Raw genomic sequence first — 71,263 nt, forward strand, 5'->3', positions numbered from 1 at the left:
ACCACGTGTTCTGCTCCGCACACACTCACACACAGCAACAACAAAAACGACGATGACAACAATGACAACAACACAAAATAGGCCTATTGTCCAGCACAATCTGGACCCTGCGGAACTTCTCAACACCCCACTGAGCGGTGGAGAACTCACTACAGTACCCCACACAGCGGTCTGTATTTCGCCCCACTAAGACGGCGAACAAAAAAAAGTTCGAACTGCGCAACTCTGCGACTTAATGCTTCTGTACAAAAAACCCCACTGAGCGGCTTTGTACATCGCCCCACTTAGACGGCAAATTTTAGCCCCACTGAGCGGCCACGGACAACTCCCCACTGAGCGGCGAAGACGTACAAACAATTTTATCCCCACTGAGCGGCCACGGACAACGCCCCACTGAGCGGCGAAGACGTACAGTTATAGAGTTGGACTCTAAACTTACTCGGTGTTGCTTAGCGTGTAATATCAGCCTCGAACAGCTGGTGTGATTATGCGAACGTGCACCCGGTCAAATCCTTCTGCTCACCGGACCTGGAGTACCTGATGATTAAGTGCCGGCCATTCTGGCTACCGAGGGAATTTACAGCAGTGATTATTACGGCTGTTTACATACCCCCACAAGCCGACACTGACCGTGCACTCAGGGAACTGTACAGCGTGATCAGCAGTGAGGAAACCGCACACCCAGAGGCAGCGTTTATCACAGCCGGAGACTTTAATAAGGGAAACCTGAAGAAAGTCTCACCAAAACTCCATCAACACATCCTTTTTAACACACGTGGAAACCGGCTACTCGACCACTGTTACACCTCTTTCCGGGATGCGTACAAAGCCCTCCCCCGCGCCCCATTCGGCCAATCAGATCACTGCTCCATCCTGCTCCTGCCCGCCTATAGGCAGAAGCTGAAACAGGAAGCTCCAACCCGGAGGGCGGTGCACTGTTGGACGGACCAATCGGAGTCTGCGCTGCGGGACTGTTTTGATCACGCGGACTGGGAAATGTTTCACGTGGCCGCCAGAGACATTGATGAGTACACAGACTCAGTCTGTGGATTTATCAGGAAATGCGTGGAAGATGTCGTCCCATCCAGAACAGTTAAATCCTTCCCAAATCAAAAACCCTGGATTAACAGAGATGTTCGCGCGGCACTGGCGGCACGGAACACCGCCTTTGCCTCCGCGAACACATCGGACTACAAACACGCACATTACCAACTCCGGAAGACGATCAAAGCAGCCAAACGTGAGTACAGGGACAGGGTGGAGCAACAGTTTGACAACCCTCGGAGTATGTGGCAGGGACTAAACACGATCACAGACTTTAGAGGGAAACCATCCTGTGTGAGGATCTAAACGTATTCTACGCTAGATTCGACACAGCGAACACCATGAGACCGGACAGTGTGCGCACCGCGGATGACGTCAGTGCGCACACTGTGTCTGAGGAGGATGTGCGGAAGTGCTTCAGGAAGGTGAACGGACGCAAAGCTACTGGTCCGGACGGGATTCCCGGCCGCGTCCTCAAGTCATGCGCGGCTCAGCTGGCTGGAGTGTTCACACACATCTTCAACCTTTCCCTCTCTCTGTCTGTAGTCCCAGCCTGCTTCAAAATGGCCACCATCGTCCCTGTACCCAAATCCTCCACCATCTCCTCATTGAACGACTGGCGACCTGTAGCCCTGACCCCCATCGTAAGCAAATGCTTCGAGAAGCTGGTCAGGGACTTCATCTGCTCTGCACTACCCGACTCACTGGACCCTCTACAGTTTGCATACCGCCACAACAGGTCCACTGATGATGCCATAGCCCTGACACTACACACTGCCCTGTCACACCTGGAGAAGAGAGACACGTATGTGAGGATGCTGTTTGTAGATTACAGCTCAGCATTCAATACCATCGTTCCCTCGAAGCTGGACAGGAAACTGCAGGATCTAGGACTGAGCAGCTCCCTCTGCAGCTGGATCCTTAGCTTCCTGTCTGACAGACGCCAGGTGGTCAGACTGGGCAGCATCACCTCATCCCCCATCACACTGAACACTGGTGCTCCACAGGGGTGTGTACTGAGCCCTCTCCTGTACTCACTCTACACCTATGACTGCACAGCCACTAACAGCTCCAACATCATTGTGAAGTTTGCGGACGACACTACAGTGGTGGGTCTTATCACCAACGGTGATGAGACGGCTTACAGGGAGGAGGTCAGCGCCCTGACCCACTGGTGTCAAGACAACCATCTCACCCTCAACGTCGCAAAGACAAAGGAGTTGATAGTGGACTTCCGGAGGTGCAGAGAAGTACACACCCCCATCACCATCAACGGCGCTGCTGTGGAGAGAGTGAGCAGCTTCCGGTTCCTTGGAGTACATCTGGCTGAGGATCTTACGTGGTCAGTACACACAAACAAAACAGTGAAGAAGGCGCAGCAGCGCCTCTTCTTTCTCAGGAGACTGAAAAGATTCGGCATGAGCCCCCGCATCCTCAGGACCTTCTATCACTGTGCCATTGAGAGCATCCTCACTGGATGCATCACCACCTGGTATGGCAACAGCACCGCTTACAACTGCAAAGCTCTCCAGCGAGTAGTGCGGTGCTCTGAACGGATAATTGGAGGTGAGCTTCCCTCCCTCCAAGACATCTACAGGAAGCGGTGCCTGAGGAAAGCGGGGAGGATCATCAAGGACTCCAGTCACCCCAGCCATAAACTGTTCAGACTGCTTCCATCAGGAAGGAGGTTCTGCAGCATCCGGTCCCGTACCAGCAGACTGAGAGACAGCTTTTTCCACCAGGCCATCAGACTGCTGAACACGTCATAGACACCTCAGCTTCACTACTGGAACTTCAACATTATGCACTCCATACTGTATATAAATGCCACTTGTTTTGCACATATTCAACTCTGTATATTTTATATATTTTATTATTATTATTATTATTATTTTTTTTTTTTTTTTACTATTTAATTTGTAAAAATGTGTACACACACACACACACACACACACACACGTAGGAAAATATTTAGTATACACATCCAGAAATGCATACACTATTATATATTGTACATATATTTATTAGTTTCAGGTTGGCCATTCTTGTATTTTGCTCGTTTGTGTTGTTGTGTTTGCACATCTCTGTTGCTTGTGGGGCTCGCACACAAGAATTTCACTCGCATGTGCTGTGCCAGTGTGCCTGCACATGTGATGTGACAATAAATTGAAGACAATATAATTACACTGCAAAGCAAGACACGAGTAGGCAAAGTTCTTCATGTTATTCGTGCACGGGAGAAAACCGAAGAGGCGCCGTTCCCTCGCCTGACCCCAGTTGCTCTCGTCCGCTCTCCCGTACCACTGTTCTTTTATTGAGGTTACATGAATATGCATAGGTTCATTAACATATGACGTCTACATAGGTATACATGTGAACAAAGAATACTGTGTGTGTGTGTGTGTGTGTGTGTGTGTGTGTGTGTGTGTGTGTGAGGTCAAGGTGTGACCCTGTGAAGACTCCCCAAACGCTGGTGCCAGGAGCGGGTCCATCTGAACAAAAGGCTCTTATACTTAAACAGATATACGTGTGTTTGCTATACCATATATCAACAAGAGAAGATACGACCTCTCCTAGGAGGTGTGATCTACGCCAGAACACTCTGTAGAGGGAGTGAACGCACTCCCCCTTCATGCTACACAGAGCTGTTACAGACCTCCTAGGATGAGACATTCTTTCAATCTACAAATGATTATACACCTCTAAGCATATATGGTTAAATATTTCTAAGCATAAATGACAATGAACAATACAAATCTAACAAATATTATGTCACTTATTTATGTGCAAATGTTTAATAACGAAGAACATTAAAACATTACTGTTGGCCACATGTCGGCAAAGTTATGTGACATTAGTGACGTTTGTACTAACTTTGTTTTAAAGCCTTTACTTTAAAATATACGCCGTTCAATAGCTGACCTTAATCTTACAGAGAATGATCAAAGCTCATGTAGAAACAAACAAACAAATGAACAAAAGATTTTCTCCTTCATTTCTGTCACACAAAGTTGTATGACACGTTTCCAGCTGTTAGTATCATGGTTGCTAGGCAACCTGGGCAGCACAACGGAGGCTAGACCATCCCATTTCACAAGCCTCGCACTTCCGGCCTTAGCGGTCTTTGAGTGCGCGGCCCTTGAGGATCGTTGAGGCTGCGTACTTTAAGGCTGCAGACCCTGAATTGGGATACAGCCTATATGCTGGAATTCAGCCTTTTCTGATACTATTTCATGTTGGGAAAATAGAATCTTTGTAGAGATTGCCATAATTGTTGTACATTTCTGTGCAAATAATAATAATAAAAATAAAAAAAAACATCCTTAAAATTCAGGGAAATGAAGGACGCATTTGAGGGCCGCATTTCGAGCAGCCTTCAAATTGGGACAGCCTTCGGCGCGCCGCTGTGACGTAATCGGCCTTAAAATGCAGCCTTTAAGGCTGCAGACCCTGAATTGGGATACAGCCATAGAGCGAACGAATCACTCAGGACTCACTAACCCACTCCCTCCTGGCTCACAGCTTCTTCTTCTTCTTGGTTGGCAACCAATGTTAAGGCGCATTACCGCCCCCTGGCTCACAGCTCAGTGGACATTTAGATGAGAAAATATATATTTGACACATTTAACGAAAATACTAATAAAATAAAAATAAACAAAATAAATGTTTATTAAGCAATTTTGATAGGAAATTGCTTAGTTTTAGAAATGTTTTTGCTGTTTTTTGCTCTATAAAATAGTTTTAGTTTTAGAATCACTCATCTTAGCAGTAGGATATACATGAAAATGTACATTTTTGCACTCTCTGGTCAACTGACTCAGTGAATCAAATGACTCAAAAAACCAGATTCACTTTGGTGAGTGACTCATTAAAACTCGATTCAGTAAAAAGAATCAAATTTACCATCACTACTTTCGACCAAAACAGGCGCAGCTTGATGACATCATCAATATGCGCTATCGCGATAGAGCGGTATAGTCAAAATCTCTATCGTTGGCCAAATTTATATCGTTTTTATCGTATATCGTTTATATCGCCCACCCCTAATGTATATAAAAACATATCAGAGAGGGGAAACAAATTGGCCCAGCCACTGCTACAGATATGCGGACGACACCTGGGTCAAAATCAAAACTCAAGAAGTATCCTTCACTGCAAACATCAACGCTGTGGATAAAAACATAAAGTTCGCCAGGGAAGACACAAAGAATAACTGTTTGCCAATCCTGGACTGTGCCGTGCACATTGAAGGGAATGGAAACCTCAACATTAAAGTTTACCGGAAGCCCACACATACACATTCACAGACACATATAGACTAGTACCTCCTCTTTTACTCCCACCACCCTCTGGAACACAAACGTGGAGTAATCCGGACCCTACAACACCAGGCAAAAATATTCCTTCTAAGCCTGAAGAGAAAAAGAAGGAACACACACATGTAAAGAAAGCTCTTAAAACATGTGGTTATCTTAATTGGGCTTTTATCAAGTCAGCAAAGATGCACAGAAAAGAAGATCAGGCACCAACTAAGGAGGATAAGAAGAACAAGTGGAACAAAATTGCCATCCCCTATGTAGCAGGTTTATCAGAGAAACTCAGGAGAGTTTTTTCCAAGCACGACATCCCAGCTTACTTCAGACCCAGCAACACACTCAGACAAAAACTGGTTCATCCCAAAGACAAAACCCCCAAACACAAACTTGACAACGTAGTGTATGATGTACAGTGTCGCGAGAAATGCTCAGACCTCTACATTGGAGAGACTAAACAGCCACTTCAGAATTCAGAATACGTTACTCTCATTGAGTTTTATGCAAGTAGAGGTGACATAGGCTGCGAGATTGAGACACAGGTATCAGAACCTCTTAATGCGTGTTTTGTTTGCGTTTCCACCGGCGTGGAATTACCAAAAATAGAGAGGGCATAGCCGAACATATGAAACAGGAAAGACCGCCGTGTAATCCATTTATTTCAACAAAGTAACTGTATTCTGAATACCACCTTTTTAAATGGTAACTGTAACAGAAAAGTTACTCATATTTTGTATTTTAAATACATAACTTTGGTGCATGTATTCTGTTACTTCCCAACACTGCCATAGTATATAATGGATTTCTTCTCCACAACCATGGCATGTCTGCAGCTTAAACTGTCAGACAAGAGAGAAAAAGTCTCTGTTTGTGACAAAGAAGGCCACAGGAAAAAGAGTGAATCAGCTATTCGAAACAACAAAATTGATGCTATCTCAGAGAGAACAGACAACCTTTAACCATCTTCAGCATTATGTCAAAAATGCTGATGAAACCAGAGCTGAAAAACTCCTGCCCTTCTGCACTGGGTCTTCTGTCATCTGTGTTGACAAAATTCTCACGTGCTTTAATGCTGAAACTGGGCTCAACAGAAAGCCTGTTGCTCACACCTGTGGAGCTACCCTTGAAGTACCATGCACTGACAGTTCTTATCCTGAATTTTGCACCGAGTTTGTCCTTTCCAGCAATTACTTTGAAATGCACATCATTTGAACTTGATGGGAGTACTAATGGTTACAGATGTAAATGTTATAATTATCCCTGAGTTCATATATTCTGTCTTTTTTTATTTGTCATTGAAGGATTTGATGCATTCATCGATATAGTGAGCTGTCATCAAGTTAATTTTCTGATGGTTTAGTTGTCTGTTACATCAGATTTCATAAGGACTGTTTACTTTTTAAAATGCTTTGAAAATGACTGCATGTTTCAGTTCTGTTGAAACCAGGTTTGAGGTTAGCATTAAAGGGACAGCTCGCATCAAAATCAACTGTACATATTGTCATTGTTTTGCCTTAGCTTTTGTTTTTACTCCTGCCATCAGCCCAAATAAAGGCTCGCTTTTGTTTAAAGTTCAGTTTCTCTCACTGTCTGCTTTTGGGTCTAGCGTACCCCGCCGTAACACACATTTTCTTTTGGCCTGCTGTTTATCCGCTTAAATTGTTTTGGTGTGAGTTGCCCAGTTTTGGGAGATATTAGCTGTAGAGATGTCTTCCTTCTGTTACAGTTTTTGCTCGTTGCTTGAACACTATAAACCCATGCTTAGACTAAAGTAACACAACTTGAAGCTTTTGTTACCATACCTCAAACACATGTACCCATACCTTAAACAAAAGTGCTGCTTTGCACTCTGGTTGCAATTATGCAACACACTTACTCCTTTATGCAACACACATGGTCCTGCATGCTACACTCTATTTCATACATAAGACACTTCGTTCAAAAATGAAATTTCAGGGTGCCATTTGGAAAACACATGTATCCAAAATACAAAACACATCGGGTAATTGCAACCACTCAAATATACACCTGAAGGCACTTACTTGCAAAACTGAACACCAATTAGCCAACCACAAAAAGCCCTCAGTTTAGCCATTTCAAGAACTTTGCAAGCATGGATGGAGGGAGAGCAAGAGGAAGAGGAGGAGGAGGTCAAAGAGGCCATGCACGGACCCATATTTCTGATGATATAAGAGCAACTTTGGTGGACCATGTCATCAACCACGGCCTGACTATGAGGGAAGCTGGGCAGAGAGTCCACCCACATCTAAGCCGCTTCACAGTGGCATCTGTAATAAGAAAATTCCAACTAGAAAACAGGTCTGTCTTCATCTCACTGCCTTCTACTCCACTCAGATGGTTTTATAGTACTGTTCTACAGTTACCATATCAAGTGTACAGCGTACTGCAGGGTGCTAATGCTCCTTTTGCAGCCAAAGTGGTAGTTTCTGTGAAACATACCATGATTACTTATATTGAAGTACAGTGTTGTACAGTGGATGATACAGTATATACAGTAAAGTACTGTAAGAAAAATAAGCAAACCGATGACAATATGTGGTTGTATTTCTCTAGAATGACTCGAAGACCTTCTGGGGGAGGACGCCAACGCCTGTTCACACAACGGCAGGAACTTGCCGTTGTGGACCTAGTGAGGGCAGACAATGCCATCCGTCTCCACCAGCTACGAAAGCAAATACTTGCAGACAGGCAAGTGTTCAACAACATAAACCATGTGAGCATCACCACCATCAGACGCATCTTGGGAAAACACAGCATCACCATGAAGCAGCTCTACAGAGTCCCATTTGAGAGGAACAGTGACAGGGTCAAAGGACTTCGAGCTGAATATGTACCAATATGCCTTCTGAATGAACAATGGAAATCAAAGACTGCAGTGCTTTATGTAAAGTAGACTAGTGTGTTCCCCCTGCTCTGTAAGTGTTTGCATATGATGCAAGTATGTGTCATTTTGTCAACAGAGTTACATTTTGACAAAGGAATGTTAGGTTTTGATAGCAGAGTTTAGGTTTTGAGAGTAGAGTTTCAATTTGGTGCAGATGTGAATGGTATATTTCCCAGTGTTGTGTCATGTTTACTTGTGTTTAGGGTTTTGGCACAATGAGCAAAGTTTTGCAAAATGTGTTCAGGCAACGGGCAAAAACTGTAAATGAAAAATAAATGCACATTACATTTTTGTGTCTGATTTTTTTTTTTTGCTCTACATTAGACCTACATTTTTTTTTTTTTTGCAGTATGCTTACCAGTCAGTAATGTTTTGGTTAAATTATAAAAGCATTTGTGTCTAAGTCTTAAAACGATGGTGAAATGTTTTAATTCTTTAAACACAGAGTCAAATTGACTGCTGACTCACTTTATATCCTGACATATGATTGAGATGGTTTTCATTATTTTATCATCTCTTGCACAAGTGAGTCTGTGTTATGTCATGTGAAAAGCCTTAACTTTTTTGACAGTAGAGACTTGAGAATGATGTTGCTCATATGAAAAGTGCATAAAAATGATCAGAAATAACAGAGTAAAAAAAACAACAACAACATTCTTCCAAATGGTGTTCACTAACATTTAACACAACAGCACCCTCTAGTGGAAGCGCTTGTCATTTCAAACTGTTCAAGAGGCGCTAGATTGTGGACAATGTTATACCAAAAATAAACAAACAAAACCAAAACAAACAACTTCAGATTTAAAGATTTTCCGTTTAAAAGCAAAGCAATAGTTTGTCAGCATTATTTTAAAATATATTCTCTCATACTCTTTTATATTCTCTGTTGAAATTGTTGCCTTTTTGACAGACACCAGTGAAGTAAACTGAAGTAACTGAAGTAAAGTAGTCTGCAGGCTCCCCCCCCCCCAGCACTTTAGAAACTACAATCTTTGTGTGTTTACTAATAAACGACTGTGTTTGATTCTCTGAATTAAAAACTGGCTGCTGATTAAATGTTGTAACAAGAAATACAAACATTGGCTAATTTTTCCGTTAATGTAATATTGCAGATTTAAAAAGTTGCACTTATTTATAGTGAGAATAGAATTCATCATTAAAATGAAATTCAGAATAGAATAACAATCATAGCTAAAATTTCAAAGCATGTAAAAATATATGGTCTCGATGTAAAATGGTGTTATGGTATTTTTTTACAGATCCATTTCATAGAAGCTGTACATGAAATATCATTCCAAGTCCTCTGGTCTGCAGCTCTTATATGCACACAGTCTTCTTCACCATGCCGTGAGCCTCCATTATTGGGTTCATTTTTTGCCCAGTTCCTGATAGGACAATTAACAATAAAGGTGTTTAATGAGGATAAAAAATTAAATATGACACTCCTGACTCTACAGCTCTTTAGCTGTAGGAAAAATTGAGGTGAACAAATGCTTTTCTTAGGACATAGTTATGGAAGAAATAAGCCTACACAGAGTACAGCAAAGTCAAACACACTATTCCAGATAAAAATAATGCAGTGTATTAATGTGGTGGTTAGCACTGTTGCCTAGGTTTAAATCTATTGGCTACCAGAGTCCTCTCTGTGCGCAGTTTGCATTTTCTCTGCCTATGTGAGTTCTCTGTCACTTCCTCCCACAGTCCAAAGATGTGTGCTATCTTAATAGAGGAGAAAATGGATAGATGTCATGAAATATTTAAAACATTATAACTGAGTTCTTCTGTCAGCATGTGCCTAAAAGAAGTCAGTACAATCCATCTTTAAAGTTCTGCTCTTATTTTGGCTCATCCTACTGACATGTAGTCTAAGGAAATTGGAAAGAAAAGTGTCTGGACTTCTTTGAGTTGCTTGAAGACGTTTCACCTCTCATCCGAGAAGCTTCTTCAGTTCTAAGGTCAAATGGTGGAGAGTCCCAGATTTGCCATCACCAGTGTGTGAATGTGTGTGTGAATGGGTGGATGACTGGATATGTAAAGCGCTTTGGGGGACTACATTGGAGAGACCAAACAGCTACTTCACAAGCGCATGGCACAACACAGAAGAGCCACCTCCACAGGACAAGACTCAGCAGTCCATCTGCATCTAAAGGTCAAAGGTCACACTTTTGAGGATGCCAATGTTCACATTTTGGACAGAGAGGACAGATGGTTTGAAAGAGGAGTGAAAGAAGCATCTATGTCCACTGTGAGCGACCATCTTTGAACAGAGGCGGGGGTTTACGACACCAACTGTCTGCCATCTATAATCCAGTTTTGAGATTCTTCCCAGACGCCTCAACGCCCGCTCACATCCTGGGCCATCTGACCTCAGGAAATCACATGATAGGGTGGGGCCAGGTTTCACTATGAGCTCACCCGAAACCCTGGCTGATTGTGACCCACACCCATTTCCATACCTTGGCTCATGTGATTAGGTAGAGGATCATCAGGAGGTCCTTTTGTCCCTCTTTGGGGGGAAACTCCAACTGGGTTTAAATCTGGGACTCTCCACCATTTGACCTTAGAACTGAAGAAGCTTCTCGGATAAGAGGTGAAATGTCTTCAAGCAACTCAAAGAAGTCCAGACACTTTTCTTTCCAATTTCCTTAGACTACATGTCAGTAGGATGAGCCAAAATAAGAGCAGAACTTTAAAGATGGATTGTACTGACTTCTTTTGGGCACATGCTGATGACCTGGATGACTGAGAACCTTCACAGACCTACTGACATGTAAGCTCTATGTTCATGAGAAAACATCTGCTAGAAATTCAGTAAAAGTAATAAACTGAACCACAGTAAAGACTTACGCCAGAGTGAGTGGAGTTCCATCTACCCATTTCCACAGTCCCTCCATTCCATAGTCAGTCAAACCAATCCAAGTGTTATCGTTGATGATTGTAGCGAGAAAGTTCTGTTTAACATGCAAAAAAAAAATGTGTTTATTTTTTAAACAGAATTTAGGGTGTGCTGTTTTTTTGAAGAAAATTCTCAATTTCTTTGACACATTTCTCACAATCAGGTAAATATTTTTTCCTTCAGTGCAATGAGCTAACAGGAACCTGAAAACTAACACATGTCACATCAAGGTGGAGAACCAGTGTGTACATCACATTCATCTTCTGCTTTTTTACATTCTGTTGTCTTTTTCTGCCTCCACACATCACGTTTCTGATTGTTCCGTCGTTAGCTGGCTGACTGCATAAAATATTTATCTAAGCAGACTTGAGGTTTCAATAAGTCATATGTACATTCACAGAAAAGTACAGATTGAGAGGCACCCTGAACCAAAACGGATACTGCAGCATTCTGCAGTGCCATGCAATACCCTCTGGTATGCACCTAGTTGGTCAGGGGTTCATCCTAAAGCAAGATAACGATCCAAAACATGAGTCCAAGCTATCCCAGAACTACCTCAATAAAAAATAACATGATGGTAAACTTAAAAACATGGAGTGGCCAGCACAGTCTGCAGACTTAAACTCCATAAAGCTGGTTGGGGATGAACTGGACAGAAGAGTGAAAGCAAAGCACCTACAAGTGCCTGTTTGATATAACGATGTGGATCGGATGGCAATATGAAAACGTCTATTGTTTCAAATTATGCTATCGCTTGTTTTGTGGTGTTGCAAAATAAACTGTTAACGGCAATATTTTATCATTTTGATGGTTTCTTAAAGTTCTCTCTTTCACTTATATTTAAATTAACCACACTACGGACGGAGAACCGACTGTTTTTATGCGTTGTAGTTAGCAACAACATGGGTAAAACCGTCACGTGGCTCTGCCGTCTGCTTGTTTGTTTTCCACATAAACCTTTCACAATAAAGCTGAAGATCCTATTGAGATTTTTCAAAATGAATCACATGAAATAGTATGCAGAGTGTTTACAGATGAGAAGCTAAAAAGAGCCGTCAGGTGCTAAAAAAATAAACCTTAGAACAGGCTCTTGCCAGCAGCACGTTGTGTAATAAATACAAAGAAAATTGCGGCCGTTTCAACTTTTGCAACAGTCAGTCCAGCTGAAAACACTTCACCCAAGTCGGGTTGCCCGAGCTTCACAGAATTTACAGAAAATGTTACATTTTTGTGATTTATATCGTTGGATGATAAATGTCTTATATCGGGATATGAGATTTTGGTCATATCGTACAGCCCTACATGGGTGTGTTCAACTGTTGTATCTGCCAAATGAGGCTACTTCGATGAGTCTAGAGTTTAGAATACATTTTGATTCTGTGATTTCTTTTTTCACTCAATTGCTTATTTGTGCTATGCTTTCATTTAAGACTACAATGAGACATTAAATAGCATAATTTTTAATAAACAACTAGAAAAAATGTGTGTTCTAAAACGTTTGACTGGTAGTATATATATATATATATATATATATATATATATATATATATATATACACATACTGTACCTGTTCTTCAGAGTTCTTCATCACCACCAGATCTGCCCCTTTGCCTCTACAGTCCTGTCTAGCTTCACCCCAGTTACCAGATCTTACAGAGAGGAAATAACAACTACCACTGAATATGCTCCATCCTGTGGGACACGTTTTTTCTGGAAGAAACATCAAACAAGAAACATCAAACAGTAGTTTTAATAGTTATTAACAGTACCTATTACTTATTATGTTAATATAAATTAGTTTTATATTAACATATTTTGTCAGTTAGATCAACTAAACATCACATGTCCTGCTGGAGAATCAAGATAAAACAAATTGTGTCATAAAATAAAATTGTGAAAGCACTAGAACCAAATTGTTTGTGTGCTCATTTTGATGAAGGATGTGACAGATCTAAGTTACCAGTGTTACACACCACACTTTTCACATATTTTTCAGCCTCACATTTGAAAAAAAGCAGTCCTACATATTTATTTAATATGTGGATTGAAGGACATATCCAGGTCAAAAATCACTCCAAGGTTCCCCACAGTGTTACTGGAGACAAAAATAATGCCATCCAGAGTAAGCATTTGGTTAGCTATCGTATTTCTAATCTTTTTAGGGCCAAGGACAATAACCTCAGTTTTATCTCAATATAGACGGAGAAAAATTAGAGTTTATCCAGGTCTTTATGTCTTTAAGACATCCCTGCAGGTTAACTAATTGATGTGTGTTATCTGGCTTCATGGATAGATAAAGTCAGGTGTCATATGCATAGCCATGAAAATGCATGCTATGCTTTCTAATGATACTGCCTAAGGAAAGCTTGTATAATGTAAACAGAATTGGTCCTAGCACTGAACCCTGTGTATAAAGAGGACTCTCCATTTGCATCTCCTCCTGTGGCCAGTTTATTATCCCAGAAGGGTATCTGACAACCAGCAGGGCATAGGCTTGATTGCTTATATCTTGTTCTTCCTGTTCAGCTGACTCCTCAGGACAAGCCTTACTCTCTGCAGTTATTTGGTTGCGGTTTTCCAAGAGGCCTCTTCGTGTTTCCCATTTTCCTGTGGGATTCTCAGGTACTTGTAGCGGTCCACAATGTCTGCAGCACTGACTTCTGGTAGTGCAATCCCCTCATTTCTAACTACCTTCCCTCTCTTTGTTACCTTCCGACTACATAGGCTTATGCAGAATAGCAGTGGAGTCACAGCATCTCTTTGGTAAATCTCGCACTTGATGATGACTTGTACAGTTTGCTTGAAGTTGGCCTGTAGTGTTGTTCTCCACATCTCCACTGAATTCCTGATGAAGGCTCTTAGGGTCCTGGTGGTTCTGGGCATTATAAGATCCATTTGTGAGGCATTGAGTTTATTGGCTTTCTTGCAGTTAATCCAAGAGATGCAAAGGTTGGTCAGCCTGGTCTTGCCGTATTGAGTTACTGCTTTTTTTCCTAACAGTTAGCTAAGACTGTGAGTCTTTGCTTGGCACGCAGTTTTTAGTCAGGTATGGACACCTAGTTGTACTTCTTAGGAACCCCTCTCTTCATCACTCCTTTCAGCTGTTCTCATAGTGGGCTAACTTCTGTCTGTCTAACTCTCTGTGGTTTCAGTGATGGTTACAGTAGGCATTATGCATAATGCTAAATTCACATCTTCAAATAGACTTTTGGAGAGTACTTCACATACTAATGGTAATCAGCCACTGAGGCACTGAGGGTCCAGGTTTCCACCATAGCCCTGATCTTCTTGTAACACAAAAGGACCTGACGCACATAGCATTGCAAGTTTTCAAATGTTTATTTGCAGTGTTTTTCTTGTTCCTTTCGTCTGCATGGATTTCCAGCTTCAGATCGGCACACACCTCACAGTTCTCTTGTCAGGTCCCGCCGACCTACTCAAGTAGGGAAGGCATGATTAGATGATGGAGACCATCATCATGACCTGCACTGATCTGACACCAAGCCATAAACACATTGCTTCACCCCTCCCCTGCAGCTGGGCCACAAACCACATACACACTCTTCTCCTTCAGGTGCTCTCATATTCCACACCTTGAATGCACCAGTTGTTCTTGGGGCTTGGAGTGTCAGTCTCGGAGTGTGGGGATTATGATATCTCCATCCTGACCTGACATCCCGGTTCCCTCTCTCCATAGCGTTTGTGTTTTACCTTGTAAATCTCTAGTTGTGATAGCAGGTGCTTTTTCTAGTTGTTCAAATACTTAGCTAGTAGTTGTTTTGATTTTAAACTAGATGTCTTTTCTTTTTGTGTAGTACTCTTTCCAAAGTCAGTACGATTTTGATAAAAGTAGAAAACTATTTGATATTCGTCTTAAATTAATGTTGAAAAGAAAAAAAAGTTTTGATTATCTGAGTGTCTTTGTTGTGAATCTGTGTTATGAACAATGCCTTAACTGTTCTGAGGTCTGCATTAACAGTGGCGAGGCAACGAGACTTTCCAGCATGACCCACCGTAAGGAAGAGGCAGTAACAGTTTGACTGAAAACTGTCAGAGATTTACAGTTAACAAACAGTCAGGTGAGTAAACAACACTGAGACACTTGAGATTGATAATGTGCGGCACGGGTGAATCTCAGACAGAGAGACACACCGAACTGCAGTATTCGTTTACTTTTATAGGTTACATCGTCAATATGCAAATATAATCACATTTCCTGTTACGCAGGTCCTGATGCTGTCTGTGTGTAAGCTGTGTGTGTGTGTGTGTGTGTGTGTCATAAAGTGTGTGTGCTACAAGTCAATTTCTAAGAATAAGATAATGCAAGTCAACTTCTGCGGATGTGTATTTCTGTACTCATCTCTTGCGGTAAATGTCACAGAGTCACAGGGTCAGCTTCCTGTTTCAACAGAAAACTGTGTCTGGTGAAATATGTGAACATAAGTATAACATAACATTTGAAGCATAATCAAATAAAACATTAAAAACTCCCTGACAAAAACGATAGGTTATTTTGGCATTTCATCCTTATTATTGAAATAGTATTTAAACTTCATTCATCAGAATTTCAACTTTATCCTCAAAATTTTAGATTTAAATATAAAAATTCAAAAATTCTATTCATTAAGGCACAAAGAGACAAGGACTTTTCACAATACCTGGAAAGTGAATCCTTGTTTTTCATTATTAACTTTTACAAACACACACAAGTAATTTCAACAGGAAATACACATACTCACTCTGCTTTGACAAACTCTGAAGCCGTTCCAACTCATTTGCCTTTTCAGCAAGGTTGGCCTGCAGAAGGTCTCTCTCCTCAGTCATGGAGGAAAGCTTGTTTCCGGTACTGGACAGATTTGCCTTAAGAAGGTCTCTCTCTTCAGTCATGGAGGAAAGCTTGTTTCCGGTACTGGACAGATTTGCCTTAAGAAGGTCTCTCTCTTCAGTCATGGAGGAAAGTTTGTTTCCGGTAGTGGACAGACTTGCCTTAAGAAGGTCTCTCTCCTCAGTCATGGAAGAAAGTTTACTACTCACAGCTGAGACATCTGCAGCTGAATCATGAACTAAAATAATTGGAGATGCATGTTTTTGAGACACAGAAAAAAGCTTGTGCATAAATTTTTATAGTTTTTAGACCAAAACTAAAGTATTTCAAATTTGCCTGTAGGCAATGAAAAATGTTCTTAAACTGATATTTATGATAGTGTACTCTATGGGAGAGTATGAGTGTGTGTGTGTCACAGTTCATTCAGCATGGTCTGAAACCATCCAAAATACAAAGTTCGAGACATTTTATTCTGTTCATATGTGGGCTCATGAGTGTTAGAATCAGACTCACAGTAAACACCAAGGGTGATGAGTCCGATTAGCAGGAAAAAACTCAGCAGGCCCAAACAGGGAATCACACCTGAGTGGAAACTCCTCTTATAGTTCCTTGGACCTGAAAAGAGAAACAAACACTAATGAAGTGGAAAATAGTTATGACTGATGATAAAAATATGTCTACTCTGTTTCTTACCTGTGCAGTTTTTTGCATTGTCAAATTTGTCATACTCAGTATTCATATAAATTTCCTCCATCATTTGTTAGAATGCCAGATATTCCTGAGATGGTCAGCTCTGCAGAACAGGCCAGCAATACTGTGAATGCGTCATTAGTTTCAATTTCTTCTCTTAATAACTTTAGGGGAACTAAACTTATCACAGTAATAGCTGGGCGATGTGAAAAGAAACAAAAGTATTTTTTTTCTGAGGAACTTTCAGTTCCCTAATACAAACCAAAAGTGATGGGAAACAAGCTAACACTGTGGGAATTAGAAGATTCTTCATGTGAATCGTTATACAAGTTGCACATTTTGCAAAACACAAGTGGAAACTTAGTCACATAGTTTTGATGACACCATTTTTGCTGCTGCAAACCGCACCAAGGCTTTTCTAGTGCACTAAAATTCAAGCACGAAGGGAGAATTGAGAAGAATACAGAAGTACAAATACTTGATTTTGCACAACAGAGCAGATGAATAAACACAGGGTAACACACATATAAAACAGTGGAGGAAGGTGCACACAATTAAAAAAAAAATCTGAAAGAGATAGGAGACTGCAAGGTGACTTTGGAAATCAATTAGAGGAAGCGAGTGAAGACAGAGGCCAGATTTAAATGATGGAAGCTGAAAACGTATGAATATTGCGAAGAATTCAGGGAGGAGCTGAGACAGGTTCTGGGTAATAATGAAGGGTTACCAAATGACTCAGGGATTAGAGTATAAATGGTGGTTGTGGTGTAGAGAGAGGAAACAAAACAAGAAAACCTGGTGATGGAATTAAAATGCCCTTTGAGGAATTTGCCCAGACAGACTTTTTCCAAAGGCAACTGGATGCTACCAGGAAGAGGTCAGAGGAAAGGATGGAGGAAAAGAGGAAAAGGCCAGAAACCCAACTAACAGGCCGCCTCTGCAGGTTCTGCCACATGAACCTGAAACAGGGCCCAAATAGCCCACATGTTCGCACGGGCTTCCCTGGAGTGGCAGGGAAATATATCTACTGCCCTTCAAAAGTGCAATCTCTGCACAGGCACAAGGGCATGGCCAAGGAGATTACCTGGAAGGAGTTTCAGGAGTCTCCTTTCTACGAGGCAGAGAGACAAAGATGGGTGGAAGAAAAAAGGAAATAGGGGAGAAACTGTTGATATTGTACATAAGATAGTTTTGTTCTAGTTTTGTAGTGTTTATTTTGTTTAAATAAATAAAAACTGATTGTAAATATAAAAATGTAAATAAATTGTGTTCTGTAAAAATAGCAGCACAGCTCTCTTCTTTATAACCTCTTAGAGTTCACCTGTATGTTTACATATCTGTGTAAGCTTACCATCAGGTAATCAGTTTTAAGAAGCTGTGAGTGCTGCCCTGAAAGCTTACATAATATTTCTAAATCACTTCATGTAATGATAACAAGCCATCCTTTCTCTAGTGAGGCCTCACAGCTTTTATCTTTAAAATCTTTCTGGTTGATTTATATCATTAGAAACATGACTGCTGTCTTTTATCTGTGTGACTGTACAGCCTGTTTCAGACATGACAACCAGACAGTGTATGAAGTTATCTTTAATACACGCAGCACAGCTGGAGATTGTCCAGACACTTTCTCACTAATATTTTTGGTTTAGGTATAGTTCATTTCTGGCTTGAAGCTTATCTACAAAAGCAGTTCAATAAGGAGAGATCATGTGGTAAAACCGAACATGATTTATTGAGATACAGAAATAAATGTAACTGTTAGGCAGTTAGACTTCAATGACCCATCATAGCAGAAGAAATCTCAGCAGGGACAGGATTTTACACAAGCCACCTTTTGCAGTCAAGCGTGGGTGAGAGTCTCCTACATTTTTATCTTGTACTTGTTTTTACACCTTTTAATGTCAAAGTTGGTCTCTGTGATTTTTCAGTGTTGGAAAGACTCTTTCTTGCACTGAGGTCTGCTTGTTAAATAAAAAAGTGTAAAATTAAATTTCAATAAACTAACCATAATGCCAGCTCATATGCTCTTAACGCTGCATCTTTAACTCTTTTACAGGATTTGCAGTCTTCTGATTCCTGATGAGTTCCGTAAGTGACAAGCTTACTGACTGTGTTTACTCTTCTGTGTATTAGGTATTAGGAGTAGGTACGGGTGCAGGGGAAGGCTGTGTCCTGGCTGACTCTATTCATGAAAAATATAATCTGTGTTACAACAAGATTGAAATTGAAACTCAGCATTGTTTCCCAATTTTCCAAACCCATATGAACTGTAGCCTCAGCTTTCTGTGCTTAGCTGACAGGAGGGATAGCAGAACAGATGTGTTATAAAATTTTGAGCAATGTCCTTGTACAATATTAAGCTGCTTGTAAAGTGAAGAAAGTAGACACTTTAATCAGCCCACTCCTACAACCTGAAATGTGTGAAAGTCTAAATATTTATCAGAGGGGCTCACTAAAGATGATTTCAACAGGACAAAACTGCTTAAACTACTTCAATCTCCCACTGTGACCACTGGTGCAGGGCAGGATGAGGGTTTGAAGGTCAGTTCCTGCTATTGCAGCATCACTGAGTGTCTATCTTAAGATAAACATCATTTATTTTTGAGGTCGGTTTTGATCAAGAACATAAGTATAGCCTGCATGAAACAACCAGAGCAGGAGGTTCAATCAAGAACACATATGACATATGACACATATCTGCTTGACACGAAAGCAGTGCACACTGAACTCAGGTAACATTTGTTATTAGAGGAGGTCAAAAAGTGTGTCAGTGAGAAATATCCATCAAAAGCATGATTTACACTAGCTGCAGCTCACAGTCAGCAACTCATCAGTTTTGTTGTTCAAACCAAACAAGAATTTTTCACATCATGTTGTCCTGCAGGAACTCACCGGATCACCTCTCCAGCACTTTGATCCCAAGACAGGAATACAATATGCAGAGTTAGTTTAATTGATTGGAATTCAGCTGTCATCTTCAGAGTGTTTCATTTGATAAAGTTAAGAACGAGAAATCAAGTGGTCAGAGCTATCATGGTGATATTCAGGGTCAGATTCTGTGCTAGTGCAAAACCTTCTTTTGGCCTGAAAAAGCTGCTGTGGGGTTTACAACAGAGGAGCAATTGAAAGCCTGCAGGTCAAATTAGCGTCAGGATGCATTTGCAAAAATGTTTCGTGTGAGTAGAAAGTTCTCTGGGTGATCCAACCGTGCGTTAGTTGATATACAAACATGCAATGAGAACATTTCAGTAATTAGCTGTTAAGTGTCACCCAAACATGAGGAGGCCAGTGAAGGAGCCAGTGACGGTTTAACAAAAAGAATACAGTGTGAGTGCAGGTTTACATGTTTCTCTCTGAGAAAAAGAGACGTCGATGTGTTTCTATTAGTGTGAAATCCTTTTTAGAAATTAGGCACTGTGTGAGGTCATTTAGTAAGAGTCAGTGAATCTTTCACAGTTGTAAAACACATAAAAAGAAACAACATAAGTAACGTATGTTTTTTCCCGAGGGTGGTGGGGTAGGACTTCATGTGTGGGTGACTGAGAATGTCCATTTTATTAGATATGTTGTTGTAACTGTTTCAAAGTGAGTAATACATGAATCTGCAATGATTTTTCTTCCTTAAAAGAGGACTGTGTACAGTGTCCATTTGTGTCTGTCTCCACGTTGGGTGATTGTGGAGTATTTGAATATGTGTGCATGAGGGTGGGAATGCCCGTTGGTGGCTGCGTGCGCCTGTTCGACTGTGTCTGTATGTCAGGTCGGTTACACTCCATGTCTCTGGGAACATCTCAGGCCCTCCAAGGTATGGAGGCCTATCTCGATTCACCACACTCCTTGCCGTTAGCTGATGCCCTCAGGCGTCGGTGTGTTGGTGGTTCTGGTGTCCGGGGCTGGGCGCTCAGGTATGTACCGGCTCACTCCCAGTGACTGCTTGGCGGGGTCTGGCACCCGTGGCTCCGTCAGGCCACTTCCGGGGGGTGGGGGGCTCTCAGTCCTCTGGGCCTGTGGCTCAGGTCACTCTGGCACAGCTGTCTGCCGGCAGAGCCCACGGCCACATCACGGGCCCCCTGCGGCTTCTGCTCCGTGGCTGCTGGGTGACCTCTAATCTGGGGCTCTCCTCAACGCTTCCCAGGAGGGTGGCATGGCTGCAACTCCGATAGTCCTCCTTGGGCTCTCACATTCTGGGGGCCTCTGGGTGTCTGGGGCCTGGATCTCCTCCATGCCTGCTACATGCACTGGGGGACAGACTATGGCTCCCTGTTAAATCCAGAATTGAATTCAAAATCCTGCTCCTCACATACAAGGTCTTAAATAATCAGGCCCCATCTTATCTTAATGACCTTGTAGTACCATATCACCCTATTAGAGCACTTCGCTCTCACACTGCAGGCTTACTTGTTGTTCCTAGAGTATTTAAAAGTAGAATGGGAGGCAGAGCCTTCAGTTTTATCTTTTGTCCTGTCTTCCTCTGCTCATCCCAACAGGTTGTGGCAGATGGCTGTCCCTTCCTCAGCCTGGTGCTACTGGAGGATTCTTTCTTTTAAAATGGAGTTTTTCCTTCCCACTGTTGCCAAAGCGCATGCTCATCAGAAATCATATGATTATTGGGTTTTTTCTGTATTTTTCTCTCATCCACATCAAAAGGAGCAGGTTAAAGTGGTTCTGGCATCTGACAAGGATTCCTCCTGAGCGTCTCCCAGGTGAGGTGTACTGGACGAGCTCCCACCAGGAGGAGGCCCTGAATCAGACCCAAGACATGATGGAGTTCCCCTAGATAAGCTGGAGGAGGTGGGTGTGGAAAAGGAGGTCTGGAGTTCTCTGCTTAGGCTGCTGCCCCCACAACCCGGCCACAGATAAGTGAAATAAGTAGATCAAATATAACTTGGTGTTCTAAAGAATATTGTTGTTTCCTTGCAGGACACCAGGAGAGATGAGCCCTCCATCACAGATGGTGTGGTCACCTGCAGGTTCAAGGTCATTGCATCTCCAGCCCACATCTACTGCCACTGTACTTAAGGGAAGTTGGGACAATGTTAAAGACTTTCGTCAGACAATTGCATTTGGATGAGCTAAATTCATGACAAGCACTCAAGCAGTAATGCCTCGACTGACAAACGAACATACCAAGCTTCTGTGTTGTTTGAGCCAGAGACTGCACTTGTGGATGAACAATAAAAACATTTTATATTTATTATATTAGTAATGTAACTTGCAATAAAAAGTTATGGGAAGCTTAAACTTAGTTTCAGAATAATTAAATCTGAGACTTTGTTTTATTGAAAAGTTATTAAAGTTTTAAAGTGTGTGACAAATAAAATAATAAATTATTAAGTAACACCAGCTACAATATTGGAAATATGTGTGTTGTTCAGCAGAACAGTGTCCAGTATGTTGGCTGAAATGCTTTAAATTTGAAAATAAAAGTTGGGCTGATTTTAACGCATTACAAGGAGTGTTTTAATTATTATTTTCTAAATAAGCAGTGTTTATATTACGTGTAATGAAATAAGTTCAAGGATAATAAAAGGTAATGAGATTTAATTGCATTCAACTTATGTGCAGCAAAACTAAAAATAAGTTACGGAAGTGTTCAAATAATATGTGTGCTTTTAAAAATGCTCGTCTATTTAAAGACTACACAATCTGTGTTAATTCTAATTATACCACAATCCCTTGCCTGTTGTGTTAAATATACATAAACAGTATGTGTTATCAGATGAAAGTACAAAACTCTCAAGAACCCCCCTCCTAAATTTCAGGTGGCATTTTAAAAACATGCCATGACATAACACACAGCTGCTATAATCATACAGTGAGGTCAAATGTCAATTATAGTTATAGGTTCTTGCTATATGTTATAACATAAACACAGCACAGTTGTAAGAATAATAGTTTCTAGGTTCTAAGGCTTTTTGTCAGTTTAATAGTGAGCTTTACGAGACTCATTTTCGTGCCAAAGGCTTGCACAGGCCTAAGTTCCCTTATGACAACTAGAGCTGGAAACAAGACCTCAAGCGATCCTAAGGCTAATTAGCACGGCTAGCATTTAAAAAACATCTGTTAAATGTTGTCATTGCTAGCATATACCTGTATTACAGCATGGTAAGTAGCGAGAACGCAAAGTTTTTGTTACCTTTGAAAAGAAAAATGTGAAGCTGTAATATTAGCATGAGCTATGCTAATGTTATTCACTGAAACAAACATCTCAGGTACTGACTTACTGCTTTCTAATATCTGTGTTTATTTCTGGATATACCTACATGGTTATTAGACATCCCACATAAAGGGTGACAAAGGCAGTAACTATAAATGACCATAACTTTACTGTAAATTACACTGATGGGCTCAGTTCATATAGTTATATCACGTGCACACGCATGTTAGCAACCGTAACCATGCAGGCTGTTGGTATATGAATGCTGCGCAAGGTTCCAGCTGTTCCTTTACACTTGCTCTTGGATTTGTCTTGACCTGCTCCAAGCTCAGCTTGTGGAAAGATAACTTTTGGAGAATATTTCTACAGAAAGCAGATTTTACTACAAAGCAACAACAACTACTGCATCTTTGGATCTTTTGTACTTGTGTTTCATCATAACAGCAAAGCTTGAAGATCGTGGACCCCGACTCGTCGACAGCCACCAGGTACATTTCAAAATTTCTTCAATTATTTCAAGAATCACTAGATGACTATAGTAATTTTACAGGTTCCAGTGTGAATATCACGTTTTAATGTGATCAAAATAAGTGTGTTCTAAGACTTTTCCTGGCAAATCGCTTTTATGCTTTAAATTTTCCAGGAGAGGTGTAGAATTTATTACCGACTGGTGTATGAATGTGAAAAAAGGTTTTACTTTGATTTGAAGCCTTCAAATTTGACACTTTTTTCCAATGAAATGGTTAAAATTAGCTTAAAATTCGTAAAATGCCCCCCTCCCCAAATATACATATGTATATGTGTATATCGGTTTCTATGGTAACAGCATCTCCTCACAATGTTAGGACATATAGGAGTAAACACACCAGGTCCCCTGTAGGTCCTGACATCATTTTCTTCTCAAAGGCTTCATTTGAATAAACTATAACTTTTTCCCAGCTACATATGCGATGATAAATAAAATAAAATGAAATAATATAAAAAAGAATATTAAAACATCAATCATAGTCAAAAATAATCATAAAGTCAAACTGTTACAAAAATGTGTTTTATTTTTAAAATTGTGTGTGGAGTTCTACTGCCTTTTTTGCATTAGCAATATTTAGGACATGGAATTGGTACATGGGGAGATTAAATGTTTCGTTATATTTTACATCGTTAATGAAAGAATTAAAAAAAATATGAGAATGAGCTGCTAAATTATTTATGGATTTTCTGCAGTATGCTATTCATGTCCAGTTCTTTACAAATCAGTACCTATTATCCATGACCTAGTCCAACGTAGTGTTTGCATAAAGGTTTAAAAAGAACAAATAAACAAAATGAATGTATACAAAATACAATACTGTTACCTTAAAAGTGTAGTGTGCACAGAGTGAGCTGCCTTGGCAGAGATTTGGATGCTTCACTTAATGATTGTGGACATAGTTGAAATCTTGTTTTCTTCTCACATGAACAAGTAAAGTGTCATTCAGTCTGATATGAATGTAGCCTGTAGCTTTAGCACTGGGTGCTTACTACATTCCTACTGTTATTTTAAACTTTGTTTCCTTACAGGCTGTCTTGACTACACAGCAAAATCCGAAGTGTTGATGTGAGTTAAAATTACTGGTGTTAAAAATTTCGAGTTGAAAAGTGTTGGTTTGAGAGTTACAGTAACACTAACGGTGCTGAAAAAGCTCTGTAGCCGGAGTTATTTCAAAGAGTCAATACTATAACACTCATTTGGAGTTGATTTCCACATCCGGGTTTTTCGCGCTCATGGGCATGAGGAGTCCGCCAGAAGTTTGCTGTCAAGATCGAGGAGGTTGTTCAGGTAAGAACTATACAACAAGACCTATGTTATTTTATCATTATTAAATATTGTAACTAACTAGCCTATAACATTATTTATCAGAAGCATGCAATATTTTCCTAATGTGGAGTGTATTCATCTGCGGTAAGAGATGGGATTCGTTAGCTTAGGTAGCTAAACTATCCTCTATAACAAGTTAATATTGCAGCGAAAATAAATGCGTGCTTAATATAATTCTCAATTCTAGTTAGTTCTAATGTCATAAGAGAAATGCTTTCCAGTGTTCAATGCTTATTAAATGAAACGAGGGAGGAGTTAGCTATCCTCTGGATATGTTAAATGTAATGTTAAAATTTGAATTTGTGGTAGCCTAGCTGGCAGCTAAGACAAATGCGTTTAGCCCACTGCTTTTAAGGGAAGCGAACATTCGCCTCAGAAATATCCTATTTAAAAGTGAACTAAACAATCACATGGAGACGTTCAAGTCAAGTTTTGGAAAGCGTCAAGATAGGCTAATTACACGTGCTACCAGCGAGTTTAGCAGTAGCCTAGCCTACAAATCTTTGAAGTGGCAGGGGGTTATGGAATTCTGTTAGATGTTAGTGACCAAGCAAGGCGCGCTGCGTTTGTGCATGGGTTGCTTGCTAACGGTTAGGATATATCATACATGTTGTAGTAGGGCTGCTCAATTAATCGAATTTTAATCACGATTACGATCTGGGCTTTCAACGATCATTAAAAATGACTGAGCCGATTATTAGCCCCTCCCTCGTGCTTTACTCTCGCGCTGCTCCGTGTGGCAAATCGAGCGCACCTCTCTGCGTTTCGAACACGTGTCACAACAATTAAGAGGACCCGAGGGAAGCTCGGAAAGCTAAGCAGAAGTTATTTGGAGAGGAGAGTGACTGCCGTTGGTTGAAAAGAGAGGTAAAAAAAACTTCAGTGGTGTGGAAACATTATGGGTTCGCGGAGTCAGACGTGGATCAAGTAGACATAGTGTGTAAACTTTGCTACAGTGTTGTAGCTGCACCACAGAGCAACACTGCAACGTTCACTAAACATAGATGTTTACATTTTTCATTTATTTTTTATATTGCAAACATTTGCACTGTTATCAGTATTTGCACACTATTTTATATTATTTTTTGACAATCTTTAAAGTCATTATTCAATACATTGTTATTGTTAAATAAATATCGTCAAATAATCGAGATCTCAATTTCAGTGAAAATAATCGTGATTATCATTTTTGCCATAATCGAGCAGCCCTATGTTGTAGTAGGCCTAATCTAAGGGAACATTTTCCCCTTTTCTACAGTTTTAGTGAAATAGGCTACCATCCAGTGTTTAAGACAAAGCGGTATAACGACTGAGGGTCGTTGACGTCGCCTCCACTGATAATCCTAGCATGTCGTGTCACAAAACAACCACCACAAAGTAGCAACTAGCCAGACGGCTGTGCATGTGTCAGAAACTCCCGATATAAATGTAAGACTTGCACTCATTAATTTACAGTATAAGGGATATTTGTTGTCATAAGTGAAAGCGTGATGAAGGCAGGTGTGCGTTCAACAGGAAATTTTATGTGGATTATCATCCTGACATGGTTTAAACAGAGATGCTTTTCCCCAAGTAGGCTACAGCGATTTACTCGCAACATAGCAGAACTAAGTATCTAGCCTGCGTGCAGACGAGAAGATCGCCGTTGTCGTCTTATAAACATGTGGATGGGTGGATAATTCATTGGATGCTATTTCTGTGTACCCAAGTTCAGCTATTTTAGTGCGCAGGGGGAAGCCAAATTATGTTCCTGAGGTTGAAGTGGTCTGTCACCCCTTCACAGATCATCACACAATGTATAGCCTAATATTTTCTTAAAGTTGTCCGGATTTGTTGCCACTTAAGCTATGGTTTAAATATATGGTAAAAAATATTCTGTGCCCCCTTCTCTCCACCAGGTGCTGTTGTAAGACATGTTGCTGAAAGTGAAATACCTCAATGTAAAGAAGTACATTAAATTGCACGCAGGATTCACTTATCTAGAATTCATCAGTGAAGGTAAGATAACCTGGCAGAACAAAATTTGTTGCACATGTATCAGTTCATCATGTTTGCATCTCATCTATTTAAAAAACGAATTAAATGTTAACACATTTTATTTTAATGTGTGACATTAAAAACAGTACAGAGCAGTAGGCCTAGGCCTATATTGTTGCTGCAGACTTGTCTAATTTAACCATTTTAAAGACAGGTAAAACAGCTGTTAATAAATATTAGCTAAATAAAAAAGTCCAAATTAGTTTTTAAAAAAGTTTTTCAGGCGTTTTAGGTGACATTATGCTTATCTTTTTGTAAAGCCAAAACCAAGTTTGGACTTCCGGATGCTGCTGACCTTGATATTTTCGATGAAACTGACACAGCTGTCGAAGAAGACATTTTTCTGGAGTTACTGGAGGCCCAACCAGACCTATGCCTGACAATACGTGAAAAGATTTCAGATGAAGGTAAATGTTATCATAACTTAAATTTTCAGAGTATAGCCCACTCAATGTAGAGCCAAGTTCTTTTGCTCTTGATGCAGATGACATTGACCTGTCTTCATGCAATATACATGACAGTGGACAGGGCTGGGTCATATTTGTATAGAATGTTGTCTGAACATGAACATTGAAATTGTGTTATTAATGGCATTGTGGAGTAGCCTAAAGAAAGTTAACCAAATCATCTCTCCCAAAGATTTTTGTCCTTTAGCTCATTCCACACCATCCTCCTCGGATACATTATCTTCCCTCACGGACACTATATCACTTTCATCAAGTGACAGTGACCTCAGGGAAAAGGGCATTCCTGCAGGCCGCAGTAGATCCAGCAAAGACAGTTCTGCACCAAATGTTTCTGTGTCAGAGGCTGCAAAAGAGGTAATTGAGAACAGAAAATGTCTTTTGTATTTTTGAGTTGACACCATTTATACTGTAGATTGTTATACAAATTGAAATTCAAAACATGGTGGTTCCCAACTTGCCCTGTATGAAAAAAATGTTAGTAGAAGTTAGTGCTTCTTGCTAGATATGTCTTTCACAGGTTTGTTGACATTCCTCTAAACTTTCACCTTTACTGACAAACAAGTTTTTATTGTTATTATTTTCCCTTTTATATGAGCAGATGGTTAAAAATGCCTTGACTAGGAAACCTGGTGGAGAGGAAATTCTTGAAGAATACAATGCCGAAAATTCACTGAGCCACCGCACCCGGCGGCAGCTTGTTAACATATTGGCAAGTGATATGACTGAGAGACATGGGTAAGAGTAATAGTACCTAATAAAAAAGTAAAGATGGGCCATATGGAATATTCTTGTAATGTATACTGCAGTAAAGACACATACATCTGATTTAACATTGTCAATTGTATTTCCTCTATAGCAGAATTCCCTCCCGTAAGCAAAAGGAGAAATATGCCCTTGGAATAATTACACTCTTTCCCTCATTGAAGGATCCATTTTCTCCAAACGGCTATGTAAGTCATGCAGTGATTGTAAAACAGCACATTATTTAGTTTTCATCATGGAATAATTACATCAGCTAAATGATTTAAAAGAAAAATCTTAATTCCTCTTTCGTAATAACTATTGTCATAAAACTGTATTGAAATTGTGGATGTTGTTTAACATGTATTGCACCTGTTACATGATAATAGTCCTTGGGTTTCTTTTTGCTGAATCTGCAAAGTCTGTAAGATCGCATTTGATGTTTATTTTTCATCTATGTTTAAATGTGACAGGAGCATTTCTACGACGGAGTGAAAGGCACTGGATATATAGCGTGGCGCCTCAAAACCATGTCCAGGTCTACAACCAAACGGCCAGTGAAGGAAGTCCCAGTGCATCAAGAACAAGGGCCTAAGCGCAGAAGATTAGCAACCACATTGCCTCAGCAACTTGATGGAGATGCCTGCAAGGAGGCCATCTCATTTCTTGTTCACTCTCCTGATGAAGCAAGTGTATTTCAGAAGATGAAAATGACGTTCCAACATCGCCAGGATCTGGTGCATGATCCACAAAGAACTGCAGATGTCTTCAAAACATTTCCACGCTTTTTGGATGTCAAAGGACTAGTAAGTCAAATCACTTGATATTTTCAACTGTTAATCCTTTTTTTTTTGTTTTGCTGATGTGGATGGCAACAGTAAAAGATGTGATCATTGGTCATCCCAGTCAGGCTATATCCCATATTGGTCAAAATCACATTGCAATGTAAACAATGTTGAGCACTGTCTTTATGTCCTGTGTGTATGATGAACAGGTCAATCAAGACTTCCTGCTGCTGTTTGGTGCTGAAACAGCCACCAAGTTGCTTGAGAAGTGGGACATGTCATTCAAGCCAAAGGTTATTAAAGAAGCCAAACAGCTGACTCAGTCAACTGACCTGTGTCGTTTGATAAAAGCTGCTGAGAAACCAACAGAGAGTGATGTAAATGGTAGGCGTCGCACCATGCTTGTTTGATTTTAATAATATTTATTTTTACCTGTCATTTTGAAATTGTTTTATAAATTCAACCATACACAGACTGGGACAGTGACATGGCCTCTCTGCTGCTACTCCTTCAACTTTTGCCACCCACAGCTGGACGAAAGAGGAGAACCAAAATAAGTCCAACTGATGCAGCACACAAAATGGTGCACTTTCACAAGGTAAATATGTTGTCTCACTTTTTAAAATCCTACAAAACACTTTTTCAGTTTTTGCACTTTTTAGTTTTCCTCTCCATGAAGTATGTGTCTTAGTATTTTGTAATAAGTTAGCAAGGCACATAATGTCAAACTGAATGAATGGTTCATACTCAGCAAGTATAAGCTAGGCCTATATGTCAATATCTCATTTGTTTTTAGTCATGCTGCAGCATTGATGAACACTTGCAAGCAAGAGATGGTAAACAACCATACATCCTCGCTGTTGGTCGAACCCAGAACAGCATTGACACCTTCTACATCGCAGTGGACAAACAGCTCATCCCCTGCCAAGCCACCAGCTCACTCAGTGCTTTTGATGAACTTTTCAAATCCCACTACGTGTTCAACTTATCTTACGACGAGTCACTGGTTCATCTCTACAGTTTTGTGCAGACCACCATATTCAACATTGATGCCACCTCAACAGATGAGTCACCACGTGTTCGTGAGTTGCGTGCCAAAATGTTGAATGAGAACCATGTTTAAATGTTTTATCTGTCAAACTCTGCATAGTACCAGTCAGGCTTTGATAAGTCATTTGCGACTAGGTCACAGTTTTTATCCAAGCACCAAATTTAAGTTGGCTTGTTCACAAGATGGTTGCAGCCGTCAGTTCACTACATATTCTGGTTTAAAAAAACATTTAAATAGTGTTCATGATGAAGATTGTTGTCAAAGTGGTGATGCAGAACCCTCAGAGTCATTTCAAGCTGATTTTGACAGATTACAAGATACAGACATAGCAGTTGCAGGAACAAGTGTTACTCAGAGCCTAGAGGTTGGGTGTTCTGAAAACAATGGGTCAGGTCAAAGAATTAAAAAAAATTCTGAAGCAATTTGCACTAAAATTATTGGTAAACTCAATGGTAGTGGTTTGGCAAATAGTTTTGTGTCATCACTTGTTTGTGATTTGGAAGATTTTGCAGATGGACTGCACTGTGAGTTTAAACATAAAGTACTGAACGTTGTGCCAACAGAAAATCCTGTTAGATCTCCAGTGGAAAAATGTCTTGAGACTTTTGACAATCCAGTTGAGAAGTTCGACACTGAAGCTAAAAGAAAGTCATATTTCCGTGAAAAATGGGGAATTGTGGATCCAGTGGAAAAGACTTTAGGAATACGCTATGATACAAGGTTAAATAAAAAATCAGGCACTTATGACCAGGTACCAGTAAAAGACACTTTTGTGTACATTCCAATTTTGGAAACAATCAAATTTATATGTCGCAATTCTTATATTTGCGAGCTGCTTGCTAAACCATGTGTATCAAAAGAAGACAGATATGAAGACTTTTGTGATGGGAGTTACTATAAGTCTCATCCATTGTTTTCAAAACCACAGACTTCTTTGCAAATTCAGCTTTATTATGATGACTTTGAGACTGCTAATCCACTTGGTTCCAAACGTGGTGTTCACAAAGTTGGTGCAATCTATTTTGTCCTCAGAAATCTGCCTCCAAAGTTAAATTCTGCATTGATGAACATTCATTTGGTTGCATTGTTTCATGCAGAAGATGTGAAAAAATACGGCTTTGATCCTATTTTACAGCCTCTGATTGATGACATAAAGTTTTTGGAGAGCCATGGCATTGATTTACCCTTCTCATCTGAAAAGGTCCATGGCACTATATGTCAGATAACTGGGGACAACTTGGGGATGCACTCAATTTTGGGTTTTGTTGAGTCTTTCAGTGGACGTTACTTTTGTCGTTTGTGTTTAATTGCAAAACAGGATGCACAGAGTGTGTATACTGAGGATGATCCAAAGATCATCTTACGAGGGAAAGAACTTTTTGAAATGCACTGCAGTGAGTTGCAATCTGATCCTCAAAAGCTACATGTGTTTGGCTTAAGAAAGAATTCTACACTGAACACTCTTCAATTCTTTCATGTTTGCCAGAACTTTTCCTTGGACATTATGCATGATATTCTCGAAGGGGTAGCACAATATGAGATAAAGTTACTGTTGGAATATCTGTCAGACAATTTTCTGCCGAAACCTGCTCTTTTGTCACGGATCTATGCTTTTGACTATGGCTACTTGGAGAGCAAAAATCGTCCAACAAGGGTGAACTTAGACAGTAGTGGTAATAGTATAGGTCTTAACTCCATTCAGACTCTTTGTCTGATAAGAAACATTCCTTTAATTTTTGGTGATATTGTGCCAGAAGGAAATCAGAACTGGACTATGCTATTGCTATTGTTGCAAATAATTAACATCATATTCTCTCCATCTGTTACACATGGCATGACTGTGCTTCTAAAACATTTAACAATGGAACATCATGACTTGTTCAAATTGTTGTATCCAGGTAGGAACATGATTCCCAAACACCACTTTATGTTGCACTACCCAACTTGCATCAGAAAAATTGGGCCATTATTGCATGTATGGAGCATGAGAGGTGAGGCTAAACATAGGGTGTTCAAAGACACCCTTAAGAACTTTAAGAACATCACAGTGTCACTTGCCAAAAAACATCAAACATCCATAGCATACAAGTGGGAGACATGTCCTTTAAGCCATGTTGAGTATGGGCCCTTGAAATCATTTGATGTTGATAGTGAGGAAAATAGTGAAATGATCTCCCTAGGCTTGCCTGCTGTTGCAGAAGAGGCTTTCTCTGCTAATTGGGTTAACATTAATGGGACTGAGTACAGAACAGGATTGGTCATTTGTTGTGGTTCTGAACATGAGATGCCGGTGTTTTGCAGAATAAAAACAATAGTTTTGGTCAATAGTCACACCTACTTCATAGTTCAGAAGCTTGTGGTTGAAAATTTCAGTGAACATTGCCATGCTTATAAAGTGTTTGAAACGGATGAAAAAGATGTTGTTAAAGCAGACTGTATTGAAATATACAAGCCCTTTGATTTGCAAAGTGCTTATGGTGATGATGATGGTCTGTACATTGTGCCATTATTTTTGTTGTGAACGTATGCTGTATGGTGCTTGGAATTTAATATTTATTAAAATTCTTATGTGACCAATTTTATGTTTTCTCCTTTTATCCTGTAAAGGGACTTAACAAGGACTTTCACTGAATGTAACACAGTCATACAGTAATTGCACTTTAATGCATTTTTGTATTCAGACAATTAATACAGACTAGTATTTAAAAGCTCATATATGTCACTTTAAAGTGCCAAAATAACACTGTAAAAGTTACAGAATAACACTCTAAGTGAAAACAGTCAACACAATCCAGTGTGAAAATAAACACTTAAAAGTGTCATAAATAACACCATAGTTGTTGTGTAGTAACACCCTCAGTGAAAAGAGTTAACCCAAGCCAGTGTAAAAGTGAACACTTATCAGTGTCCTAAAACAACACTATAAATGTTAGGTAGTTACACTCTGAGTGAAGACACTTCACACCATACAGAGTGAAATTTTAACACTATGGGTGTTATATTTTTAACACTACAATGGAGTTAAAATAATAACACTTTGCAAAGTGTTACTTTAACTCTAAACCAGTGAGAATTATATAAACACTGGAAAAGTGTTAACTTTAACACTATAGGAGTTGAATTAACACTGGAGATTTTGCTGTGTACATTGTTGAACGTCCCAAGAACGAGACCTTTCTGAAGTCATCAGGATCCTTGATGACAGTCTCCTGAGCGCCATCTCTTCTGATGAAGCGTGGGACACTGATACCGTGCGTGTCAGTAAAGGTGAGTACATCGCCCTCTCATCCTCCCCCTCTTCTCATGAAGAACTGGATGCTGATGCGTGTCAGTGAAGTGGAAGGTGAGTACCCCCTCCCCACCTTGCTTTCTTGCACTGAGGTCTGCTTATTGTAAATATCTTGTACTTGTTTTTACACCTTTTAATGTCAAAGTTGGCCTCTGTGCTTTTTCAGTGTTGGAAAGACTCTTTCTTGCACTGAGGTCTGCTTATTGTAAATATCTTGTACTTGTATTTACACCTTTTCATGTCAAAGTTCACCTCTGTGCTTATCAGTGTTAGAAAGACTCTTTCTTGCACTGAGGTCTGCTTATTGTAAATATCTTGTACTTGTTTTTACACCTTTTCATGTCAAAGTTGGCCTCTGTGCTTATCAGTGTTGGAAAGACTCTTTCTTGCACTGAGGTCTGCTTATTGTAAATATCTTGTACTTGTTTTTACACCTTTTCATGTCAAAGTTCACCTCTGTGCTTATCAGTGTTAGAAAGACTCTTTCTTGCACTGAGGTCTGCTTATTGCAAATATCTTGTACTTGTTTTTACACCTTTTAATTTCAAAGTTGGTCTTTGTGCTTTTTCATTGGTGGAAAGACTCTTTCTTGCACTGAGGTCTGCTTATTGTAAATATATTGTGTTAACTTGTTATTTTCTGTTTTATCGCGAGAGTACTGTTGCCCGCGAAGGGTTGTTGTTGTTGTCCGTATGAAAAATGGCGGAATGAATAAAGCGCTGTGAATGAGAGTACGACGTCGTGTCTTTTGAGTTAACATTGGTAGCAGAGGATGGTTTCCAATTACAAAGTACCACCAAAGCTTGATGTAGCCAGGCCATACGAATGCTGGAAGAATGAAGTCAACATCTGGAGACGAGTTACGGAGCTGGATAAAAAGAAACAGGCACTCGCGGTGGTGCTGGGCCTCGAGGGAAGAGCCAGAGAAACGGCCATGGAGATACCCGCAGACAAAGATGACGGTATGGAAATACTGCTTGCAAAACTTGACGCGGTGTTTCAGAGAGAAGAGAAAGACCGCGCTTATGAAGCCTACTCGTGTTTTGACTCCATTGCAAAGAACCACAGCGTGTCCATGGCAGACTACATTATAGACTTTGAACAGCGTTATAACCGGATGAAAAAGTGGAGGAGTGTAACATTACTTTGTACACTAAAGCCTCAATGACAGACGCTGAAATTTTCCTGACTGAGGCACTGGGGTCAACCATTATTGATACTGCATGTACACGTACAGTTTGTGGTCAGAAGTGGCTAGATAGTTACATGCGTGACCTCAGCCAAGGCCAAGTAAACAAGCTGTTGCAATCAGAAACCCCCAGCTCCAGACCATTTCGCTTTGGGGATGGTATTGTAGTGTATTCCAGCAGAAAAGTGAAACTTCCAGCCAAAATTGGACAAACAAAATGTGACATTGAAAGTGAAGTAGTTCCTGTTGACATTCCACTACTACTGAGCAAAACGTCTCTCAAGAAAGCAGGGACTGTTCTAGACATGGAGAATGACAGTGTTGTCATGTTCAAGCAGCCTGTTCCTCTAGAGCTCACTAGTTCGGGACACTATTGCGTGGACATTAGAGATGAAAATACTACAGAAAGTTGCAATGAAAATGAAGTTCTCATGGTAACTGCTGAAATGTCTACAAAAGAGAAACAGAAAGTCCTTGTGAAACTTCATAAGCAGTTTGGTCATGCATCTGCAGAGAGGTTATTGAGGCTCATCCAAAGCTCTGGCAATACAGATAAACAATGTGCAGTTATTCTACAAGAGATAGTTCATGACTGTGACATTTGTCAGAAATATTGCAAAACCAAGCCGAGACCTGCTGTTGGTCTACCCCTGGCTTCTGAGTATAATGAGACAGTAGCGATGGATCTACATGAGCTGGAGCCCAATGTGTGGTACCTTCACATCATCGACCACTTCACACGCTTCAGTGCCGGCAGCATCGTAAAGACAAAGAAAGCTGCAGAGATCATCAACTCCTTCATTCACACCTGGATAAGCATTCACGGTGCCCCCAGACGGCTCTACACAGACAACGGCGGAGAGTTCAACAACACAGACATTCGGGACATGGCTGAAAACTTCAACATTGAGGTAAAAACAACGGCGGGGTATAGTCCCTGGAGCAACGGACTACTGGAGAGACATAACATAACACTTACAGAAATCCTCCTGAAGGTAAAAAAGGAATGTGGATGTGACTGGCACACTGCGCTAGACTGGGCCCTTATGGCCAAAAACAGTATGCTTAATGTACATGGTTATAGTCCACATCAACTTGTGTTTGGCCAAAACCCCAACCTTCCTTCTGTGTTGATGGATAAGCCACCTGCCTTAGAGGGCACAACTGTAAGTGCAAGAGTAGCTGAACATATCTCAGCATTACATGCTTCCAGGAAAGCATTTACTGAGGCAGAGTGTTCAGAAAGGATCAGGAGAGCACTACGCAAACAACTTAGGCCTACAGATGACAAATATGAGGCAGGAGATAAAGTATACTACAAACGAGTCGACTGTACAGAGTGGAAGGGTCCAGGTGTAGTTATTGGGCAGGATGGAACTGTTGTATTTGTAAGACATGGGGGGACTCTTGTAAGAGTACACCAGTCAAGATTGACTAAAGTGGATTCACAGACTGGAGATAAACAAATACCACACAGTACTACTGATGATGACAACAAAGACGCAGTTGAAAATGATGACACTGACACACACGATGGTGAACAGAGTATTAGTGAGGAAGAAGACATCACTATTGACAGAGAAACCAACACTACAGAAAACATGTCTGTCACACAAACTGCAAATGAGCCCTCTACACCCACTGATCACGTCTCTGCAAATGTAAAATTAAGATCAGGACAGCTGATTGCTTTTACCAACAGAGACAACGGTGTTCAACACACAGCCAGAGTGCTAGGCAGAGCGGGAAAAGCAAAAGGGCAATACAAAAACTGGTACAATGTGCAATATCTTGAGCATGATGGTAGTGAAGGTGAAAACAGAGATGCAGATGTACTCATAACAAAAGATATTTCCTTTGATTCTGCTAAGCAGCAGGAGATCGAGAGCTGGCAAAGTAATGGTGTGTTTGATGAAGTGAAAGACCTGGGTCAAAAATGTCTGTCTACTAGATGGGTCTGTACACTCAAAGAAACTACTAATGGTGTTGTCCCAAAGGCTCGACTTGTGGCACGGGGGTTTGAAGAGGTAAATACTAAAGAACTACAGAAAGACTCTCCAACATGTGCGTCTGAGTCCCTCAGACTGGTGCTAGCTGTGATATGTCAAAACAAGTGGAGAGTAAATTCAATGGACATTAAATCTGCCTTCTTGCAGGGAATGGAACTGTCAAGAGGCATCTATCTTCGTCCCCCACCTGAAGCTGGCAAGGACAATGTTCAATGGAAACTGAAAAAGTGTGTTTATGGACTTGCAGATGCTTCACTTTATTGGTACAATAAGGTCAAAGACATTATGCTCAAAACTGGTGGTAAAATATCACAGGTTGATCCTGCAGTGTTCTATTGGCAGAATGAACAATCTGAGGTTACAGGAGTGCTTGCATGTCACGTTGATGATTTCCTTTGGGCTGGTTCAAGTCACTTTGCAACTCATATCATTCCTGTACTGAAATCTACCTTCCTTGTGGGCCGTGAAGAACATGACAGCTTTTCTTATGTTGGTATGGACATTTGTACAGTTAATGATGTAATAGAGGTGCATCAACAACTTTACATTGACAACCTACAACCGGTTCAGTTACAAGCAGCACGGGCTGTACAGAGGGAGGCTTCCTTAAGTGAAACAGAACGTGAGCAACTCAGGTCAAAAATAGGACAGATTTTGTGGGTTGCCAAACAAACAAGGCCTGATGTTATGTTTGACACATGTAGCCTTGGATCTAATATCAAAGATGCAACTGTACAGTCTATTCATGAAGTGAACAAAGTAATCCGTAAACTTAAGGCAGAGAAAGGGACTCTTAAGTTTCAGCACTTGGGTAACAGTGAGGATCTGGCATTGGTTGTTTTCAGTGATGCTTCATTTGGCAACCTTCCTGATGGCGGTACTCAAGGAGGGGCATTAATCGTCCTTATGGGTAAAGGAGGAAAGTTTTGTCCTCTCTTCTGGCAGTCTAAAAAAATCAGGCGCGTGGTCAGAAGTACACTGGCAGGAGAAACTCTTGCCATGTCAGATGGATGTTTTGCCAGGAAGACTGCACTGTTCATGTTTTCAGTGATGCTTCATTTGGCAACCTTCCTGATGGCAAGACATGGCCATGTCAGATGGAATTCCATCTGACATGGCAAGAGTTTCTCCTGCCAGTGTACTTCTGACCACGCGCCTGATTTTTTTAGACTGCCAGAAGAGAGGACAAAACTTTCCTCCTTTACCCATAAGGACGATTAATGCCCCTCCTTGAGTACCGCCATCAGGAAGGTTGCCAAATGAAGCATCACTGAAAACATGAACAGTGCAGTCTTCCTGGCAACACTTTTTTCTGAGCTTACAACTGGTCTTACACTGGTCTAAACGCTCTTCCTTTGATCTGTGTGACTGATAATCATTCCTTGTTTGATGCACTCAAGTCTACTAAGCAGGTTACAGAGAAGAGATTGGGGCTAGAAATGAGCAGCATTAAAGAGCTCATACAAGGCAAGAAAATCAGACAGGTTTGTTGGTCAGATTCAAAATCTCAACTTGCTGATTGTCTGACAAAAAAGGGAGTTTCACCTTTAACCCTTCTAAAGGCGCTAGATGAAGGACTCTGGATACTGTAATCCTTTGTTTACAAAGTTGTCTTTGCATTCAAATGTACCATTGTTTATTGTGTGCAATGATAGTATGCTTTAAGTAAAGCAAAGCACTTTTGAAATTTTTTTTTTTGTTTATATAAATATATACATATATGTATACAAATGTTTACAGGGGTGTGTTTATACTTTTATTTTATTTTATTTTAAGAAAGAGGGAGATTGTTAACTTGTTATTTTCTATTTTATCGCGAGAGTACTGTAGCCCGCGAAGGGTTGTTGTTGTTGTCCGTATGAAAAATGGCGGAACAAATAAAGCGCTGTGACTGAGAGTACGACGTCGTGTATTTTGAGTTAACACTTGTACTTGTTTTTACACCTTTTAATGTCAAAGTTGGTCTCTGTGATTTTTCAGTGTTAGAAAGACTCTTTCTTGCACCGAGGTCTGCTTATTGTAAATATCTTGTACTTGTTTGAACACCTTTTAATGTCAAAGTTGGCCTCTGTGCTTTTCAGTGTTGGAAAGACTCTTTCTTGCACTGAGGTCTGCTTATTGTAAATATCTTGTACGTGTTTGAACACCTTTTAATGTCAAAGTTGGCCTCTGTGCTTTTCAGTGTTGGAAAGACTCTTTCTTGCACCGAGGTCTGCTTATTGTAAATATCTTGTACTTGTTTTTACACCTTTTAATGTCAAAGTTGGCCTCTGTGCTTTTCAGTGTTGGAAAGACTCTTTCTTGCACTGAGGTCTGCTTATTGTAAATATCTTGTACTTGTTTTTACACCTTTTAATGTCAAAGTTGGCCTCTGTGCTTTTCAGTGTTGGAAAGACTCTTTCTTGCACCGAGGTCTGCTTATTGTAAATATCTTGTACTTGTTTGAACACCTTTTAATGTCAAAGTTGGCCTCTGTGCTTATCAGTTTTGGAAAGACTCTTTCTTGCACTGAGGTCTGCTTATTGTAAATATCTTGTACTTGTTTGAACACCTTTTCATGTCAAAGTTGGCCTCTGTGCTTTTTCATTGTTGGAAAGACTCTTTCTTGCAATGAGGTCTGCTTATTGTAAATATCTTGTACTTGTTTGAACACCTTTTCATGTCAAAGTTGGCCTCTGTGCTTTTTCAGTGTTGGAAAGACTCTTTCTTGCACTAAGGTCTGCTTATTGTAAATATCTTGTACTTGCTTGAACACCTTTTAATGTCAAAGTTGGCCTCTGTGCTTATCAGTGTTGGAAAGACTCTTTCTTGCACTGAGGTCTGCTTATTGTAAATATCTTGTACTTGTTTGAACACCTTTTAATGTCAAAGTTGGCCTCTGTGCTTATCAGTGTTGGAAAGACTCTTTCTTGCACTGAGGTCTGCTTATTGTAAATATCTTGTACTTGTATTTACACCTTTTCATGTCAAAGTTGGCCTCTGTGCTTTTTCCGTGTTGGAAAGACTCTTTCTTGCACTGAGGTCTGCTTATTGTAAATATCTTGTACTTGTTTTTACACCCTTTCATGTCAAAGTTGGCCTCTGTGCTTTTTCCGTGTTGGAAAGACTCTTTCTTGCACTGAGGTCTGCTTATTGTAAATATCTTGTACTTGTTTGAACACCTTTTCATGTCAAAGTTCGCCTCTGTGCTTTTTCAGTGTTGGAAAGACTCTTTCTTGTACTGAGGTCTGCTTATTGTAAATATCTTGTACTTGTTTGAACACCTTTTAATGTCAAAGTTGGCCTCTGTGCTTTTTCAGTGTTGGAAAGACTCTTTCTTGTACTGAGGTCTGCTTATTGTAAATATCTTGTACTTGTTTTTACACCTTTTCATGTCAAAGTTGGCCTCTGTGCTTTTCAGTGTTGGAAAGACTCCTTCTTGCACTGAGGTCTGCTTATTGTAAATATCTTGTACTTGTTTGAACACCTTTTAATGTCAAAGTTGGCCTCTGTGCTTATCAGTGTTGGAAAGACTCTTTCTTGCACTGAGGTCTGCTTATTGTAAATATCTTGTACTTGTTTGAACACCTTTTCATGTCAAAGTTGGTCTCTGTGCTTCTGCAGTGTTAGAAAGACTCTTTCTTGCACTGAGGGCTGCTTATTGTAAATATCTTGTACTTGTTTGAACACCTTTTCATGTCAAAGTTGGCCTCTGTGCTTTTTCAGTGTTGGAAAGACTCTTTCTTGCACTGAGGTCTGCTTATTGTAAATACCTTGTACTTGTTTTTACACCTTTTCATGTCAAAGTTGGCCTCTGCGCTTTTCAGTGTTGGAAAGACTCTTTCTTGCACCGAGGTCTGCTTATTGTAAATATCTTGTACTTGTTTTTACACCTTTTAATGTCAAAGTTGGCCTCTGTGCTTATCAGTGTTGGAAAGGCTCTTTCTTGCACTGAGGTCTGCTTATTGTAAATATCTTGTACTTGTTTGAACACCTTTTAATGTCAAAGTTGGCCTCTGTGCTTTTTCAGTGTTGGAAAGACTCTTTCTTGCACTGAGGTCTGCTTATTGTAAATATCTTGTACTTGTTTGAACACCTTTTAATGTCAAAGTTGGCCTCTGTGCTTTTCAGTGTTGGAAAGACTCCTTCTTGCACTGAGGTCTGCTTATTGTAAATATCTTGTACTTGTTTGAACACCTTTTAATGTCAAAGTTGGCCTCTGTGCTTATCAGTGTTGGAAAGACTCTTTCTTGCACTGAGGTCTGCTTATTGTAAATATCTTGTACTTGTTTGAACACCTTTTCATGTCAAAGTTGGCCTCTGTGCTTTTTCCGTGTTGGAAAGACTCTTTCTTGCACTGAGGTCTGCTTATTGTAAATATCTTGTACTTGTTTGAACGCCTTTTCATGTCAAATTTGGCCTCTGTGCTTTTTCCGTGTTGGAAAGACTCTTTCTTGCACTGAGGTCTGCTTATTGTAAATATCTTGTACTTGTTTGAACACCTTTTCATGTCAAAGTTGGCCTCTGCGCTTTTCAGTGTTGGAAAGACTCTTTCTTGCACCGAGGTCTGCTTATTGTAAATATCTTGTACTTGTTTTTACACCTTTTAATGTCAAAGTTGGCCTCTGTGCTTATCAGTGTTGGAAAGGCTCTTTCTTGCACTGAGGTCTGCTTATTGTAAATATCTTGTACTTGTTTGAACACCTTTTAATGTCAAAGTTGGCCTCTGTGCTTTTTCAGTGTTGGAAAGACTCTTTCTTGCACCGAGGTCTGCTTATTGTAAATATCTTGTACTTGTTTGAACACCTTTTAATGTCAAAGTTGGCCTCTGTGCTTATCAGTGTTGGAAAGACTCTTTCTTGCACTGAGGTCTGCTTATTGTAAATATCTTGTACTTGTATTTACACCTTTTCATGTCAAAGTTGGCCTCTGTGCTTTTTCCGTGTTGGAAAGACTCTTTCTTGCACTGAGGTCTGCTTATTGTAAATATCTTGTACTTGTTTGAACACCTTTTAATGTCAAAGTTGGCCTCTGTGCTTATCAGTGTTGGAAAGACTCTTTCTTGCACTGAGGTCTGCTTATTGTAAATATCTTGTACTTGTTTGAACACCTTTTCATGTCAAAGTTGGCCTCTGTGCTTCTGCAGTGTTAGAAAGACTCTTTCTTGCACTGAGGGCTGCTTATTGTAAATATCTTGTACTTGTTTGAACACCTTTTCATGTCAAAGTTGGCCTCTGTGCTTTTTCCGTGTTGGAAAGACTCTTTCTTGCACTGAGGTCTGCTTTTTGTAAATATCTTGTACTTGATTTTTACACCTTTTCATGTCAAAGTTGGCCTCTGTGCTTATCAATGTTAGAAAGACTCTTTTTTGCACTGAGGTCTGCTTATTGTAAATATCTTGTACTTGTTTTTACAACTTTTCATGTCAAAGTTGGCCTCTGTGCTTTTTCAGTGTTGGAAAGACTCTTTCTTGCAATGAGGTCTGCTTATTGTAAATATCTTGTACTTGTTTGAACACCTTTTAATGTCAAAGTTGGCCTCTGTGCTTTTCAGTGTTGGAAAGACTCTTTCTTGCACTGAGGTCTGCTTTTTGTAAATGTCTTGTACTTGTTTTTACACCTTTTCATGTCAAAGTTGGCCTCTGTGCTTATCAGTGTTGGAAAGGCTCTTTCTTGCACTGAGGTCTGCTTATTGTAAATATCTTGTACTTGTTTTTACACCTTTTAATGTCAAAGTTGGCCTCTGTGCTTATCAGTGTTGGAAAGACTCTTTCTTGCACTGAGGTCTGCTTATTGTAAATATCTTGTACTTGTTTGAACACCTTTTAATGTCAAAGTTGGCCTCTGTGCTTATCAGTGTTGGAAAGACTCTTTCTTGCACTGAGGTCTGCTTATTGTAAATATCTTGTACTTGTTTTTACACCTTTTAATGTCAAAGTTGGCCTCTGTGCTTATCAGTGTTGGAAAGGCTCTTTCTTGCACTGAGGTCTGCTTATTGTAAATATCTTGTACTTGTTTTTACACCTTTTAATGTCAAAGTTGGCCTCTGCGCTTATCAGTGTTAGAAAGACTCTTTCTTGCACTGAGGTCTGCTTATTGTAAATATCTTGTACTTGATTTTTACACCTTTTCATGTCAAAGTTGGCCTCTGTGCTTTTTCAGTGTTGGAAAGACTCTTTCTTGCACTGAGGTCTGCTTATTGTAAATATCTTGTACTTGTTTGAAGACCTTTTAATGTTAAAGTTGGCCTCTGTGCTTTTTCAGTGTTGGAAAGACTCTTTCTTGCACTGAGGTCTGCTTATTGTAAATATCTTGTACTTGATTTTACACCTTTTAATGTCAAAGTTGGCCTCTGTGCTTTTTCAGTGTTAGAAAGACTCTTTCTTGCACTGAGGTCTGCTTATTGTAAATATCTTGTACTTGTTTGAACACCTTTTAATGTCAAAGTTGGCCTCTGTGCTTCTTCAGTGTTGGAAAGACTCTTTCTTGCACTGAGGTCTGCTTATTGTAAATATCTTGTACTTGTTTGAACACCTTTTAATGTCAAAGTTGGCCTCTGTGCTTCTTCAGTGTTGGAAAGACTCTTTCTTGCACTGAGGTCTGCTTATTGTAAATATCTTGTACTTGTTTTTACACCTTTTAATGTCAAAGTTGGCCTCTGTGCTTATCAGTGTTGGAAAGACTCTTTCTTGCACTGAGGTCTGCTTATTGTAAATATCTTGTACTTGTTTTTACACCTTTTAATGTCAAAGCAGGCCTCTGTGCTTATCAGTGTTGGAAAGACTCTTTCTTGCACTGAGGTCTGCTTATTGTAAATATCTTGTACTTGTTTGAACACCTTTTAATGTCAAAGTTGGCCTCTGTGCTTTTCAGTGTTGGAAAGACTCTTTCTTGCACCGAGGTCTGCTTATTGTAAATATCTTGTACTTGTTTGAACACCTTTTAATGTCAAAGTTGGCCTCTGTGCTTTTTCCGTGTTGGAAAGGCTCTTTCTTGCACTGAGGTCTCCTTATTGTAAATATCTTGTACTTGTTTGAACACCTTTTAATGTCAAAGTTGGCCTCTGTGCTTATCAGTGTTGGAAAGGCTCTTTCTTGCACTGAGGTCTGCTTTTTGTAAATATCTTGTACTTGTTTTTACACCTTTTCATGTCAAAGTTGGCCTCTGTGCTTATCAGTGTTGGAAAGGCTCTTTCTTGCACTGAGGTCTGCTTATTGTAAATATCTTGTACTTGTTTTTACACCTTTTAATGTCAAAGTTGGCCTCTGTGCTTATCAGTGTTGGAAAGACTCTTTCTTGCACTGAGGTCTGCTTATTGTAAATATCTTGTACTTGTTTTTACACCTTTTCATGTCAAAGTTGGCCTCTGTGCTTATCAGTGTTGGAAAGGCTCTTTCTTGCACTGAGGTCTGCTTATTGTGAATATCTTGTACTTGTTTTTACACCTTTTCATGTCAAAGTTGGCCTCTGTGCTTATCAGTGTTGGAAAGGCTCTTTCTTGCACTGAGGTCTGCTTATTGTAAATATCTTGTACTTGTTTTTACACCTTTTCATGTCAAAGTTGGCCTCTGTGCTTATCAGTGTTGGAAAGGCTCTTTCTTGCACTGAGGTCTGCTTATTGTAAATATCTTGTACTTGTTTTTACACCTTTTCATGTCAAAGTTGGCCTCTGTGCTTATCAGTGTTGGAAAGGCTCTTTCTTGCACTGAGGTCTGCTTATTGTAAATATCTTGTACTTGTTTTTACACCTTTTAATGTCAAAGTTGGCCTCTGTGCTTATCAGTGTTGGAAAGGCTCTTTCTTGCACTGAGGTCTGCTTATTGTAAATATCTTGTACTTGTTTTTACACCTTTTAATGTCAAAGTTGGCCTCTGTGCTTATCAGTGTTGGAAAGACTCTTTCTTGCACTGAGGTCTGCTTTTTGTAAATATCTTGTACTTGTTTGAACACCTTTTAATGTCAAAGTTGGCCTCTGTGCTTATCAGTGTTGGAAAGACTCTTTCTTGCACCGAGGTCTGCTTATTGTAAATATCTTGTACTTGTTTGAACACCTTTTAATGTCAAAGTTGGCCTCTGTGCTTTTCAGTGTTGGAAAGACTCTTTCTTGCACCGAGGTCTGCTTATTGTAAATATCTTGTACTTGTATTTACACCTTTTCATGTCAAAGTTGGCCTCTGTGCTTTTTCAGTGTTGGAAAGACTCTTTCTTGCACTGAGGTCTGCTTATTGTAAATATCTTGTACTTGTTTGAACACCTTTTAATGTCAAAGTTGGCCTCTGTGCTTATCAGTGTTAGAAAGACTCTTTCTTGCACTGAGGTCTGCTTATTGTAAATATCTTGTACTTGTTTTTATACCTTTTAATGTCAAAGTTGGCCTCTGTGCTTCTTCCGTGTTGGAAAGACTCTTTCTTGCACTGAGGTCTGCTTATTGTAAATATCTTGTACTTGTTTTTACACCTTTTCATGTCAAAGTTGGCCTCTGTGCTTATCAGTGTTGGAAAGGCTCTTTCTTGCACTGAGGTCTGCTTATTGTAAATATCTTGTACTTGTTTTTACACCTTTTAATGTCAAAGTTGGCCTCTGTGCTTTTTCATTGTTGGAAAGACTCTTTCTTGCACTGAGGTCTGCTTATTGTTAATATCTTGTACTTGTTTGAACACCTTTTAATGTCAAAGTTGGCCTCTGTGCTTTTCCGTGTTGGAAAGACTCTTTCTTGCACTGAGGTCTGCTTATTGTAAATATCTTGTACTTGTTTGAACACCTTTTAATGTCAAAGTTGGCCTCTGTGCTTATCAGTGTTGGAAAGACTCTTTCTTGCACTGAGGTCTGCTTATTGTAAATATCTTGTACTTGTTTGAACACCTTTTAATGTCAAAGTTGGCCTCTGAGCTTATCAGTGTTGGAAAGACTCTTTCTTGCACTGAGGTCTGCTTATTGTAAATATCTTGTACTTGTTTTTACACCCTTTCATGTCAAAGTTGGCCTCTGTGCTTTTTCCGTGTTGGAAAGACTCTTTCTTGTACTGAGTTCTGCTTATTGTAAATATCTTGTACTTGTTTGAACACCTTTTCATGTCAAAGTTCGCCTCTGTGCTTTTTCAGTGTTGGAAAGACTCTTTCTTGTACTGAGGTCTGCTTATTGTAAATATCTTGTACTTGTTTGAACACCTTTTAATGTCAAAGTTGGCCTCTGTGCTTTTTCAGTGTTGGAAAGACTCTTTCTTGTACTGAGGTCTGCTTATTGTAAATATCTTGTACTTGTTTTTACACCTTTTCATGTCAAAGTTGGCCTCTGTGCTTTTCAGTGTTGGAAAGACTCCTTCTTGCACTGAGGTCTGCTTATTGTAAATATCTTGTACTTGTTTGAACACCTTTTAATGTCAAAGTTGGCCTCTGTGCTTATCAGTGTTGGAAAGACTCTTTCTTGCACTGAGGTCTGCTTATTGTAAATATCTTGTACTTGTTTGAACACCTTTTCATGTCAAAGTTGGTCTCTGTGCTTCTGCAGTGTTAGAAAGACTCTTTCTTGCACTGAGGGCTGCTTATTGTAAATATCTTGTACTTGTTTGAACACCTTTTCATGTCAAAGTTGGCCTCTGTGCTTTTTCCGTGTTGGAAAGACTCTTTCTTGCACTGAGGTCTGCTTATTGTAAATATCTTGTACTTGTTTGAACACCTTTTCATGTCAAAGTTGGCCTCTGTGCTTTTTCAGTGTTGGAAAGACTCTTTCTTGCACTGAGGTCTGCTTATTGTAAATACCTTGTACTTGTTTTTACACCTTTTCATGTCAAAGTTGGCCTCTGCGCTTTTCAGTGTTGGAAAGACTCTTTCTTGCACCGAGGTCTGCTTATTGTAAATATCTTGTACTTGTTTTTACACCTTTTAATGTCAAAGTTGGCCTCTGTGCTTATCAGTGTTGGAAAGGCTCTTTCTTGCACTGAGGTCTGCTTATTGTAAATATCTTGTACTTGTTTGAACACCTTTTAATGTCAAAGTTGGCCTCTGTGCTTTTTCAGTGTTGGAAAGACTCTTTCTTGCACTGAGGTCTGCTTATTGTAAATATCTTGTACTTGTTTGAACACCTTTTCATGTCAAAGTTGGCCTCTGTGCTTTTTCCGTGTTGGAAAGACTCTTTCTTGCACTGAGGTCTGGTTATTGTAAATATCTTGTACTTGATTTTTACACCTTTTCATGTCAAAGTTGGCCTCTGTGCTTTTTCCGTGTTGGAAAGACTCTTTCTTGCACTGAGGTCTGCTTATTGTAAATATCTTGTACTTGTTTGAACACCTTTTCATGTCAAATTTGGCCTCTGTGCTTTTTCCGTGTTGGAAAGACTCTTTCTTGCACTGAGGTCTGCTTATTGTAAATATCTTGTACTTGTTTGAACACCTTTTCATGTCAAAGTTGGCCTCTGCGCTTTTCAGTGTTGGAAAGACTCTTTCTTGCACCGAGGTCTGCTTATTGTAAATATCTTGTACTTGTTTTTACACCTTTTAATGTCAAAGTTGGCCTCTGTGCTTATCAGTGTTGGAAAGGCTCTTTCTTGCACTGAGGTCTGCTTTTTGTAAATATCTTGTACTTGTTTTTACACCTTTTCATGTCAAAGTTGGCCTCTGTGCTTATCAGTGTTGGAAAGACTCTTTCTTGCACTGAGGTCTGCTTATTGTAAATATCTTGTACTTGTTTGAACACCTTTTAATGTCAAAGTTGGCCTCTGTGCTTTTTCAGTGTTGGAAAGACTCTTTCTTGCACCGAGGTCTGCTTATTGTAAATATCTTGTACTTGTATTTACACCTTTTCATGTCAAAGTTGGCCTCTGTGCTTTTCAGTGTTGGAAAGACTCTTTCTTGCACCGAGGTCTGCTTATTGTAAATATCTTGTACTTGTTTGAACACCTTTTAATGTCAAAGTTGGCCTCTGTGCTTTTCAGTGTTGGAAAGACTCTTTCTTGCACTGAGGTCTGCTTATTGTAAATATCTTGTACTTGTTTTTACACCTTTTCATGTCAAAGTTGGCCTCTGTGCTTATCAGTGTTGGAAAGGCTCTTTCTTGCACTGAGGTCTGCTTATTGTAAATATCTTGTACTTGTTTTTACACCTTTTCATGTCAAAGTTGGCCTCTGTGCTTATCAGTGTTGGAAAGGCTCTTTCTTGCACTGAGGTCTGCTTTTTGTAAATGTCTTGTACTTGTTTTTACACCTTTTCATGTCAAAGTTGGCCTCTGTGCTTATCAGTGTTGGAAAGGCTCTTTCTTGCACTGAGGTCTGCTTATTGTAAATATCTTGTACTTGATTTTACACCTTTTAATGTCAAAGTTGGCCTCTGTGCTTATCAGTGTTGGAAAGACTCTTTCTTGCACTGAGGTCTGCTTATTGTAAATATCTTGTACTTGTTTTTACACCTTTTAATGTCAAAGTTGGCCTCTGCGCTTATCAGTGTTAGAAAGACTCTTTCTTGCACTGAGGTCTGCTTATTGTTAATATATTGTACTTGTTTTTACACCTTTTCATGTCAAAGTTGGCCTCTGTGCTTATCAGTGTTGGAAAGGCTCTTTCTTGCACTGAGGTCTGCTTATTGTAAATATCTTGTACTTGTTTTTACACCTTTTCATGTCAAAGTTGGCCTCTGTGCTTATCAGTGTTGGAAAGGCTCTTTCTTGCACTGAGGTCTGCTTATTGTAAATATCTTGTACTTGATTTTACACCTTTTAATGTCAAAGTTGGCCTCTGTGCTTTTTCAGTGTTGGAAAGACTCTTTCTTGCACTGAGGTCTGCTTATTGTAAATATCTTGTACTTGTTTTTACACCTTTTAATGTCAAAGTTGGCCTCTGCGCTTATGAGTGTTAGAAAGACTCTTTCTTGCACTGAGGTCTGCTTATTGTTAATATATTGTACTTGTTTGAACACCTTTTAATGTTAAAGTTGGCCTCTGTGCTTTTTCCGTGTTGGAAAGACTCTTTCTTGCACTGAGGTCTGCTTATTGTAAATATCTTGTACTTGATTTTTACACCTTTTCATGTCAAAGTTGGCCTCTGTGCTTATCAGTGTTGGAAAGGCTCTTTCTTGCACTGAGGTCTGCTTATTGTGAATATCTTGTACTTGTTTGAACACCTTTTAATGTCAAAGTTGGCCTCTGTGCTTATCAATGTTAGAAAGACTCTTTCTTGCACTGAGGTCTGCTTTTTGTAAATATCTTGTACTTGTTTTTACACCTTTTCATGTCAAAGTTGGCCTCTGTGCTTATCAGTGTTAGAAAGACTCTTTCTTGCACTGAGGTCTGCTTTTTGTAAATATCTTGTACTTGATTTTTACACCTTTTCATGTCAAAGTTGGCCTCTGTGCTTATCAGTGTTGGAAAGGCTCTTTCTTGCACTGAGGTCTGCTTATTGTGAATATCTTGTACTTGTTTGAACACCTTTTAATGTCAAAGTTGGCCTCTGTGCTTATCAATGTTAGAAAGACTCTTTCTTGCACTGAGGTCTGCTTATTGTAAATATCTTGTACTTGTTTTTACACCTTTTCATGTCAAAGTTGGCCTCTGTGCTTATCAGTGTTGGAAAGACTCTTTCTTGCACTGAGGTCTGCTTATTGTAAATATCTTGTACTTGTTTGAACACCTTTTAATGTCAAAGTTGGCCTCTGTGCTTTTCAGTGTTGGAAAGACTCTTTCTTGCACCGAGGTCTGCTTATTGTAAATATCTTGTACTTGTTTGAACACCTTTTAATGTCAAAGTTGGCCTCTGTGCTTTTTCTGTGTTGGAAAGACTCTTTCTTGCACTGAGGTCTGCTTATTGTAAATATCTTGTACTTGTTTGAACACCTTTTAATGTCAAAGTTGGCCTCTGTGCTTTTTCTGTGTTGGAAAGACTCTTTCTTGCACTGAGGTCTGCTTATTGTAAATATCTTGTACTTGTTTTTACACCTTTTCATGTCAAAGTTGGCCTCTGTGCTTATCAGTGTTGGAAAGACTCTTTCTTGCACTGAGGGCTGCTTATTGTAAATATCTTGTACTTGTTTGAACACCTTTTAATGTCAAAGTTGGCCTCTGTGCTTATCAGTGTTGGAAAGACTCTTTCTTGCACTGAGGTCTGCTTATTGTAAATATCTTGTACTTGTTTGAACACCTTTTAATGTCAAAGTTGGCCTCTGTGCTTTTTCAGTGTTGGAAAGACTCTTTCTTGCACTGAGGTCTGCTTATTGTAAATATCTTGTACTTGTTTGAACACCTTTTAATGTCAAAGTTGGCCTCTGTGCTTATCAGTGTTGGAAAGACTCTTTCTTGCACTGAGGTCTGCTTATTGTAAATATCTTGTACTTGATTTTTACACCTTTTCATGTCAAAGTTGGCCTCTGTGCTTTTTCAGTGTTGGAAAGACTCTTTCTTGCACTGAGGTCTGCTTATTGTAAATATCTTGTACTTGATTTTACACCTTTTAATGTCAAAGTTGGCCTCTGTGCTTTTTCAGTGTTGGAAAGACTCTTTCTTGTACTGAGTTCTGCTTATTGTAAATATCTTGTACTTGTTTGAACACCTTTTCATGTCAAAGTTCGCCTCTGTGCTTTTTCAGTGTTGGAAAGACTCTTTCTTGTACTGAGGTCTGCTTATTGTAAATATCTTGTACTTGTTTGAACACCTTTTAATGTCAAAGTTGGCCTCTGTGCTTTTTCAGTGTTGGAAAGACTCTTTCTTGTACTGAGGTCTGCTTATTGTAAATATCTTGTACTTGTTTTTACACCTTTTCATGTCAAAGTTGGCCTCTGTGCTTTTCAGTGTTGGAAAGACTCCTTCTTGCACTGAGGTCTGCTTATTGTAAATATCTTGTACTTGTTTGAACACCTTTTAATGTCAAAGTTGGCCTCTGTGCTTATCAGTGTTGGAAAGACTCTTTCTTGCACTGAGGTCTGCTTATTGTAAATATCTTGTACTTGTTTGAACACCTTTTCATGTCAAAGTTGGTCTCTGTGCTTCTGCAGTGTTAGAAAGACTCTTTCTTGCACTGAGGGCTGCTTATTGTAAATATCTTGTACTTGTTTGAACACCTTTTCATGTCAAAGTTGGCCTCTGTGCTTTTTCCGTGTTGGAAAGACTCTTTCTTGCACTGAGGTCTGCTTATTGTAAATATCTTGTACTTGTTTGAACACCTTTTCATGTCAAAGTTGGCCTCTGTGCTTTTTCAGTGTTGGAAAGACTCTTTCTTGCACTGAGGTCTGCTTATTGTAAATACCTTGTACTTGTTTTTACACCTTTTCATGTCAAAGTTGGCCTCTGCGCTTTTCAGTGTTGGAAAGACTCTTTCTTGCACCGAGGTCTGCTTATTGTAAATATCTTGTACTTGTTTTTACACCTTTTAATGTCAAAGTTGGCCTCTGTGCTTATCAGTGTTGGAAAGGCTCTTTCTTGCACTGAGGTCTGCTTATTGTAAATATCTTGTACTTGTTTGAACACCTTTTAATGTCAAAGTTGGCCTCTGTGCTTTTTCAGTGTTGGAAAGACTCTTTCTTGCACTGAGGTCTGCTTATTGTAAATATCTTGTACTTGTTTGAACACCTTTTCATGTCAAAGTTGGCCTCTGTGCTTATCAGTGTTGGAAAGGCTCTTTCTTGCACTGAGGTCTGCTTATTGTAAATATCTTGTACTTGTTTGAACACCTTTTAATGTCAAAGTTGGCCTCTGTGCTTTTTCAGTGTTGGAAAGACTCTTTCTTGCACTGAGGTCTGGTTATTGTAAATATCTTGTACTTGATTTTTACACCTTTTCATGTCAAAGTTGGCCTCTGTGCTTTTTCCGTGTTGGAAAGACTCTTTCTTGCACTGAGGTCTGCTTATTGTAAATATCTTGTACTTGTTTGAACACCTTTTCATGTCAAATTTGGCCTCTGTGCTTTTTCCGTGTTGGAAAGACTCTTTCTTGCACTGAGGTCTGCTTATTGTAAATATCTTGTACTTGTTTGAACACCTTTTCATGTCAAAGTTGGCCTCTGCGCTTTTCAGTGTTGGAAAGACTCTTTCTTGCACCGAGGTCTGCTTATTGTAAATATCTTGTACTTGTTTTTACACCTTTTAATGTCAAAGTTGGCCTCTGTGCTTATCAGTGTTGGAAAGGCTCTTTCTTGCACTGAGGTCTGCTTTTTGTAAATATCTTGTACTTGTTTTTACACCTTTTCATGTCAAAGTTGGCCTCTGTGCTTATCAGTGTTGGAAAGACTCTTTCTTGCACTGAGGTCTGCTTATTGTAAATATCTTGTACTTGTTTGAACACCTTTTAATGTCAAAGTTGGCCTCTGTGCTTTTTCAGTGTTGGAAAGACTCTTTCTTGCACCGAGGTCTGCTTATTGTAAATATCTTGTACTTGTATTTACACCTTTTCATGTCAAAGTTGGCCTCTGTGCTTTTCAGTGTTGGAAAGACTCTTTCTTGCACCGAGGTCTGCTTATTGTAAATATCTTGTACTTGTTTGAACACCTTTTAATGTCAAAGTTGGCCTCTGTGCTTTTCAGTGTTGGAAAGACTCTTTCTTGCACTGAGGTCTGCTTTTTGTAAATATCTTGTACTTGTTTTTACACCTTTTCATGTCAAAGTTGGCCTCTGTGCTTATCAGTGTTGGAAAGGCTCTTTCTTGCACTGAGGTCTGCTTATTGTAAATATCTTGTACTTGTTTTTACACCTTTTCATGTCAAAGTTGGCCTCTGTGCTTATCAGTGTTGGAAAGGCTCTTTCTTGCACTGAGGTCTGCTTTTTGTAAATGTCTTGTACTTGTTTTTACACCTTTTCATGTCAAAGTTGGCCTCTGTGCTTATCAGTGTTGGAAAGGCTCTTTCTTGCACTGAGGTCTGCTTATTGTAAATATCTTGTACTTGATTTTACACCTTTTAATGTCAAAGTTGGCCTCTGTGCTTATCAGTGTTGGAAAGACTCTTTCTTGCACTGAGGTCTGCTTATTGTAAATATCTTGTACTTGTTTTTACACCTTTTAATGTCAAAGTTGGCCTCTGCGCTTATCAGTGTTAGAAAGACTCTTTCTTGCACTGAGGTCTGCTTATTGTTAATATATTGTACTTGTTTTTACACCTTTTCATGTCAAAGTTGGCCTCTGTGCTTATCAGTGTTGGAAAGGCTCTTTCTTGCACTGAGGTCTGCTTATTGTAAATATCTTGTACTTGTTTTTACACCTTTTCATGTCAAAGTTGGCCTCTGTGCTTATCAGTGTTGGAAAGGCTCTTTCTTGCACTGAGGTCTGCTTATTGTAAATATCTTGTACTTGATTTTACACCTTTTAATGTCAAAGTTGGCCTCTGTGCTTTTTCAGTGTTGGAAAGACTCTTTCTTGCACTGAGGTCTGCTTATTGTAAATATCTTGTACTTGTTTTTACACCTTTTAATGTCAAAGTTGGCCTCTGCGCTTATGAGTGTTAGAAAGACTCTTTCTTGCACTGAGGTCTGCTTATTGTTAATATATTGTACTTGTTTGAACACCTTTTAATGTTAAAGTTGGCCTCTGTGCTTTTTCCGTGTTGGAAAGACTCTTTCTTGCACTGAGGTCTGCTTATTGTAAATATCTTGTACTTGATTTTTACACCTTTTCATGTCAAAGTTGGCCTCTGTGCTTATCAGTGTTGGAAAGGCTCTTTCTTGCACTGAGGTCTGCTTTTTGTAAATATCTTGTACTTGTTTTTACACCTTTTCATGTCAAAGTTGGCCTCTGTGCTTATCAGTGTTAGAAAGACTCTTTCTTGCACTGAGGTCTGCTTTTTGTAAATATCTTGTACTTGATTTTTACACCTTTTCATGTCAAAGTTGGCCTCTGTGCTTATCAGTGTTGGAAAGGCTCTTTCTTGCACTGAGGTCTGCTTATTGTGAATATCTTGTACTTGTTTGAACACCTTTTAATGTCAAAGTTGGCCTCTGTGCTTATCAATGTTAGAAAGACTCTTTCTTGCACTGAGGTCTGCTTATTGTAAATATCTTGTACTTGTTTTTACACCTTTTCATGTCAAAGTTGGCCTCTGTGCTTATCAGTGTTGGAAAGACTCTTTCTTGCACTGAGGTCTGCTTATTGTAAATATCTTGTACTTGTTTGAACACCTTTTAATGTCAAAGTTGGCCTCTGTGCTTTTCAGTGTTGGAAAGACTCTTTCTTGCACCGAGGTCTGCTTATTGTAAATATCTTGTACTTGTTTGAACACCTTTTAATGTCAAAGTTGGCCTCTGTGCTTTTTCTGTGTTGGAAAGACTCTTTCTTGCACTGAGGTCTGCTTATTGTAAATATCTTGTACTTGTTTGAACACCTTTTAATGTCAAAGTTGGCCTCTGTGCTTTTTCTGTGTTGGAAAGACTCTTTCTTGCACTGAGGTCTGCTTATTGTAAATATCTTGTACTTGTTTTTACACCTTTTCATGTCAAAGTTGGCCTCTGTGCTTATCAGTGTTGGAAAGACTCTTTCTTGCACTGAGGGCTGCTTATTGTAAATATCTTGTACTTGTTTGAACACCTTTTAATGTCAAAGTTGGCCTCTGTGCTTATCAGTGTTGGAAAGACTCTTTCTTGCACTGAGGTCTGCTTATTGTAAATATCTTGTACTTGTTTGAACACCTTTTAATGTCAAAGTTGGCCTCTGTGCTTTTTCAGTGTTGGAAAGACTCTTTCTTGCACTGAGGTCTGCTTATTGTAAATATCTTGTACTTGTTTGAACACCTTTTAATGTCAAAGTTGGCCTCTGTGCTTATCAGTGTTGGAAAGACTCTTTCTTGCACTGAGGTCTTCTTATTGTAAATATCTTGTACTTGATTTTTACACCTTTTCATGTCAAAGTTGGCCTCTGTGCTTTTTCAGTGTTGGAAAGACTCTTTCTTGCACTGAGGTCTGCTTATTGTAAATATCTTGTACTTGATTTTACACCTTTTAATGTCAAAGTTGGCCTCTGTGCTTTTTCAGTGTTGGAAAGACTCTTTCTTGCACTGAGGTCTGCTTATTGTAAATATCTTGTACTTGATTTTTACACCTTTTCATGTCAAAGTTGGCCTCTGTGCTTATCAGTGTTAGAAAGACTCTTTCTTGCACTGAGGTCTGCTTTTTGTAAATATCTTGTACTTGATTTTTACACCTTTTCATGTCAAAGTTGGCCTCTGTGCTTATCAGTGTTGGAAAGGCTCTTTCTTGCACTGAGGTCTGCTTATTGTGAATATCTTGTACTTGTTTGAACACCTTTTAATGTCAAAGTTGGCCTCTGTGCTTATCAATGTTAGAAAGACTCTTTCTTGCACTGAGGTCTGCTTATTGTAAATATCTTGTACTTGTTTTTACACCTTTTCATGTCAAAGTTGGCCTCTGTGCTTATCAGTGTTGGAAAGACTCTTTCTTGCACTGAGGTCTGCTTATTGTAAATATCTTGTACTTGTTTGAACACCTTTTAATGTCAAAGTTGGCCTCTGTGCTTATCAGTGTTGGAAAGACTCTTTCTTGCACTGAGGTCTGCTTATTGTAAATATCTTGTACTTGTTTGAACACCTTTTAATGTCAAAGTTGGCCTCTGTGCTTTTTCAGTGTTGGAAAGACTCTTTCTTGCACTGAGGTCTGCTTATTGTAAATATCTTGTACTTGATTTTTACACCTTTTCATGTCAAAGTTGGCCTCTGTGCTTATCAGTGTTGGAAAGACTCTTTCTTACACTGAGGTCTGCTTATTGTAAATATCTTGTACTTGTTTGAACACCTTTTCATGTCAAAGTTGGCCTCTGTGCTTTTTCAGTGTTGGAAAGACTCTTTCTTGCACTGAGGTCTGCTTATTGTAAATATCTTGTACTTGATTTTACACCTTTTAATGTCAAAGTTGGCCTCTGTGCTTTTTCAGTGTTGGAAAGACTCTTTCTTGCACCGAGGTCTGCTTATTGTAAATATCTTGTACTTGTTTTTACACCTTTTCATGTCAAAGTTGGCCTCTGTGCTTATCAGTGTTGGAAAGACTCTTTCTTGCACTGAGGTCTGCTTATTGTAAATATCTTGTACTTGTTTGAACACCTTTTAATGTCAAAGTTGGCCTCTGTGCTTATCAGTGTTAGAAAGACTCTTTCTTGCACTGAGGTCTGCTTATTGTGAATATCTTGTACTTGTTTGAACACCTTTTAATGTCAAAGTTGGCCTCTGTGCTTATCAGTGTTAGAAAGACTCTTTCTTGCACTGACGTCTGCTTATTGTTAATATATTGTACTTGTTTTTATACCTTTTAATGTCAAAGTTGGCCTCTGTGCTTTTTCCGTGTTGGAAAGACTCTTTCTTGCACTGAGGTCTGCTTATTGTAAATATCTTGTACTTGATTTTTACACCTTTTCATGTCAAAGTTGGCCTCTGTGCTTTTTCAGTGTTGAAAAGACTCTTTCTTGCACTGAGGTCTGCTTATTGTAAATATCTTGTACGAGTTTTTACACCTTTTAATGTCAAAGTTGGCCTCTGTGCTTATCAGTGTTGGAAAGACTCTTTCTTGCACTGAGGTCTGCTTATTGTAAATATCTTGTACTTGATTTTTACACCTTTTCATGTCAAAGTTGGCCTCTGTGCTTTTCAGTGTTGGAAAGACTCTTTCTTGCACTGAGGTCTGCTTATTGTAAATATCTTGTACTTGTTTGAAGACCTTTTAATGTTAAAGTTGGCCTCTGTGCTTTTTCAGTGTTAGAAAGACTCTTTCTTGCACTGAGGTCTGCTTATTGTAAATATCTTGTACTTGATTTTACACCTTTTAATGTCAAAGTTGGCCTCTGTGCTTTTTCAGTGTTAGAAAGACTCTTTCTTGCACTGAGGTCTGCTTATTGTAAATATCTTGTACTTGTTTGAACACCTTTTAATGTCAAAGTTGGCCTCTGTGCTTCTTCAGTGTCGGAAAGACTCTTTCTTGCACTGAGGTCTGCTTATTGTAAATATCTTGTACTTGTTTGAACACCTTTTAATGTCAAAGTTGGCCTCTGTGCTTCTTCAGTGTTGGAAAGACTCTTTCTTGCACTGAGGTCTGCTTATTGTAAATATCTTGTACTTGTTTTTACACCTTTTAATGTCAAAGTTGGCCTCTGTGCTTATCAGTGTTGGAAAGACTCTTTCTTGCACTGAGGTCTGCTTATTGTAAATATCTTGTACTTGTTTTTACACCTTTTAATGTCAAAGTTGGCCTCTGTGCTTATCAGTGTTGGAAAGACTCTTTCTTGCACTAAGGTCTGCTTATTGTAAATATCTTGTACTTGTTTTTACACCTTTTAATGTCAAAGTTGGCCTCTGTGCTTATCAGTGTTGGAAAGACTCTTTCTTGCACTGAGGTCTGCTTATTGTAAATATCTTGTACTTGTTTGAACACCTTTTAATGTCAAAGTTGGCCTCTGTGCTTTTCAGTGTTGGAAAGACTCTTTCTTGCACCGAGGTCTGCTTATTGTAAATATCTTGTACTTGTATTTACACCTTTTCATGTCAAAGTTGGCCTCTGTGCTTTTTCAGTGTTGGAAAGACTCTTTCTTGCACTGAGGTCTGCTTATTGTAAATATCTTGTACTTGTTTGAACACCTTTTAATGTCAAAGTTGGCCTCTGTGCTTATCAGTGTTGGAAAGGCTCTTTCTTGCACTGAGGTCTGCTTTTTGTAAATATCTTGTACTTGTTTTTACACCTTTTCATGTCAAAGTTGGCCTCTGTGCTTATCAGTGTTGGAAAGGCTCTTTCTTGCACTGAGGTCTGCTTATTGTTAATATCTTGTACTTGTTTTTACACCTTTTAATGTCAAAGTTGGCCTCTGTGCTTATCAGTGTTGGAAAGACTCTTTCTTGCACTGAGGTCTGCTTATTGTAAATATCTTGTACTTGTTTGAACACCTTTTAATGTCAAAGTTGGCCTCTGTGCTTATCAGTGTTGGAAAGACTCTTTCTTGCACCGAGGTCTGCTTATTGTAAATATCTTGTACTTGTTTGAACACCTTTTAATGTCAAAGTTGGCCTCTGTGCTTATCAGTGTTAGAAAGACTCTTTCTTGCACTGAGGTCTGCTTATTGTAAATATCTTGTACTTGTTTTTATACCTTTTAATGTCAAAGTTGGCCTCTGTGCTTCTTCCGTGTTGGAAAGGCTCTTTCTTGCACTGAGGTCTGCTTATTGTAAATATCTTGTACTTGTTTTTACACCTTTTCATGTCAAAGTTGGCCTCTGTGCTTTTTCATTGTTGGAAAGACTCTTTCTTACACTGAGGTCTGCTTATTGTAAATATCTTGTACTTGTTTGAACACCTTTTAATGTCAAAGTTGGCTTCTGTGCTTTTCCGTGTTGGAAAGACTCTTTCTTGCACTGAGGTCTGCTTATTGTAAATATCTTGTACTTGTTTGAACACCTTTTAATGTCAAAGTTGGCCTCTGTGCTTATCAGTGTTGGAAAGACTCTTTCTTGCACTGAGGTCTGCTTATTGTAAATATCTTGTACTTGTTTGAACACCTTTTAATGTCAAAGTTGGCCTCTGAGCTTATCAGTGTTGGAAAGACTCTTTCTTGCACTGAGGTCTGCTTATTGTAAATATCTTGTACTTGTTTTTACACCTTTTCATGTCAAAGTTGGCCTCTGTGCTTTTTCCGTGTTGGAAAGACTCTTTCTTGTACTGAGGTCTGCTTATTGTAAATATCTTGTACTTGTTTGAACACCTTTTCATGTCAAAGTTGGCCTCTGTGCTTTTCAGTGTTGGAAAGACTCCTTCTTGCACTGAGGTCTGCTTATTGTAAATATCTTGTACTTGTTTGAACACCTTTTAATGTCAAAGTTCGCCTCTGTGCTTTTTCAGTGTTGGAAAGACTCTTTCTTGTACTGAGGTCTGCTTATTGTAAATATCTTGTACTTGTTTGAACACCTTTTAATGTCAAAGTTGGCCTCTGTGCTTTTTCAGTGTTGGAAAGACTCTTTCTTGCACTGAGGTCTGCTTATTGTAAATATCTTGTACTTGTTTGAACACCTTTTCATGTCAAAGTTGGCCTCTGTGCTTTTCAGTGTTGGAAAGACTCCTTCTTGCACTGAGGTCTGCTTATTGTAAATATCTTGTACTTGTTTGAACACCTTTTAATGTCAAAGTTGGCCTCTGTGCTTATCAGTGTTGGAAAGACTCTTTCTTGCACTGAGGTCTGCTTATTGTAAATATCTTGTACTTGTTTGAACACCTTTTCATGTCAAAGTTGGCCTCTGTGCTTTTCAGTGTTGGAAAGACTCCTTCTTGCACTGAGGTCTGCTTATTGTAAATATCTTGTACTTGTTTGAACACCTTTTAATGTCAAAGTTGGCCTCTGTGCTTATCAGTGTTGGAAAGACTCTTTCTTGCACTGAGGTCTGCTTATTGTAAATATCTTGTACTTGTTTGAACACCTTTTCATGTCAAAGTTGGTCTCTGTGCTTCTGCAGTGTTAGAAAGACTCTTTCTTGCACTGAGGGCTGCTTATTGTAAATATCTTGTACTTGTTTGAACACCTTTTCATGTCAAAGTTGGCCTCTGTGCTTTTTCCGTGTTGGAAAGACTCTTTCTTGCACTGAGGTCTGCTTATTGTAAATATCTTGTACTTGATTTTTACACCTTTTCATGTCAAAGTTGGCCTCTGTGCTTTTTCCGTGTTGGAAAGACTCTTTCTTGCACTGAGGTCTGCTTATTGTAAATATCTTGTACTTGTTTGAACACCTTTTCATGTCAAAGTTGGCCTCTGTGCTTATCAGTGTTGGAAAGGCTCTTTCTTGCACTGAGGTCTGCTTATTGTAAATATCTTGTACTTGTTTTTACACCTTTTAATGTCAAAGTTGGCCTCTGTGCTTTTTCATTGTTGGAAAGACTCTTTCTTACACTGAGGTCTGCTTATTGTAAATATCTTGTACTTGTTTGAACACCTTTTAATGTCAAAGTTGGCTTCTGTGCTTTTCCGTGTTGGAAAGACTCTTTCTTGCACTGAGGTCTGCTTATTGTAAATATCTTGTACTTGTTTGAACACCTTTTAATGTCAAAGTTGGCCTCTGTGCTTTTTCAGTGTTGGAAAGACTCTTTCTTGCACTGAGGTCTGCTTATTGTAAATATCTTGTACTTGTTTGAACACCTTTTCATGTCAAAGTTGGCCTCTGTGCTTTTCAGTGTTGGAAAGACTCCTTCTTGCACTGAGGTCTGCTTATTGTAAATATCTTGTACTTGTTTGAACACCTTTTAATGTCAAAGTTGGCCTCTGTGCTTATCAGTGTTGGAAAGACTCTTTCTTGCACTGAGGTCTGCTTATTGTAAATATCTTGTACTTGTTTGAACACCTTTTCATGTCAAAGTTGGTCTCTGTGCTTCTGCAGTGTTAGAAAGACTCTTTCTTGCACTGAGGGCTGCTTATTGTAAATATCTTGTACTTGTTTGAACACCTTTTCATGTCAAAGTTGGCCTCTGTGCTTTTTCCGTGTTGGAAAGACTCTTTCTTGCACTGAGGTCTGCTTATTGTAAATATCTTGTACTTGATTTTTACACCTTTTCATGTCAAAGTTGGCCTCTGTGCTTTTTCCGTGTTGGAAAGACTCTTTCTTGCACTGAGGTCTGCTTATTGTAAATATCTTGTACTTGTTTGAACACCTTTTCATGTCAAAGTTGGCCTCTGCGCTTTTCAGTGTTGGAAAGACTCTTTCTTGCACCGAGGTCTGCTTATTGTAAATATCTTGTACTTGTTTTTACACCTTTTAATGTCAAAGTTGGCCTCTGTGCTTATCAGTGTTGGAAAGACTCTTTCTTGCACTGAGGTCTGCTTATTGTAAATATCTTGTACTTGTTTGAACACCTTTTAATGTCAAAGTTGGCCTCTGTGCTTTTTCAGTGTTGGAAAGACTCTTTCTTGCACTGAGGTCTGCTTATTGTAAATATCTTGTACTTGTTTGAACACCTTTTAATGTCAAAGTTGGCCTCTGTGCTTTTCAGTGTTGGAAAGACTCCTTCTTGCACTGAGGTCTGCTTATTGTAAATATCTTGTACTTGTTTGAACACCTTTTAATGTCAAAGTTGGCCTCTGTGCTTATCAGTGTTGGAAAGACTCTTTCTTGCACTGAGGTCTGCTTATTGTAAATATCTTGTACTTGTTTGAACACCTTTTCATGTCAAAGTTGGCCTCTGTGCTTCTGCAGTGTTAGAAAGACTCTTTCTTGCACTGAGGGCTGCTTATTGTAAATATCTTGTACTTGTTTGAACACCTTTTAATGTCAAAGTTGGCCTCTGTGCTTATCAGTGTTGGAAAGACTCTTTCTTGCACTGAGGTCTGCTTATTGTAAATATCTTGTACTTGTTTGAACACCTTTTCATGTCAAAGTTGGCCTCTGTGCTTTTTCCGTGTTGGAAAGACTCTTTCTTGCACTGAGGTCTGCTTATTGTAAATATCTTGTACTTGTTTGAACACCTTTTAATGTCAAAGTTGGCCTCTGTGCTTTTTCCGTGTTGGAAAGACTCTTTCTTGCACTGAGGTCTGCTTATTGTAAATATCTTGTACTTGTTTGAACACCTTTTAATGTCAAAGTTGGCCTCTGTGCTTATCAGTGTTGGAAAGACTCTTTCTTGCACCGAGGTCTGCTTTTTGTAAATATCTTGTACTTGTTTTTACACCTTTTCATGTCAAAGTTGGCCTCTGTGCTTATCAGTGTTGGAAAGACTCTTTCTTGCACCGAGGTCTGCTTTTTGTAAATATCTTGTACTTGTTTTTACACCTTTTCATGTCAAAGTTGGCCTCTGTGCTTATCAGTGTTGGAAAGACTCTTTCTTGCACTGAGGTCTGCTTATTGTAAAATATCTTGTACTTGTTTGAACACCTTTTAATGTCAAAGTTGGCCTCTGTGCTTTTTCAGTGTTGGAAAGACTCTTTCTTGCACCGAGGTCTGCTTATTGTAAATATCTTGTACTTGTATTTACACCTTTTCATGTCAAAGTTGGCCTCTGTGCTTTTCAGTGTTGGAAAGACTCTTTCTTGCACCGAGGTCTGCTTCTTTTAAATATCTTGTACTTGTTTTTACACCTTTTAATGTCAAAGTTGGCCTCTGTGCTTATCAGTGTTGGAAAGACTCTTTCTTGCACTGAGGTCTGCTTATTGTAAATATCTTGTACTTGTTTGAACACCTTTTAATGTCAAAGTTGGCCTCTGTGCTTATCAGTGTTGGAAAGACTCTTTCTTGCACTGAGGTCTGCTTATTGTAAATATCTTGTACTTGTTTGAACACCTTTTAATGTCAAAGTTGGCCTCTGTGCTTTTCAGTGTTGGAAAGACTCTTTCTTGCACCGAGGTCTGCTTATTGTAAATATCTTGTACTTGTTTGAACACCTTTTAATGTCAAAGTTGGCCTCTGTGCTTTTCAGTGTTGGAAAGACTCTTTCTTGCACTGAGGTCTGCTTATTGTAAATATCTTGTACTTGTATTTACACCTTTTCATGTCAAAGTTGGCCTCTGTGCTTTTTCAGTGTTGGAAAGACTCTTTCTTGCACTGAGGTCTGCTTATTGTAAATATCTTGTACTTGTTTGAACACCTTTTCATGTCAAAGTTGGCCTCTTTGCTTGTCAGTGTTGGAAAGACACGTTTTTGCACTGAGGTCTGCTTATTGTAAATATCTTGTACTTGTTTGAACACCTTTTAATGTCAAAGTTGGCCTCTGTGCTTATCAGTTTTGGAAAGACTCTTTCTTGCACTGAGGTCTGCTTATTGTAAATATCTTGTACTTGTTTGAACACCTTTTCATGTCAAAGTTGGCCTCTTTGCTTGTCAGTGTTGGAAAGACACGTTTTTGCACTGAGGTCTGCTTATTGTAAATACCTTGTACTTGTTTTTACACCTTTTAATGTCAAAGTTGGCCTCTGTGCTTATCAGTTTTGGAAAGACTCTTTCTTGCACTGAGGTCTGCTTATTGTAAATATCTTGTACTTGTTTTTACACCTTTTCATGTCAAAGTTGGCCTCTGTGCTTATCAGTGTTGGAAAGACTCTTTCTTGCACTGAGGTCTGCTTATTGTAAATATCTTGTACTTGTTTTTACACCTTTTAATGTCAAAGTTGGCCTCTGTGCTTTTTCCGTGTTGGAAAGGCTCTTTCTTGCACTGAGGTCTGCTTATTGTAAATATCTTGTACTTGTTTGAACACCTTTTAATGTCAAAGTTGGCCTCTGTGCTTGTCAGTGTTGGAAAGACACGTTTTTGCACTGAGGTCTGCTTATTGTAAATATCTTGTACTTGTTTTTACACCTTTTAATGTCAAAGTTGGCCTCTGTGCTTGTCAGTTTTGGAAAGACTCTTTCTTGCACTGAGGTCTGCTTATTGTAAATATCTTGTACTTGTTTTTACACCTTTTAATGTCAAAGTTGGCCTCTGTGCTTATCAGTTTTGGAAAGACTCTTTCTTGCACTGAGGTCTGCTTATTGTAAATATCTTGTACTTTTTTTTACACCTTTTCATGTCAAAGTTGGCCTCTGTGCTTATCAGTTTTGGAAAGACTCTTTCTTGCACTGAGGTCTGCTTATTGTAAATATCTTGTACTTGATTTTACACCTTTTCATGTCAAAGTTGGCCTCTGTGCTTCTGCAGTGTTAGAAAGACTCTTTCTTGCACTGAGGTCTGCTTATTGTTAATATCTTGTACTTGTTTGAACACCTTTTAATGTCAAAGTTGGCCTCTGTGCTTATCAGTGTTGGAAAGACTCTTTCTTGCACTGAGGTCTGCTTATTGTAAATATCTTGTACTTGTTTGAACACCTTTTCATGTCAAAGTTGGCCTCTGTGCTTCTGCAGTGTTAGAAAGACTCTTTCTTGCACTGAGGTCTGCTTATTGTAAATATCTTGTACTTGTTTGAACACCTTTTCATGTCAAAGTTGGCCTCTGTGCTTTTTCCGTGTTGGAAAGACTCTTTCTTGCACTGAGGTCTGCTTATTGTAAATATCTTGTACTTGTATTTACACCTTTTCATGTCAAAGTTGGCCTCTGTGCTTTTTCAGTGTTGGAAAGACTCTTTCTTGCACTGAGGTCTGCTTATTGTAAATATCTTGTACTTGTATTTATACCTTTTCATGTCAAAGTTGGCCTCTGTGCTTTTTCAGTGTTGGAAAGACTCTTTCTTGCACTGAGGTCTGCTTATTGTAAATATCTTGTACTTGTTTGAACACCTTTTCATGTCAAAGTTGGCCTCTGTGCTTTTTCAGTGGTGGAAAGACTCTTTCTTGCACTGAGGTCTGCTTATTGTAAATATCTTGTACTTGTTTGAACACCTTTTAATGTCAAAGTTGGCCTCTGTGCTTATCAGTGTTGGAAAGACTCTTTCTTGCACTGAGGTCTGCTTATTGTAAATATCTTGTACTTGTTTGAACACCTTTTCATGTCAAAGTTGGCCTCTGTGCTTCTGCAGTGTTAGAAAGACTCTTTCTTGCACTGAGGGCTGCTTTTTGTAAATATCTTGTACTTGTTTTTACACCTTTTCATGTCAAAGTTGGCCTCTGTGCTTTTTCAGTGTTGGAAAGACTCTTTCTTGCAATGAGGTCTGCTTATTGTAAATATCTTGTACTTGTTTGAACACCTTTTAATGTCAAAGTTGGCCTCTGTGCTTTTCAGTGTTGGAAAGACTCTTTCTTGCACTGAGGTCTGCTTATTGTAAATATCTTGTACTTGTTTGAACACCTTTTAATGTCAAAGTTGGCCTCTGTGCTTATCAGTGTTGGAAAGACTCTTTCTTGCACTGAGGTCTGCTTATTGTAAATATCTTGTACTTGTTTGAACACCTTTTCATGTCAAAGTTGGCCTCTGTGCTTTTCAGTGTTGGAAAGACTCTTTCTTGCACCGAGGTCTGCTTATTGTAAATATCTTGTACTTGTATTTACACCTTTTCATGTCAAAGTTGGCCTCTGTGCTTTTTCAGTGTTGGAAAGACTCTTTCTTGCACTGAGGTCTGCTTATTGTAAATATCTTGTACTTGTTTGAACACCTTTTAATGTCAAAGTTGGCCTCTGTGCTTTTTCAGTGTTGGAAAGACTCTTTCTTGCACCGAGGTCTGCTTATTGTAAATATCTTGTACTTGTATTTACACCTTTTCATGTCAAAGTTGGCCTCTGTGCTTTTCAGTGTTGGAAAGACTCTTTCTTGCACCGAGATCTGCTTCTTGTAAATATCTTGTACTTGTTTTTACACCTTTTAATGTCAAAGTTGGCCTCTGTGCTTATCAGTGTTGGAAAGACTCTTTCTTGCACTGAGGTCTGCTTATTGTAAATATCTTGTACTTGTTTTTACACCTTTTAATGTCAAAGTTGGCCTCTGTGCTTATCAGTGTTGGAAAGACTCTTTCTTGCACTGAGGTCTGCTTATTGTAAATATCTTGTACTTGTTTGAACACCTTTTAATGTCAAAGTTGGCCTCTGTGCTTATCAGTGTTGGAAAGACTCTTTCTTGCACTGAGGTCTGCTTATTGTAAATATCTTGTACTTGTTTGAACACCTTTTAATGTCAAAGTTGGCCTCTGTGCTTTTCAGTGTTGGAAAGACTCTTTCTTGCACCGAGGTCTGCTTATTGTAAATATCTTGTACTTGTTTGAACACCTTTTAATGTCAAAGTTGGCCTCTGTGCTTTTCAGTGTTGGAAAGACTCTTTCTTGCACCGAGGTCTGCTTATTGTAAATATCTTGTACTTGTATTTACACCTTTTCATGTCAAAGTTGGCCTCTGTGCTTTTTCAGTGTTGGAAAGACTCTTTCTTGCACTGAGGTCTGCTTATTGTAAATATCTTGTACTTGTTTTTACACCTTTTCATGTCAAAGTTGGCCTCTGTGCTTATCAGTGTTGGAAAGATTCTTTCTTGCACTGAGGTCTGCTTATTGTAAATATCTTGTACTTGTTTGAACACCTTTTAATGTCAAAGTTGGCCTCTGTGCTTGTCAGTTTTGGAAAGACTCTTTCTTGCACTGAGGTCTGCTTATTGTAAATATCTTGTACTTGTTTTTACACCTTTTAATGTCAAAGTTGGCCTCTGTGCTTATCAGTTTTGGAAAGACTCTTTCTTGCACTGAGGTCTGCTTATTGTAAATATCTTGTACTTTTTTTTACACCTTTTCATGTCAAAGTTGGCCTCTGTGCTTATCAGTGTTGGAAAGACTCTTTCTTGCACTGAGGTCTGCTTATTGTAAATATCTTGTACTTGTTTGAACACCTTTTAATGTCAAAGTTGGCCTCTGTGCTTGTCAGTTTTGGAAAGACACGTTTTTGCACTGAGGTCTGCTTATTGTAAATATCTTGTACTTGTTTTTACACCTTTTAATGTCAAAGTTGGCCTCTGTGCTTGTCAGTTTTGGAAAGACTCTTTCTTGCACTGAGGTCTGCTTATTGTAAATATCTTGTACTTGTTTTTACACCTTTTAATGTCAAAGTTGGCCTCTGTGCTTTTTCCGTGTTGGAAAGGCTCTTTCTTGCACTGAGGTCTGCTTATTGTAAATATCTTGTACTTGATTTTACACCTTTTCATGTCAAAGTTGGCCTCTGTGCTTCTGCAGTGTTAGAAAGACTCTTTCTTGCACTGAGGGCTGCTTATTGTAAATATCTTGTACTTGTTTGAACACCTTTTCATGTCAAAGTTGGCCTCTGTGCTTTTTCAGTGTTGGAAAGACTCTTTCTTGCACTGAGGTCTGCTTATTGTAAATATCTTGTACTTGTTTGAACACCTTTTAATGTCAAAGTTGGCCTCTGTGCTTTTCAGTGTTGGAAAGACTCTTTCTTGCACTGAGGTCTGCTTATTGTAAATATCTTGTACTTGTTTGAACACCTTTTAATGTCAAAGTTGGCCTCTGTGCTTATCAGTGTTGGAAAGGCTCTTTCTTGCACTGAGGTCTGCTTATTGTTAATATATTGTACTTGTTTGAACACCTTTTAATGTCAAAGTTGGCCTCTGTGCTTATCAGTGTTAGAAAGACTCTTTCTTGCACTGAGGTCTGCTTTTTGTAAATATCTTGTACTTGTTTTTACACCTTTTCATGTCAAAGTTGGCCTCTGTGCTTATCAGTGTTGGAAAGACTCTTTCTTGCACTGAGGTCTGCTTATTGTAAATATCTTGTACTTGTTTGAACACCTTTTAATGTCAAAGTTGGCCTCTGTGCTTATCAGTGTTGGAAAGACTCTTTCTTGCACCGAGGTCTGCTTATTGTAAATATCTTGTACTTGTTTGAACACCTTTTCATGTCAAAGTTGGCCTCTGTGCTTTTCAGTGTTGGAAAGACTCTTTCTTGCACCGAGGTCTGCTTATTGTAAATATCTTGTACTTGTATTTACACCTTTTCATGTCAAAGTTGGCCTCTGTGCTTTTTCAGTGTTGGAAAGACTCTTTCTTGCACTGAGGTCTGCTTATTGTAAATATCTTGTACTTGTTTGAACACCTTTTAATGTCAAAGTTGGCCTATGTGCTTATCAGTGTTAGAAAGACTCTTTCTTGCACTGAGGTCTGCTTATTGTAAATATCTTGTACTTGTTTTTATACCTTTTAATGTCAAAGTTGGCCTCTGTGCTTTTTCCGTGTTGGAAAGGCTCTTTCTTGCACTGAGGTCTGCTTATTGTAAATATCTTGTACTTGTTTGAAGACCTTTTAATGTCAAAGTTGGCCTCTGTGCTTATCAGTGTTAGAAAGACTCTTTCTTGCACTGAGGTCTGCTTATTGTAAATATCTTGTACTTGTTTTTATACCTTTTAATGTCAAAGTTGGCCTCTGTGCTTTTTCCGTGTTGGAAAGACTCTTTCTTGCACCGAGGTCTGCTTATTGTAAATATCTTGTACTTGTTTGAACACCTTTTAATGTCAAAGTTGGCCTCTGTGCTTTTCAGTGTTGGAAAGACTCTTTCTTGCACCGAGGTCTGCTTATTGTAAATATCTTGTACTTGTATTTACACCTTTTAATGTCAAAGTTGGCCTCTGTGCTTATCAGTGTTGGAAAGACTCTTTCTTGCACTGAGGTCTGCTTATTGTAAATATCTTGTACTTGATTTTTACACCTTTTCATGTCAAAGTTGGCCTCTGTGCTTATCAGTGATGGAAAGACTCTTTCTTGCACTGAGGTCTGCTTATTGTTAATATCTTGTACTTGTTTTTACACCTTTTCATGTCAATGTTGGCCTCTGAGCTTATCAGTGATGGAAAGACTCTTTCTTGCACTGAGGTCTGCTTATTGTTAATATCTTGTACTTGTTTTTACACCTTTTCATGTCAAAGTTGGCCTCTGTGCTTATCAGTGTTGGAAAGACTCTTTCTTGCACTGAGGTCTGCTTATTGTAAATATCTTGTACTTGATTTTTACACCTTTTCATGTCAAAGTTGGCCTCTGTGCTTATCAGTGTTGGAAAGACTCTTTCTTGCACTGAGGTCTGCTTATTGTAAATATCTTGTACTTGTTTGAACACCTTTTAATGTCAAAGTTGGCCTCTGTGCTTATCAGTGTTGGAAAGACTCTTTCTTGCACCGAGGTCTGCTTATTGTAAATATCTTGTACTTGTATTTACACCTTTTCATGTCAAAGTTGGCCTCTGTGCTTTTTCAGTGTTGGAAAGACTCTTTCTTGCACTGAGGTCTGCTTATTGTAAATATCTTGTACTTGTTTGAACACCTTTTAATGTCAAAGTTGGCCTCTGTGCTTATCAGTGTTAGAAAGACTCTTTCTTGCACTGAGGTCTGCTTATTGTAAATATCTTGTACTTGTTTTTATACCTTTTAATGTCAAAGTTGGCCTCTGTGCTTTTTCCGTGTTGGAAAGGCTCTTTCTTGCACTGAGGTCTGCTTATTGTAAATATCTTGTACTTGTTTGAACACCTTTTAATGTCAAAGTTGGCCTCTGTGCTTTTCAGTGTTGGAAAGACTCTTTCTTGCACCGAGGTCTGCTTATTGTAAATATCTTGTACTTGTATTTACACCTTTTAATGTCAAAGTTGGCCTCTGTGCTTATCAGTGTTGGAAAGACTCTTTCTTGCACTGAGGTCTGCTTATTGTAAATATCTTGTACTTGATTTTTACACCTTTTCATGTCAAAGTTGGCCTCTGTGCTTATCAGTGATGGAAAGACTCTTTCTTGCACTGAGGTCTGCTTATTGTTAATATCTTGTACTTGTTTTTACACCTTTTCATGTCAATGTTGGCCTCTGAGCTTATCAGTGATGGAAAGACTCTTTCTTGCACTGAGGTCTGCTTATTGTTAATATCTTGTACTTGTTTTTACACCTTTTCATGTCAAAGTTGGCCTCTGTGCTTATCAGTGTTGGAAAGACTCTTTCTTGCACTGAGGTCTGCTTATTGTAAATATCTTGTACTTGATTTTTACACCTTTTCATGTCAAAGTTGGCCTCTGTGCTTATCAGTGTTGGAAAGACTCTTTCTTGCACTGAGGTCTGCTTATTGTAAATATCTTGTACTTGTTTGAACACCTTTTAATGTCAAAGTTGGCCTCTGTGCTTATCAGTGTTGGAAAGACTCTTTCTTGCACTGAGGTCTGCTTATTGTGAATATATTGTACTTGTTTGAAGACCTTTTCATGTCAAAGTTGGCCTCTGTGCTTCTGCAGTGTTAGAAAGACTCTTTCTTGCACTGAGGGCTGCTTATTGTAAATATCTTGTACTTGTTTGAAGACCTTTTAATGTTAAAGTTGGCCTCTTTGCTTTTTCCGTGTTGGAAAGACTCTTTCTTGCACTGAGGTCTGCTTATTGTAAATATCTTGTACTTGTTTGAAGACCTTTTCATGTCAAAGTTGGCCTCTGTGCTTCTGCAGTGTTAGAAAGACTCTTTCTTGCACTGAGGGCTGCTTATTGTAAATATCTTGTACTTGTTTGAAGACCTTTTAATATTAAAGTTGGCCTCTTTGCTTTTTCCGTGTTGGAAAGACTCTTTCTTGCACTGAGGTCTGCTTATTGTAAATATCTTGTACTTGTTTTTATACCTTTTAATGTCAAAGTTGGCCTCTGTGCTTATCAGTGTTGGAAAGACTCTTTCTTGCACTGAGGTCTGCTTATTGTGAATATATTGTACTTGTTTGAACACCTTTTCATGTCAAAGTTGGCCTCTGTGCTTCTGCAGTGTTAGAAAGACTCTTTCTTGCACTGAGGGCTGCTTATTGTTAATATCTTGTACTTGTTTGAAGACCTTTTAATGTTAAAGTTGGCCTCTTTGCTTTTTCCGTGTTGGAAAGACTCTTTCTTGCACTGAGGTCTGCTTATTGTTAATATCTTGTACTTGTTTTTACACCTTTTGTTGTAACTGTTTCAAAGTCAGTAATGCATGAATCTGCAATGATTTTTCTTCCTTAAAAGAGGACTGTGTACAGTGTCCATTTGTGTCTGTCTCCACGTTGGGTGATTGTGGAGTATGAATATGTGTGCATGAGGGTGGGAATGCCCGTTGGTGGCTGCGTGCGCCTGTTCGACTGTGTCTGTATGTCAGGTCGGTTACACTCCACGTCTCTGGGAACATCTCAGGCCCTCCAAGGTATGGAGGCCTATCTCGATTCACCACACTCCTTGCCGTTAGTTGATGCCCTCAGGCGTCGGTGTGTTGGTGGTTCTGGTGTCCGGGGCTGGGCGCTCAGGTATGTACCGGCTCACTCCCAGTGACTGCTTGGCGAGGTCTGGCACCCGTGGCTCCGTCAGGCCACTTCCGGGGGGTGGGGGGCTCTCAGTCCTCAGTCCTCTGGGCCTGTGGCTCAGGTCACTCTGCCACAGCTGTCTGCCGGCAGAGCCCACAGCCACATCACGGGCCCCCTGTGGCTTCTGCTCCGTGGCTGCTGGGTGACCTCTAATCTGGGGCTCTCCTCAGCGCTTCCCAGGAGGGTCCTCCTTGGGCTCTCACATTCTGGGGGCCTCTGGGTGTCTGGGGCCTGGATTTCCTCCATGCCTGCTACATGCACTGGGGGACAGACTATGGCTCCCTGTTAAAAGTAGAATGGGAGGCAGAGTCTTCAGTTTTATCTTTTGTCCTGTCTTCCTCTGCTCATCCCAACAGGTTGTGGCAGATGGCTGTCCCTTCCTCAGCCTGGTGCTACTGGAGGATTCTTTCTTTTAAAATGGAGTTTTTCCTTCCCACTGTTGTCAAAGCGCATGCTCATCAGAAATCATATGATTATTGGGTTTTTTCTGTATTTTTCAAAGATCCACATCAAAAGGAGCAGGTTAAAGTGGTTCTGGCATCTGACAAGGATTCCTCCTGGACGTCTCCCAGGTGAGGTGTACTGGACGAGCTCCCACCAGGAGGAGGCCCTGAATCAGACCCAAGACATGATGGAGTTCCCCTAGATAAGCTGGAGGAGGTGGGTGTGGAAAAGGAGGTCTGGAGTTCTCTGCTTAGGCTGCTGCCCCCACAACCCGGCCACAGATAAGTGAAATAAGTAGATCAAATATAACTTGGTGTTCTAAAGAATATTGTTGTTTCCTTGCAGGACACCAGGAGAGATGAGCCCTCCATCACAGATGGTGTGGTCACCTGCAGGTTCAAGGTCATTGTATCTCCAGCCCACATCTACTGCCACTTTACTTAAGGGAAGTTGGGACAATGTTAAAGACTTTCTTCAGACAATTGCATTTGGATGAGCTAAATTCATGACAGGCACTCAAGCAGTAATGCCTCGACTGACAAACGAACATACCAAGCTTCTGTGTTGTTTGAGCCAGAGACTGCACTTGTGGATGAACAATAAAAACATTTTATATTTATTATATTAGTAATGTAACTTGCAATAAAAAGTTATGGGAAGCTTAAACTTAGTTTCAGAATAATTAAATCTGAGACTTTGTTTCATTGAAAAGTTATTAAAGTTTTAAAGTGTGTGACAAATAAAATAATAAATTATTAAGTAACACCAGCTACAATATTGGAAATATGTGTGTTGTTCAGCAGAACAGTGTCCAGTATGTTGGCTGAAATGCTTTAAATTTGAAAATAAAAGTTGGGCTGATTTTAACGCATTACAAGAAGTGTTTTAATTATTATTTTCTAAATAAGCAGTGTTTATATTACGTGTAATGAAATAAGTTCAAGGATAATAAAAGGTAATGAGATTTAATTGCATTCAA

The 71,263-nt window shown here is 39.4% G+C and overlaps 2 protein-coding genes and 2 long non-coding RNA genes across 4 annotated transcripts; 3 read left to right on the forward strand and 1 right to left on the reverse strand.

Moving 5' to 3' along the window:
- Positions 1–9,235: 9,235 nt before the first annotated feature.
- LOC146690156 (uncharacterized) lies at positions 9,236–16,783 on the reverse strand. The gene is made up of 6 exons (XM_085435033.1): positions 16,677–16,783; positions 16,497–16,598; positions 15,898–16,221; positions 12,726–12,868; positions 11,110–11,213; positions 9,236–9,647 (listed from the first exon to the last, which is right to left on the reverse strand). Exons 1-6 carry the CDS (start codon positions 16,738–16,740, stop codon positions 9,503–9,505), a joined length of 882 nt encoding a protein of 293 aa, XP_085291159.1. The 5' UTR covers positions 16,741–16,783; the 3' UTR covers positions 9,236–9,502.
- A 1,766-nt stretch (positions 16,784–18,549) lies between these two features.
- Positions 18,550–22,119, forward strand: LOC146690157 (uncharacterized). The gene is made up of 3 exons (XR_014915628.1): positions 18,550–18,761; positions 21,377–21,464; positions 21,594–22,119. It is a non-coding gene; the product is annotated as an uncharacterized LOC146690157 (long non-coding RNA).
- Positions 22,120–24,417: 2,298 nt separating this feature from the next.
- LOC146690158 (uncharacterized) lies at positions 24,418–29,857 on the forward strand. Its single transcript, XM_085435032.1, has 10 exons — positions 24,418–24,646; positions 26,584–26,683; positions 26,983–27,129; positions 27,362–27,543; positions 27,788–27,924; positions 28,046–28,139; positions 28,404–28,736; positions 28,925–29,099; positions 29,189–29,313; positions 29,512–29,857. Exons 2-10 carry the CDS (start codon positions 26,599–26,601, stop codon positions 29,836–29,838), a joined length of 1,605 nt encoding a protein of 534 aa, XP_085291158.1. The 5' UTR covers positions 24,418–24,646; positions 26,584–26,598; the 3' UTR covers positions 29,839–29,857.
- Positions 29,858–70,029: 40,172 nt separating this feature from the next.
- LOC146690159 (uncharacterized) lies at positions 70,030–71,155 on the forward strand. The gene is made up of 2 exons (XR_014915627.1): positions 70,030–70,500; positions 70,630–71,155. It is a non-coding gene; the product is annotated as an uncharacterized LOC146690159 (long non-coding RNA).
- Positions 71,156–71,263: the final 108 nt, after the last annotated feature.

The sequence above is a fragment of the Copadichromis virginalis genome, linkage group LG16, assembly GCF_057382275.1.
Source record: "Copadichromis virginalis isolate Kocher_CV1m ecotype Utaka linkage group LG16, C_Virginalis_male_GT1.1, whole genome shotgun sequence".
In the NCBI taxonomy this organism is placed as follows: domain Eukaryota; kingdom Metazoa; phylum Chordata; class Actinopteri; order Cichliformes; family Cichlidae; genus Copadichromis; species Copadichromis virginalis.

Bases quoted from the DNA above. Each gene is read 5' to 3' on its own strand.
- LOC146690156 (XM_085435033.1), bottom strand. From the start codon at position 16,740: ATGATGGAGGAAATTTATATGAATACTGAGTATGACAAATTTGACAAT. The intron at 16,222-16,496 runs GTGAGTCTGATT...CAATTATTTTAG, and splicing joins CATCACCCTTGGTGTTTACT to TTCATGATTCAGCTGCAGAT. The intron at 12,869-15,897 runs GTGAGTATGTGT...TGTTTCTTCCAG, and splicing joins TCAGAGTTTGTCAAAGCAGA to AAAAAACGTGTCCCACAGGA.
- LOC146690158 (XM_085435032.1), top strand. From the start codon at position 26,599: ATGTTGCTGAAAGTGAAATACCTCAATGTAAAGAAGTACATTAAATTG. The intron at 28,140-28,403 runs GTAAGTCATGCA...TAAATGTGACAG, and splicing joins CATTTTCTCCAAACGGCTAT to GAGCATTTCTACGACGGAGT. The intron at 28,737-28,924 runs GTAAGTCAAATC...TATGATGAACAG, and splicing joins TTTTGGATGTCAAAGGACTA to GTCAATCAAGACTTCCTGCT.